This window comes from Carcharhinus amblyrhynchos, chromosome X (genome assembly GCF_965287045.1).
Source record: "Carcharhinus amblyrhynchos chromosome X, sCarAmb.v2.hapA, whole genome shotgun sequence".
Lineage (NCBI taxonomy): Eukaryota > Metazoa > Chordata > Chondrichthyes > Carcharhiniformes > Carcharhinidae > Carcharhinus > Carcharhinus amblyrhynchos.
The window spans coordinates 14231128-14303216 of NC_137359.1; the positions used below are offsets into that span (position 1 = coordinate 14231128).

Genomic DNA, 72089 nt, shown 5'->3' on the forward strand with positions numbered 1-72089 from the left:
TTCAGTAGTTAGTACTCTCGCTGCCTGTGAGTGTGAGCATATGACCCAAGGCTTTTTATAGACCTATAAAGAGCAAGACGGTAGCCAAGGAGAGGGTTGGCCTACTCAAGGACAAGGGAGGGAATCTATGTGTGGAGCCAGAGGAAATGAGCGAGAATTAAATGAGTACTTTCTGTCAGTATTCACAAAGAGAAGGACTTCGTGGATGATGAGTCTGGGAAAGGATGTGTAGATAGTTTGATTCATGTTGAGATCAAAAAGGAGGAAGTATTGGGGTTCTTGAGAAACATTAAGATAGACAAATCATCAGGGCCTGATGGGATATACCCAGAATACTGAGAGAGGCAAGAGGAAATTGCTGGGGCCTTGAGAGAAATCTTTGTATCCTCACTGCCTACAGGAGGGGTCCCAGAGGATTGGAGAATAGCCAATGTTGTTCCTTTGTTTAAGAAGGATAGAAAGAATAATCCAGGTAATTACAGGCCAGTGAGCCTTCCATCAATGATAGGGAAATTATTGGAGAGGATTCTTTGAGACAGGATTTATTCCCACTCAGAAATAAGTGGACGTATTAGTGAGAGGCAACATGGTTTTGTGAAGGGGAGGTTGTGTCTCACTAACTTGATCGAGTTTTTTGAGGAAGTGACAAAGATGATTGATGAGGGTAGGGCAGTGGATGTTGTCTATATGGATTTCAGTGAGGCCTTTGACAAGGTCCCTCATGACAGACTGGTACAGAAGGTGAAGTCGCATGGGATCAGAGGTGAGCTGGTAAGGTGGATACAAAACTGGCTCGGTCAAGGAAGACAGAGGGTAGCAGTAGAAGGGTGTGTTTCTGAATGGAGGGCTGTGATAAGTGGCGTTTCTCAGGAAAAGTGTTGGGATCTTTGCTGTTTGTAATATACATAAATGATTTGGAGGAAAATGTAACTGGATTGATGAGTAAGTTTGCGGATGACACAAAGGTTGGTGGATTTGCGGATAGCGATGAAGACCATCAGAGGATAGAGCAGAATATAGATCGGTTGGCGACTTGGGCGGAGGGATGGCAGATGGAGTTTAATCCGGACAAATGTGAGGTAATGCATTTTGGAAGGTCTAATACAGATAGGAAACATACAGTAAATGGCAGAACCCTTAAGTGTATTGATAGGCAGAGGGATCTGGGTGTACAAGTACACAGGTCACTGAAAGTGGCAACACAGGTGGAGAAGGTAGTCAAGAAGGCATACGGAATGCTTGTCTTCATCGGCTGGGGCACCGAATTTAAAAATTGGCAAGTCATGTTGCAGCTTTATAGAACCTTAGTGAGGCTGCACTTGGAATATAGTGTTCAATTCTGGTCGTCACACTGCCAGAAGGATGTGGAGGCTTTGGAGAGGGTACAGAAAAGATTTACCAGGATGTTGCCCGGTATGGAGGGCATTAGCTCTGAGGAGAGGTTGGAGAAACTTGGTTTGTTCTCACTGGAGCGACAAAGGTTGAGGGGCGACCTGATAGAAGTCTACAAGATTATGAGAGGCATGGACAGAGTGGATAGTCAGAAGCTTTTTCCCAGGGTGGAAGAGTCAATTACTAGGGGGCACAGGTTTAAGGTGCGAGGGGTAAGGTTTAAAGGAGATGTATGAGATAGATTTTTTACATAGAGGGTGGTGGGTGCCTGGAACTCACTGCCGGGGGAGGTAGTGGAAGCAGATACGGTAGTGAGTTTTAAGGGGTGTCTTGACAAATACATGAATAGGATGGGAATAGAGGGATATGGTCCCGGAAGGGTAGGGGGTTTTAGTTCAGTCGGGCATCAGGGTCGGTGCAGGCTTGGAGGGCCGAAGGGCCTGTTACCGTGCTGTAATTTTCTTTGTTCTTTGTTTAAGCACATTATCTAGGCTGATTGGCCATTGTCACATTTCTGTTTGTGGAACCTCGTGAGTAAATAGCCTCCAAACCTTCCTATGTAACAGGAGTAACTAACTTCAGTGGTTAGCACTAACTAACACAATGGTTAGCATTGCTGCCTCAGAGCGCCAGTGATCTGGGTTCAATTCTGGCTTCAGGTCACTGTGCAGAGTCTGCACGTTCTCCCTGTGTCTGCATGGGTTTCCTCCAGGTACTCCGGTTTCCTCCCACACTCCAAAGATGTGCGGGTTGTATGAGGAACAGTTGAGGACTCTGGGTCTGTACTCATTGGAGTTTAGAAGGATGAGGGGGGACCTTATTGAAACTTACAGGATACTGCGAGGCCTGGATAGAGTGGACGTGGAGAGGAGGTTTCCACTAGTAGGAAAAACTAGAACCAGAGGGCACAACGTCAGGCTGGAGGGACGCTCCTTTAAAACAGTAAGTAGTCTTACAGTACCAGGTTTAAAGTCCAACAGGTTTAATTGGTAACACGCGCTTTTGGAGTGCTACTCCTTCATTAGGTGAGTGCAGGATTTAGTTCACAAACAGGGCATATATAGACACAAACTCAGTTACAAGATAATGGTTGGAATGCGAGTCTTAACATGTAATTAAATCTTTATAGATGTAGACAATGTGAGTGGAGAGAGGGTTAAGCACAGGTTAAAGAGATGTGTGTTGTTTCCAGCCAGAGATGAGGAGGAATTTCTTCAGCCAGAGAATGGTGAACCTGTGGAACTCTTTGCCGCAGAAGGCTGTGGAGGCCAGGTCACTGAGTGTCTTTAAGACAGAGATAGATCGGTTCTTGATTAATAAGGGGATCGGGGTTACGGGGAAAAGGCAGGAGAATGGGGATGAGGAAAATATCAGCCATGATTGAATGGCGGAGCAGACTCGATGGGCCGAGTGGCCTCATTCTGCTCCTATGTCTTATGGTCTTATGGGTTGGGTGGATTGGCCGTGTTAAGTTGCCCCTTACTATCAGGGGATTAGCAGGATAAATATGTGGGGTTACAGCAATAGGGCTTGGGTGGGATTGCGGTCGGCACAAACTCGATGGACTGAATGGCCTCCTTCTGCACTGTTGGGATCATGTGAACTTCAAATATTAGCCTGAAGCCCTCTGAGGTGTCATGAGAGGTACGATAAAAATAGCAGTTTAAAAAACAATTAGATGCTTTTTTTCCCCTCAACTTGTCAGCAGTCTGATCCATTAACACGGATATGTGGGTGGGAACTAGTAAGGTGAATTAGCAGACAAAACTGAGAGGTTGATTGATTTGTTATCCAATCCCAAAGGCGAGACGGTTTTCCCTGTAATTAATCCTTCCGATCGATTCATTTATGTAATGTGCGGAACAGGATTTCTTCTTGAAACAATGAGAGGTTTAAGCCTGACCTCCAGCTGCTGTCTGAAGGAAATGATTGGACCTATCATGGTTATTCTGTGTGACACTGAAAGATGCGCGGTTCCTTTTTGTAACCTGGTTTCTGAGTTCATCAAGTTGAAACTTGAGGGACTGGAACATTTTTAATTTTAACTTTGATGAAGTCCATATTTAAATGCAACAAGACCTGGCTTGGGCTGACAGTGGCAAATAACATTCATGCCACACAAATGCCAGGCAATGACCATCACCAATAAGAGACACTCTAACCACCTCCCCTTAACATTCAATGGTGTAACCATCACTGAATCCCCCACTGTCAACATCCTTGGGGTTACCATTGATCAGAAACTCAACTGGACTCACCACATTAACACAGTGGCTACAAGAGTAAGTCAGAGGCTGGGAATCCTGCAGTGAGTAACTCACCTCCTGACTCCCCAAAGCCTGTCCACCATCTACAAGGCACAAGTCAGGAGTGTGATGGAATACTCCACACTTGCCTGGAATTCCCTCCCTAACAGCACTGTGGATCAACCCACAGAACATGGACTGCAGTGATTCAAGAAGGCAGCTCACCACCACCTTCTTAAGGGGCAACTAGGGGTGGGCAATAAATGCTGGCCAGCCAGCGACACCCATGTCCCATAATGAATAATAAAAAAAGAGGGCAGAAAAGATTTACTAGGATGCTATCGGGATTTGATGGATTGAGTTATAAGGAGAGGCTGGATAGACTGGGACTTTTTTCCCTGGAGTGTAGGAGGCTGAGAGGTGATCTTATAGAGGTCTATAAAATAATGAGGGGCATAGATCAGCGAGATAGTCAATATCTTTTCCCAAAGGTAGGGGAGTCTAAAACTAGAGGGCATAGGTTTAAGGTGAGAGGGGAGAGATACGAAAGTGTCCAGAGGGGTAATTTTTTCACACAGAGGGTGGTGAGTGTCTGGAACAAGCTGCCAGAGGAAGTAGTAGAGGTGGGCACAATTTTGTCTTTTAAAAAGCTTTAAAAAGGCAGCTACATGGGTATGATGGGTATAGAGGGATATGGGCCAAATGCAGGCAATTGGGATTAGCTTAGGGTTTAAAAAAAAGGTGGCATGGACAAGTTGGGTAGAAGGGCCTGTTTCCATGCTGACAATGACAGATTAAGAGAGTGGTTAATAAATGGAGGGGTGGGGGAGGGCATTAATTTAAATAGCTCTGATTCCTCCTCTCACCACCCATCTGTTAGCAGAAAGTGTTTTTGATTTCCCCCTTTATAAGGTGGGGGGGCTTATTTCCCCCCTGTTTTGCTGAGATTAAATTTCTATCATAACCCAACAGCATTAGTGAGAGAGGGTCTGCGTGGAGTTTGCACATTCTCCCCGTGTCTGCGTGGGTTTCCTCCGGGTTCCTCCCACACTCCAAAGATGTGCAGGTTCGGTTAATTGGCTATGCTAAATTGACACTAGTGTCAGGGGGATTAGCAAAATAAATGCACGGGGTTCAGGCCTGGATGGGATTGTGGTCAGTACAGACTCGATGGGCTGAAGAGCCTCCTTCTATACTGTAGGGATTCTATGATTCGATGAGGGTAAACACAGAAAGTTTGATTTGACCACCTTCGCGTAGGAGAGGGGGCTCACAACATAGCACCCTTGGCACTCATGGATAGAGAATGAAAGATTTGCAGGGCAGAGTGAAGAGTTATTGTTTCACTGTCCAGAATCCAGGATCAAAGTCTGCAAGCTAGTCCCATAATTGAACAGGCGCCAATTTCCCCCTTTTAAGAGATTGGATTTCCTGGGGCGGGCACATTAATCTCACGCAGTGTCAATCAGCTACACCGACCATACAGGACAAGAACAAGCCCACAACACGGCGGGCTGGAGAGCTGCTTCCGCATTGTGAGTGAACCGAGGTGTTTTGACACTGGCTGGACTTGCCTGGAGATGGGCATGGTTCTGGTGAAATGTGCTTTGCTCGACCTGACCGTTCAGTGGGTGCTCTGGGTCGCAGCAAGCATTCTGCAAACCGAGAAGTTTTATGACTTGGCGGGTTAGTGGAGGTTCTGAAACTTACAAATGGCAATAGCCGGAGGCGGGGGGTAAGGGGGGGAATGAGGATTGACTGAGAGTTCAGTTTCACGTTGTTTTGTTTTTGCCCAGTGCTTACAACATGTTCCTCCTGTCGTGTTTGGAAGGACGGCCGGGCCGTTTTAAACGTGGCTGTTACGAAACGTTGTGTAACACTTGTGCAGCAACCAAACACGAGTTATGTGTTAGATAATTCACCAACACAATGATTCTTTTCACAGTATTGGACTGATTTTGATTTATTGTTGTCACATGTATTGGGATACAGTGAAAAGTATTATTTCTTGTGCACTATGCAGACAAAGCATACCATTCATAGAGTACACAGGGCAGAAGGAAAGGAGAGGGAGCAGAATGTAGTGTTACAGTCATAGAGTGTAGAGAATGCTATAAAATGGGGAGGAAGTGAGATTTTATTTCAGGCAGGGAGTTGTGATCTGATGCTGTTGTTTGCGAGTGGGAGCAGTTTCAGTGGTACAGGGATAGCAGGATGAATAGCCTCATGATTCCACTCTCCTCCAGGAGGGTGTTGGTGATCACGGTTTTCTATTGGATTGGACCGTGGTTATGCTTGGCAAAGTACTGTAGTGGTTTGCCATTGCCTTCTGCAGTACTTTGCCAAGCATAACCACGGCCCTCAGGCAGGTTGGCAGGATTTGACAGGCTGATAATTGCTTTGTCCAGATTACAAATACACATTCTGTGGCTGTGCAGCTTTAAAGTGGGACTGCTCGTGGCCCAGACATTGCAGGTTCGTTACCTTCACACCACAAGATACTGCAATTTTATGTCGATTTTTGTTTTAATCAGTTCATCCGCCTTTTGACGTGGTGGTGGGTGAGCTGCCATCTTGAACTGCTGCAGTCCGTGTGGTGTAGGTACACCCACAGTGCTGTTAGGGAGGGAGTTCCAGGATTGTTATTGGACATCAGTCAGTCCATGTGGTGTAGGTACACCCACAGTGCTGTTAGGGAGGGAGTTCCAGGATTGTTATCGGACATCAGTCAGTCCATGTGGTGTAGGTACACCCACAGTGCTGTCAGGGAGGGAGTTCCAGGATTGTTATTGGACATCAGTCAGTCCATGTGGTGTAGGTACACCCACAGTGCTGTTAGGGAGGGAATTCCAGGATTTTGACCCAGCGACAGCGAAGGAACGGCCGATATATTTCCAAGTCAGGATGATGAGTGGCTTGGAGGGGAACTTGCAGGTGGTGGTGTCCCCAGGTAACTGCTGCCCTTGTCCTTCTAGATGGAAGTGGTGGTGGGTTTGGAAGGTGCTGTCTAAGGATCTTTGGTGAGTTGCTGCAGTGCATCTTGTAGATGGTACACACGGCTGCTACTGAGCGTCGGTGGTGGAGGGAGTGAATGTTTGTGGATGGGGGGCCAATCAAGCGGGGCTGCTTTGTCCTGGATGGTGTCGAGCTTCTTGAGTGTTGTTGGAGCTGCACCCATCTAGGCAAGTGGGGAGTATTCCATCACACTCCTGACTTGTACCTTGTAGATGGTGGACAGGCTTTGGGGAGTCAGGAGGTGAGTTACTCACCACAGTATTCCCAGCCTCTGACCTGCTCTTGTAGCCATGGTATTAATATAGAATCATAGAATCCCTACAGTGCTGAAGGAGGCCATTCAGCCCATCAACTCTGCATTGACCACAATCCCACCCAAGCCCTACCCCTGTAACATCACATATTTACCCTGCTAATTAATCCCCCTGAAACTTGGGTGGATTTAGCATGGCCAATCCACCTAACCTGCACATCTTTGGACTGTGGGAGAGCCCAGTTCAGTTTCTGGTCAGTGGTAACCCCCAGGATGATTTAGATAAGTGGTTGAAGGAAAAAGGAGAAAGGAATATGGGAAAAGAGCGGACACATGGGATTAGGATACTGCACTGAAACATGGCAGACTGGGTTGGGCTGTACACTCTGTTTTGCTGTTGCAATGTTGATGCAATAACGGACGGCATGCTGGCACAGCAGGGTTAGCACTGATGCCTCACAGCGCCAGGGGCCTGTCTGTGCGGAGTCTGCACGTTCTCCCTGTGTCTGTGTGGGTTTCCTCCAGGTGGCATGGACAGAGTGGATAGTCAGAAGCTTTTTCCCCAGGGTGGAAGAGTCAATTACTAGGGGGCACAGGTTTAAGGTGCAACGTGCAAGGTTTAAAGGAGATCATAGAAACCCTACAGTGCAGAAAGAGGCCATTCAGCCCATCGAGTCTGCACCAACCAGAATTCTACTCAGGCCCTATTCCCATAACCCTACATACTTTACCCACTAATCCCTCTAATCTACGCATCTCAGGACACTAAGGGGCAATTTTTTAAGCATGGCCAATCAACCTAACCTGCACATCTTTGGACTGTGGGAAGAAACCAGAGCATCCGGACGAAACCCACGCAGACACAGGGAGAATGTGCAAACTCCACATAGACAGTGACCTGAGCCGAGAATCGATCCCAGGTCCCTGGAGCTGTGAGTTTTTGTTTTACACAGAGGGTGGTGGGTGCCTGCAACTCGCTGCTGGGGCAGGTAGTGGAAGCAGACACGATAGTGAGTTTTAAGGGGGTCTGGACAAATACATGAATAGGATGGGAATAGAGGGATATGGTCCCGGGAAGGGTAGGGAGTTTTAGTTCAGTCGGGCAGTAGGGTCGGTGCAGGCTTGGAGGGTCGAAGGGCCTGTTCCTGTGCTGTAATTTTCTTTGTTCTATGCTCCAGTTTCCTACCACAGTCCAAAGATGTGCAGGTTAGGAGGATTGGCCATGCTAAATTGCCCCTTAGTGTCAGGGGCACCAATGAGGGTAAATGCATGGGGATAGGGTGGGATTGTGGTCAGTGCAGACGATGGGCTGAACGGCCTCCTTCTGCACTGTAGGATTCTATGATTCGAAGCACTGAAACAAATAAGGGAGCAAGTGTTACAGTGGGCATGTTGCTTGTCTTGCTTGAATCTCGAAGTATCTTTTGGCTTGTCTCTCATTTTTAAATATCTGTTTCACGTTCTGCAGGTCCATTCAGTAACATATTATTCATCTGTTTGCAGGCTCAGGGACCTTCATCATACTGACTTACCTGAGTTATAGATGGAATGGCACCAGTTACCGCAGGCAGAAAATACAGAGTGCCTTAGTAACTGTGTGGGGCCTGAGGTGAGAATTCAGCAGATGAGATTCCAGGCTGAATGCTGAGCCTGTGTCCTGTATGCTTTCTTTTGACCGGTGTTTTACCTTGGCGTAGACTTCTCTTTCCTAGACCTTTTCACACCTTCCTGTCTTCAAACTGGCACTGGCTAAGTTATGATGTGGGTATGCTGGCGTTGGACTGGCGTAAACACAGTAAAAAGTCTGACAACACCAGGTTTTAGTCCAACCGATTTATTTGATAATAGACTCACAAGCTTTCGGGGTTAGCCCCTTCGTCAGGTGAATGGAGAGCTCTGGCCAGAACTCTCCATTCACCTGACGAAGGGGCTAGCCCCGAAAGCTTGTGAGTTTACTATCAAATAAATCGGTTGGACTAAAACCTGGTGTTGTCAGACTTTTTACTGGCTAAGTTGGCAGAGGGGTGACTAGCTGCCACCTGCTGGGAGGTAAATTAGCGGCCTGCGGGCAGTGCCCAGCTTCCAACTTGATAGCCAGGTACTAGTAACTCAGCAAGTGTGGGATCAAGGGCACAAATCTGCATTTCTAACACTTCATGGTGTTGAGTATGTTTGTGCCTCATCGCCTGGGGCCTCCTGTGATTTTGTAAAAAATCTTTTAAATTGGCACGGTGGCGCAGTGGTTGGCAGTGCTGCCTTGCAGCACCAGGGACCCGGGTTCGATTCCCGGCTTGGGTCACTGTCTGTGTGGAGTTTGCACCTTCTCCCCGTGTCTGTGTGGGTTTCCTCCGGGTGCTCCGGTTTCCTCCCACAGTCCAAAGATGTGAGGGTTAGGTGCATTGGCCATGCTAAATTGACCCTAGTGTCAGGGGGATTAGCAGGGTAAATATGTGGGGTTACGGGAATAGGGCTTGAGTGGGATTGTGGTTGGTGCAGACTCGATGGGCCGAATGGCCTCCTTCTTTACTATTGATTCTATAAAATGCCATCAGAATCCCAATCAGGGATCCTGTACTTTGAGTAAGCCTTTGTTTGCCCTGAAGCGGCTCTTTCTCACAATATGGCACAGAATGAGGCCTTTTGCCCCATCTAGGCCATGCTAGCTCTTTTGCAGAGCAATCCAATTTATCCCACTCCCCTGTCCTTTCACCATATTCCTGCACTTTCTTCCCCACCCCTGTGACTATTCTTCTTCTGGGAGCTAAACGTAATGCTAAAGGGCAGTCAGCTATTCAGCCGTGGATAACATCACAATCAATCTCAATCCCTGCCCAAAAATATGCACTGTCTGCAAGGCACAAGAGCTACAAGCTTAACTGATCACCCATCTGTCTGTCTGCAGTCTGACACTTAGCTGTGTTGGCACTATTGCTGCCCTGGTTGACCAGCTCACTCAACAGAAACTGCAAGCCAAAGCTAGGGCTGCTGAATAGCTTCACCTTATCCATTTGCCAGCCAGAAACCACATTTACAAGTTAATTTGCATCAACTTATACTCCTGTAATCTTGCTGGAAGAAAAGAAGGAAGTTAAACGGAGCTGTTAAGAACATAAGAAATAGGAGCAGGAGTAGGCCATCTAGCCCTTCGAGCCTGCCCCGCCATTCAATAAGATCATGGCTGATCTGTCGTGGCTCAGTTCCACATTCCCGCCCTCTCCCCATAACCCTTAATCCCCTCTCTTATCAAAAACCCATCAAGCCGCGTCTTAAAAATATTTAGCGAGGTAGCCTCCACCACTTCAACGGGCAGAGAATTCCAGAGATTCACCACCCTTTGAGTGAAGAAGTTCCTCCTCAACTCCGTTCTAAACCGCCCCCCCTTTATCTTGAGGCTGTGCCCCCTAGTCCTACTATCCTTTCTGAGCGGGAAGAGCCTCTCCACCTCTATCCTATCCATCCCATTCATCATCTTATACGTCTCAATGAGATCTCCCCTCATTCTTCTAAACTCTAATGAGTACAAGCCTAATTTATTTAGCCTCTCCTCATAGCTCAACCCCCTCAACTCCGGTATCAGCCTAGTAAACCTCCTCTGCACTCCCTCCAAGGCCAAAATATCCTTGCGTAAGTACGGCGCCCAAAACTGCACACAGTACTCCAACTGCGGCCTCACCAATGCCCTATACAGCTGCAGCAAGACCTCCCTACTTTTATATTCAATCCCCCTCGCTATGAAGGCCAGCATCCCATTCGCCTTCCTGACCACCTGCTGCACCTGCAAGCTGGGTTTTTGCGACTCATGCACAAGGACCCCGAGGTCCCTCTGCACCGTCGCCTGCTGCAGTTTTTTGCCACGTAAGTAATAGTCCTTCCTACCATTCTTCCTACCAAAGTGGACCACCTCGCACTTGCCAACATTAAATTCCATTTGCCATTTCCTGGCCCATTCGCCCAGCCTATCTAGATCCTTCTGCAGACTCTCCACACCCTCCGCACAATTTGCCTTTCCACCAATCTTGGTGTCATCAGCAAATTTCGACACCCTACACTCGGTTCCCTCCTCCAGATCATCTATTGCTTGTGAACAGACCATCACCGAATCATAGAACCCCTACAGTGCAGAAGGAGGCCATTCAGCCCATTGAGTCAACACCAACCACAATCCCACCCTGGCCGTATTCCCATAACCCCACACGTTAACCCTGCTAATCCCCTGACACCAGGGTCAATTTAGCACGGCCCATCCATCTAACCTACACGTCTTTGGGTAGTGAGGGGCAATTTAACATGGCCAATCTACATATCGTTTGGACTGTGGGAGGAAACCGGAGCACCCGGAGGAAACCCACGCAGGAGAATGTGCAGACTCCGCACAGACAGTGACCCAAGCTGGGAATCGAACCCGGGTCCCTTGCTCTGTGAGGCAGCAGTGCTAACCTCACTGCCCCGCCCCAAATATTTCTCCTCTATGTTGCCTTTAACCAAATGCCATGAAATAGACCAGTCCTGATTTTAACTTTAAAGATGGTGGAGTGATAGAATAAATGATGACAATAAAGGGGATAAAACGTCCACTTTGAGACCAGCACCCCGTGTTTAACTGTGGCTCTCAGACGCTAAACTTCCTCCAACGGAGTCTTGCTGTGCTTCACTCTGGGCCTGGTTGGCCCTGGACTCCCTATTCAGATCATATTAGAGCTTCTGGCAAACAGTGTCGGTGCAAAACACCTCCCCCTCAGCACTCATGCTCGAGCTATAGTCAAGAGAACCGGAGACAATAGATATGGAGCACTGTGTACATCAAACAATTCTGTGACGGCTTAATAGAGAGGATTAAATGATAAAGGCAACCCAAGTGAAATGCCTAAGGCATAATTGAGTCTTTTGTTTTCAATTCCAGACTGGGTCTATTTCTGTTCTTCAGAGTGTTAAAGGAAGGCCATGATAGACGTTTCAATAGAGTTCGCACTAGCCCAAGACAATTCTTTATTTACTGGACGCTTCAAGGTCTGTGTTTTCTTTATTTAGAAAAAAAATAAATTCCTTGACAGTATATTTTTCCCCTTCATCTGTCTTGGAATCGCCTTCTCGTTCTAACGTGGCAGGCAGCACCAGGCCACCAAAGGGAACTATCTGAACCCCACAACCACCCCTGCCCAAGGTATTTTGGAAAGTGAAGGGTAGTGCAGAAACTGTAGACTCTACACACTGCGACCAATTCAGCAGAAACTTCTTATTTAAGAGCAGACTTTCTCCCCAGTAAAAAGGGAACCACACCAGGAGGAATGCGGAAGGCATGCTTTTTTACCTTCCTTACACTGGGGATGTACCATGCAGTTGGTGCTTGCAGAGCAGGGCAGCACAGTGGTTAGCACTGCTGCCTCTCAGCGCCAGGGACCTGGGTTCAATTCTGGCCGCGGGTGACTGTCTATGTGGAAACTGCACATTCTCCCTGTGTCTGCATGGGTTTCCTCCCACAGTCCAAAGATGTGCAGGTTAGGTGGATTGACCATGCTAAATTGCCCCTTAGTGTCCAAAGATGTGTAGGTTAGGTGGATTGGCCATGCTAAATTGTCCCTTAGTGTCCAAAGATGTGTAGGTTAGGTGGATTGGCCATGCTAAATTGCCCCTTAACGTCCAAAGATGTGCAGGTTAGATGGATTGGCCATGCTAAAAAGTCCCTAGTGTCAGGGACATTAGCTGGGAAAATATGTGGAGTTATGGGAATAGGGTATGGGTGGGATTGTTGTTGTTGCAGGCTCGATGGGCTGAATGGCCTCCTTCTGCACTGTAGGATTCTATGATTCTAACACCTCCAACTTGCATGCAGCTCACTTCCTTAATGTAGTGAAATGCTCCAAGGTGCCTCACTGGAACATTGTGGAACAGAATTTGTCACCAAGCTGCCTGAGGAGATATTAGAACAGGCAAGCAGAAGCTTGGTCTTTAGAGGTAGGTTTTAAGGAGCATCTTGAAGGAGGAGACTGAAGCGGAGAGGTATAGGGAAGGAATTCCAGAGCTTGGGATCTCCGTAGCTGAAGACAACATCCATCTGTGGTAGAGCGATTCAAATTGGGGATGCACAAGAGGACAGGATTGAATGAGTGCACAGACCTGAGAGCTGTGCTGGCTGCAGGAGTTTACTGAGATCGGAAGTGATAGGAAGGCCACGGAGAGATTTGAACACAAGGATAGGAATGTTAAAACTGAGGTGTTGCCAGTCTGGGAGCCGATGTGGATCACCGAGTTCAGGGGTGATAGATGAACGAGGCTTGATGTGCGTTAGGACGTGTAGAATCAGTACGGAAGGAGGCCATTTGGCCCATCGATTCTGCACCGACCACAATCCCACCCAGGCCCTATTCCTGTAACCCTACATATTTACCCTGCTAATCCCCTTGACACTAAGGGGCAATTTAGCATGGCCAATCCACCTAACCTGCACATCTTTGGAGTGTGGGAGGAAACCGGAGCACCTGGAGGAAACCCACGCCGATACGGGGAGAATGTGCAAACTATGTGGCTTGCATCCTTGGGCTAACTTAAGTCACAACAACATAGACCTTCCCTGGAGTCGATAATAAAACTGTATGAATTAATTATTTGAGGAAGAAAGTGAACAAGTACCCATAGGTTTTTCTCCCTCTCAGCACTAACAATTATTGATCCCTTGGCACTATTTCAGTGGGAGTAGGGACTTCTGATTTCTGAGCCTTTTGTCCTATAGCTAGGTGACAGAATCCCAGTTTATCACTTGATCTCACTGGTAATTTGCAGACCAGAAGTGTTGTTAAATCCAAAATGGGAGATTTAATATTGTTCCTCTCCAGAGAGGCACTATTTGTTGTTGTAGTATGCAAAAAGCATGAGTTAGTGTGCATAATACCTATGTACTACTGTGGCTGTGAACATATTGTTTACTGCTCTCCTGGGCACACTTTTGAACTTCCATAGGCAGATAAATTTATGCATGTTCCCTTCCCACAATGTCAGCATTTAAAAAAAGACTTGCAGTCTGGATCCCCATAACCATGCTAATCCCAATGATGTGGAGATGCCGGCATCAAAATCACAAAGGACTTGGGAGTCCTTGTTCAAGATTCTCTTAAGGTTAACGCGTAGGTTCAGTCGACAGTTAGGAAGGCAAATGCAATGTTAGCATTCATGTCGAGAGGGTTAGAATACAAGAGCAGGGATGTACTTCTGAGGCTGTATAAAGCTTTGGTCAGATCCCATTTGGAGTATTGTGAGCAGTCTTGGGTCCCATATCTAAGGAAGGATGTGCTGGCCTCGGAAAGGGTCCAGAGGAGGTTCACAAGAATGATCCCTGGAATGAAGAGCTTGTCGTATGAGGAATGGTTGAGGGCTCTGGGTTTGTACTTGTTGGAGTTTAGAAGGATGAAGGGGGATCTTATTGAAACTTACAGGATACTGCGAGGCCTGGATAGAGTGGACGTGGAGAGGATGTTTCCATTAGTAGGAAAAACTAGAACCAGAGGGCACAACCTCAGGCTAAAGGGACGATCCTGTAAAACAGAGATGAGGAGGAATTTCTTCAGCCAGAGAGTGGGGAATCTGTGGAACTCTTTGCTGCAGAGGAGGCCGGGTCATTGAGTGTCTTTAAGACAGAGATAGATAGGTTCTTGATTAATAAGGGGATCAGGGGTTATGGGGAAAAGGCAGGAGAATGGGGATGAGAATCATATCAGCCATGATTGAATGGCGGAGCAGACTTGATGGGCCGAGTGGCCTAATTCTGCTCCTATGTGTTTATGGTTGGACTGGGTGGACACCATAAGGAGTCTCTCATTTCATTGAAGGAGCAGTGCTCCGAAGGCTCACGATTCCAAAATAAACCTGTTGGGCTTTAACCTGGTGTTGTAAGACTTCTTGTCGTGCTAATCTCACAAGCGATGCAGTACACTGGAACAGCATTAGATGGCGCTAAAACACTACAGCTGAGTATCTGTTGACTGATAACTTGCGCCACCTTAACATGATAGTCAAGCTTTGTTCCTGCTTTCTAGCTGTTTGGATCTTCATCACACTTCTTCCAACACTAATTCTAAACACTAAGGGAAAGGACAGGCCTCTGTGTGTTCGAGACTACACTGGATGGACAATCTGGACTTTGGGATTTGCTACAGAAGCCATTGCTGACCAACAGAAATGGAATTTTAAAAGTAATCCTGATAATGTTGTAAGTGAATTTTGCTGTACTTTTTAACAATAGCATAAAATTACAGAGGGATACTGGCAGACGAAGCGAATGGCGTAACCGTGAGAGATGGATTTCAATCAAGTGTGAGGCTATTCATGTTGGACCAAAAATGGTTAGATCCGAGTACTTTCGAGATGGTATTAAAGTTTAAAGTTTATTTATTAGTGTCACAAGTAGGCTTATATTAACGCTGCAATGAAGTTACTGTGAAAATCCCCTAGTCACCACACTCCTGTTCAGGTACACTGAGGGAGAATTTAGCACCTAACCAGCACGTCTTTCTGACTGTGGGAGGAAACTGGAGCACCCGGAGAAAACCCACGCAGACACAGGGAGAACATGCAAGCTCCACATATACTGGCTGGAGATAAATGTTGCAATTCTTCCCTTTTGTTTTAGAACTTTATTTATTCATGGGACATGGGTGTTGCTGGCTGGGCCAGCATTTGAGAAGGTGATGATGAGCTGCTTTCTTGAATCACTGCAGTCCATGTGGTGTAGGTACACCCACAGTGCTGTTAGGGAGGGAGTTCCAGGATTGTTATTGGACATCAGTCAGTCCATGTGGTGTAGGTACACCCACAGTGCTGTTAGGGAGGGAGTTCCAGGATTGTTATTGGACATCAGTCAGTCCATGTGGTGTAGGTACACCCACAGTGCTGTTAGGGAGGGAGTTCCAGGATTGTTATTGGACATCAGTCAGTCCATGTGGTGTAGGTACACCCACAGTGCTGTTAGGGAGGGAGTTCCAGGATTGTTATTGGACATCAGTCAGTCCATGTGGTGTAGGTACACCCACAGTGCTGTTAGGGAGGGAGTTCCAGGATTGTTATTGGACATCAGTCAGTCTATGTGGTGTAGGTACACCCACAGTGCTGTTAAGGAGGGAATTCCAAAATTTTGTGAAGGAATGGCGATATATTTTCAGGTCAGGATGGTGAGTGAGTTGGAGGGGAACTTGCAGGTGGTGGTGTTCCCAGGTATCTGCTGCCTTTGTCCTTTAGATGGAAGTGGGCCTGGGTTTGGAAGGTGCTGTCTAAGGACCCTTGGTAAGTTGCTGCAGTAGATGGTCGCATTATTACCAGTGTGCGTCAGTGATGGTGGGATTGAAGGTTTGTGGATGGGGTGCCTATCAAGCGAGCTGCTTTGACCTGGATGGTGTCAAGCCTGAGTATTGAGTGACTCACCTGATGAAGGGGCAGCGCTATGAGAGCTTATGCTATCAAATAAACCTGTTAGAACATAGAACAGTACAGGCCCTTCGGCCCTCGATGTTGTGCCAAGCTATGTCCAAACCCAAGATCAAGCTATCCCACTCCCTATCATTCTGGTGTGCTCCATGTGCCTATCCAATAACCGCTTGAAAGTTCCTAAAGTGTCCGACTCCACTATCACAGCAGGCAGTGCATTCCACACCCCAACCACTCTCTAAGAACCTACCTCGGACATCTCTCCTATATCTCCCACCATGAACCTTATAGTTATGCCCCCTAGTAACAGCTACATCCACCCGAGGAAATAATCTCTACACGTCCACTCTATCAATCCCCCTCATCATCTTATAAACCTCTATTAAGTCGCCTCTCATCCTCCTCCGCTCCAAAGAGAAAAGCCCCAGCTCCCTCAACCTTTCCTCATAAGACCTACCCTCCAAACCAGGCAGCATCCTGGGAAATCTCCTCTGCACTCTCTCCAATGCTTCCACATCCTTCTTATAGTGAGGTGACCAGAACTGAACACAATATTCCAAATGTGGTCTCACCAAGGTCCTGTATAGTTGCAGCATAACCCCACAACCCTTAAACTCAAACCCCCTGTTAATAAACACTAACACACTATAAATCTTCTTCATGGCTCTATCCACTTGAGTGGCAACCTTCAGAGATCTGTGGATATGAACCCCAAGATCTCTCTGTTCCTCCACATTCCTTAGAACCCTGCCGTTGACCCTGTAATCCGCATTCAAGTTTGTTCTACCAAAATGAATCACCTTGCACTTATCAGGGTTAAACTCCATCTGCCACTTTTCGGCCCAGCTCTGCATCCTATCAATGTCTCTTTGCAGCCTACAAGAGCCCTCCACCTCATCCACTACGCCACCAATCTTGGTGTCATCAGCAAATTTACTGACCCCTCTTCCAAGTCATTGATAAAAATCACAAATAGCAGAGGACCCAGCACTGATCCCTGTGGTACACAGCTGGTAACACAGCTGGCCTCCAGTCTGAAAATTTTCCATCCACCACCACCCTCTGTCTTCTGTGAGATACAGTAAGAAGTCTCACAAGATCAGGTTAAAGTCCAACAGGTTTATTTGGTAACTAATGCCACTAGCTTTTGGAGCGCTGCTCCTTCGTCAGGTGAGTGGGGAGTTCTGATCACAAATTGGGCATATAAAGACACAAACTCAATTTACAGAATACTGATTAGAATGCGAGTTTTTACAGCTAATCAAGTCTTAAAGGTACAGACAATGTGAGTGGAGAGAGGGTTAAGCACAGGTTAGAGATGTGTATTGTCTCCAGATAGATAGTAAGTCAGATGTTGTAAGCTCAGGCAAGTCATGGGGGTTACAGATAGTGTGACATGAACCCAAGATCCCGGTTGAGGCCGTCCTCGTGTGTGTGGAACTTGGCTATCGGTCTCTGCTCAGTCCCTGAAGGTCCGGATCAAAGGTCTTCATCAGAGTGTTGAGTTGACGGGTGTATTCTTTGGTTGGATCTGCGGATAACTGCCAGTTACTTATCCAATTGGCCAAATTTCCCTCTGTCCCACACCTCCTTACTTTCTTCATGAGCCAACCATGGGGAACCTTATCAAACACCTTACTAAAACCCATATTTATGACATCAACTACTCTACCTTCATCCACACACTTAGTTACCTTCACAAAGAATTCAATCAGATTTGTGAGGCAAGACTTACCCTTCACGAATCCGTGTTGACTATCCCAGATTAAGCTGCATCTTCCCAAATGGTCATAAATCCTATCCCTTTTCCATTGGACTTTAACCTGGTGTTGTGATATTTTAGTATTAAACTTCGGTTTCTGGAGTGTGGCGACTAGGGGAATTTCACAGTAACTTTATTGCAGTGTTATGTGATCCTTACTTGTGACACTAATAAATAAGCTTTAAGGAACAGTAGGAGTTAACTTATCTTATCCAATGTGAAACACTAATAGAGATTCAGGCAATTTATTAATTGTGCATGCAAAGTTCCAAACCTGCATGTTTTCTCATCCACTTTTTGAAATCTCTCTCATCATAAATGGTAGAGATTGAAGCAGAGATTCCTCATTTCATTAGCCTGGGATTGGCGTTGTATTCATTAGCTGCCTTACAGGACACAGTAGCTTTAAGGTCTTTGCACATAAAAATAGTCATCCCCAACTTGTGTTCTGGTTCAGCGTGGCGGGGGTTAATGGAGAAGACAGACAAGTGGACACGCTCTTGTGGGATTTCACAATGTTGCCATTTTGTATTTCAAACAGGGCAAATTCATTCAAACTGGACTCTGGGCTTACAGTCGCCACCCAAACTATCTGGGAGAAATACTGCAGTGGACTGGGCTGTTCATCTCTGCTTCTTCTGTAATGGAGGGGCTGGATTACGTTAGTGTGCTCTCGCCAGTGTTTGTGTGGTATTTGCTTACCCGTGTCAGTGGAATCCCGATACTAGAAAAGCAAGCAATGTCAAGGTGGGGACATGATCCCGCTTACCTTAAATACATCAAAAACACTCCAGCTCTATGGCCATTTAAATTTTAATACAATTTTCCCTCCCTCCTCCATGTTCCACACTGAATAAGAAAGCTGCAGGTAGAACTGGAGGAGTGATCTTTCACAAGCTTCAGGCTGTCATTTCACAGTAAACAGATATTCCACTCGTTTAGCTGGTGTTTCTTTGATTAGATTTATTATTGTCACATGTATTGGGGATACAGTAAAAAGTATTGTTTCTTGCACGCTATACAGACAAAGCATACTGTTCATAAAGAAGGAAAGGAGAGGGTGCAGAATATAATGTTAGTCATAGCTAGGGGGTAGAGAAAGGCCAACTTAATATTTGATTTATTGTCGTATGTATTACTATACAGTAAAATTTATTGTTTCTTACGCATTATATAAAGCATACCGTTCATAGCAAAGGAAAGGAGAGGGTGCAGAATGTAGTGTTACAGTCATAGCTAGGGTGTAGAGAAAGATCGACTTAATGTGAGGTAGGTCCATTCAAAAGTCTGACCGCAGCAGGGAAGAAGCTGTTCTTGAGTCAGTCGGTACGTGACCTCAGACTTTTGTGTCTTTTTCCCGACGGAAGAAGGTGGAAGAGAGAACGTTCGGGGTGTGTGGGGTCCTAGGTTATGCTGGCTGCCTTGCCGAGGCAGTGGGAAATATGGATGGGAGGCTGGTATTATCAGGTAAGATATTTGGATTTTGTATCATGGTTACATTTCATTTTGTAACCTTGGTGGGAGGAGCATTACAATGATGACTGTAATCATGGGAGGTGAGCAGTTTAGGACAGAACCTTGTGATAGCATCCATGCTTCAAGTACCAGGATGGCAGAGGGCCCAGAACTAGCTCTCAAATCTGAAGCAAAAGGTAATGTGCACCAGTCTTATAATGAGAAAAAGGCATTTAATTCTTGCATTAGAGTAGGTTCTGTTAAAGGCCAGGGGATGTTGTTGATCTTTAAATTCAATTCAGCCAAGATTATGTTCTCTGACACAGTGTAAACCCTACACTTATCGACTGCATTGCTGAAAGAAATCAGCATTTAATTGGAAACGCCACTGTGACAAATATTCATTCCATTTGAAACTCATGTTTTGAAAATGGTATATGTAAGTTAAAAGGCTCACTTAAAATTTAGGAGCTGTTCAACATAGGTCTGAACATAAACCCCATTGTGGTGTTATTCTATGGCTGGCTATGTATTAAGTCTGACAACACCAGGTTTTAGTCCAACCGATTTATTTGATAATAGACTCACAAGCTTTCGAGGTTAGTCCCTTCGCCAGGTGAATTCACCTGACGAAGGGACTAACCCCAAAAGCTTGTGAGTATATTATCAAATAAATCGGTTGGACTAAAACCTGGTGTTGTCAGACTTTTTACTGTGTTTACGCCAGTCCAATGCTGGCATACCCACATCACGGCTACGTATTGGGCAGAGATTACTTACATGGCATGTAGGAGAGCTCCACCATACTCCATGTAAATCTTTAAATGCAGCTTATGCATCTCAGGGTAACCATGTCTATAATGTTGCTCATCTACGCCTCCACTTGCGTGGGAGAATCACTTCGTGCTGAGATATAGTTCCACACTCGGTACGTACACTGTCATATGGGTGGCACAGTGGTTAGCACTGCTGCGTCATGGTGCCAGGGACCTGGGTTCAGTTCCCAGCTTGGGTCACTTTCTGTGTGAAGTCTGCACATTCTCCCCATGTCTGTGGGTTTCCTCCAGGTGCTCTGGTTTCCTCCCACACTCCAAAAATGTGCGGGTTAGGTTGATTGGCCTTACAAAATTGACCCTAGTGTCAGGGGATTAACAGGGAAATATGTGGGGTTAGGGGAATGGGGCCTGGTGGGATTGTGGTCAGTGCAGACACGATAGGCCGAATGGCCTCATTCTGCGCTGTAAGGATTCTCATGTTTCTACCTCAACACCATGCCAGTTTTCCACAGTAGACTCAACGCAAGTGATGACAGGATAATTGATCTGGCCTGCAAGAAGCTGCAATACAGCTGTACCTCACTTTAATTTCTCAGCAGTAAAGCAGCCTAATTTTCTCTCTGTAACGAAGGGACCCTGTTATCAACAGTAGCGCTGGCTAGCTGAGCAGAGATGATCGATCCAACCCATAACCTTCCTCATTTCTGTGGTTCAGGACTGCATAGTGAATGATGCATTTACTCATTGAGTCATCATAACAGGCCCTTCGGCCCAACTTGTCTATGCTGCCCATTAAAACCCCAAAGCTAGTCCCAGTTGCTCACATTTGGGTAATATCCCTCTATACCGAACTAACTGTCTAAATGCTTTTTGAAAGACAAAACTGTACCCGTCTCTACTACTGCCTCTGGCATCTCATTCCAGATACTCACCACCCTCTTAAAAAAAAGTTGCCCTTCTGGACCCTTTTGTATCTCTCCCCTCTCACCTTAAACCTATGTCCTCTAGTTTTAGACTCCCCAACCTTTGGGAAAAGATATTGACTGTCTAACTGATCTGCGCCCCTCATTATTTTATCAACCTCTATAAGATCACCCCCATCAGCCTCCTATGCTCCAGGGGGAAAAAAAAAAATCCTAGTCTATCCAGCGTCTCCTTATAACTCAATCCATCAGGTCCTGGTAGCATCCTAGTAAATTGTTTGTAATCTTTTTAGTTTGATATCCTTTTGCCAATAGGGTGATCAGAACTGTACACAGTATTCCAAGTGTGTATGTATCAATGTCTTGTACAACTTTAACAAGACATCCTAACTCCTGTATTCAACGTTCTGACCAATAAAACCAAGCATGCCAAATGCTGCTTTCACCACTCTGTCCACCTGTGACTCCACTTTCGAGGAGCTGTGAACACATACCTTATGTTAATAGCTCAGTGCCGCTCAGATATTTAGGCCACTTCTTAAACATCAAGTGATTTGCAGTGGTGATTTTCTATACGCTCTGCTGCAAAAGTTCTGTGAAACGTGAGTGCACACTATCCAATTATTATATTTGCTTTGCACATTTACTAACTTTGATCTCCCTCTTTTAAGCATGGTAAGATTGTAACTGAATCTATGCAATGTGCTTGGGGTTAGGAGCAGGTAGGCATGTCATTTTTTGTAATTTAGCAGTTTAAGGGGAATAAGCAGACCAAAGTCTAGTTCACTACAGCCCTCCCACTTTTAGAAAATGAGAAAAGATCAATAATTATCCCTATTGTAAGAGATTACACTCAAATGCTGCCATTATCTGCATTCACACGTAAACCACAAGCTGCTTATACTGCAATCCTATATATTTAGCTTTTCCTACTGCTTTTGTTCTTTGAGTTTATCAACAAAGCTTGTGACAACCATTGTTCAAGAGGTCTTATGTTTTAAAGCAGTTAAACTTCATTTGTGGTAAGTGGGGTGGTTCATTTATAATGGATTAGTAAGACAACTTAACTCCTTGGGAACTAAGAATCCAAATTGGTTGGGGGAGCACAGGAATTGAGGTACAGATTTACAAATCACTAAATGATTTTATTAATAATCATGCAAGTAAACAAAAAAATGCAAACAAAGCCCCACGAGTACATTTCTGGTTTCAATATTGAAAAAGGATGAGGCACTGGAGAAGGTGCAAAGATTTACAAGGATATGAGATCTGCAATGCTATGGCTGATCCTAATGGAAGGGGTTGGGTCCCTATAAGCATGAAAATATCAAAACATTTTTTAAAAAAATGGTGAAACAAAAAACCTTTCTTGAAACAAAGAAGGTGGCTGCAATTAACCATTAAATTTGTCATGTTACTAGCTCAAGCCTCTGGTCTTTGGACAATTTTAACATTGGATCTTGAGCCCACACTGTCTGTGTCCCCATCTACAATTCTGTGCACAAAGTGTGGCCAAAAACAGGAAGTTGCTAATTTCCCTCAAGTGTAGTGAGCTGCTTTCTCGAATTGCTGCAGTGTGTGGCGTAGGTACACCCCACAGTGCTCTTAGGAAAGGAGTTCCAAGTCAGGATGGAGAGAGAGAGTGTCAGCAAGAAGACAAGTGTTTAAAAAAAAACCACAAAACTAGAAAAATTGATCACTGCACTCATTTATCTGAAACTGTTGATACATCAGATCATGCACTTACACAAGTACAGTGAAAACTACAGAAAACATTGCTATTTATGATGGTATTCAATTTTAAGTATCAATAAAGTTTCAGCAATCCCTCAATTTGATACTTGAGATGTATCCTTCAAATGGTTGCAAGTACTTTAGAGACTACGATTCTAACACAACTTGTACAGTATCCTGGGGGTTTCAGTTTTGAGAAGCATGAAAACAAGGCTGCATTATTGACCATTTGCAGTTTTCACTTGGATTTAACTTTTCAGATCTGCGAAGTACTGAAGAAAGTAGGTTTTACTGCAGCTCTGCAACAGATTGTTGATGAAGCAAGGATTTTACAGCTAAAAGCAAATCTTTGGTACAGGCCTTTTATAATGGGTACCCCTCAAATGACTAAAATGAATATTTTAAAAAAATGTCTAAAAGCTACATTTAGATTACATAATCCATAGTTAGAATCTAGTCTGCATTACATACAATATACATGCTTCTATTTTTGGTAGCAATTTTCTATTTGGGATATCTGTATTGAATAAATTCAACAACTGCAGAATTATATTAATGCATATTGCAAGTCAGAACCGAGGCAACCACTTGGCATCCATCTATGCCAATCTAATTTTACACTCCCAAAAAAAAAAATCAAGTTACAACATACACACATGCCAGATTAAACATTATTAAAATGAAAACATTTCAATTTTTTTTAAGAAATAGAAGTTTCTAGTTAGCAATGGGTTCGAAAGCAAATATCAATTCAGTTTGTTCAAATGCCTACGTTCCAACAAAAATCAAGTAGTATATAAATTATAATTGTATGGATTTTGCAATGAAACTTACTGAAAGGGCCACAGTAATCCCAAATTTGAAGAGTTCATGCCCTCTCCTTTGCCATGACAAAATAGTTAAACTCTTCAGTACTGTAAAACCAGATTCTCTTTCATAATTGTTGTATCCAGGTAGCATACACCTTGTACCAAAAAATGCTACTGGCGATTCGAATGATTGGACAGCTACTGGTGTCAAAAGCTGCGGCTTTGTAGCAATGACAAATAGGTTTAACACAAGATAAAAAACTGCCAGTTGGGTTAAAAGCTGGCAGAAGTCAGGCTGTGCCTATAATGAATAGAAACTATGTGGGCAAAAAACTCATTCCATGGCATTTTCGCTTTGTGGTAGACTCCCAATAAAGCATGGAGGGAAGCAAGAGAATTAACATACAAGTCACTAGAGGGGAACTGCTAACAGTACAAAATTGCCACATACAGGGTATTCCTTGTAACCTCCAAAAGTGGCAAGAAATTTAAGCAAAACAAAACGCTTAGATCTTTGATACAAGTTCACAAAAGGCAGAGAATTATGAAAATCAAAACGCCAATTAACACTAGGATAGAAATTGGTCAGCAGGATGGATCAGATAATTGTTGGATTATAGCAGTTTTCCTGAATATATTTCCCATTCTGTCGTAACAGATCTCACAACCTGAGACATTGTAAAACAATCTTTTACTTTTGGGCTTCTTAGTGTTTTCCGAGGCGGGCATCAATGGCTTTCTAAACCATTTGCTAGTCCAAAGGTTACAAAATTCAATACAGCCTCCCCATCATAATGGTAAGCCATGGTATTACAAACTGGAATATAGAAGTTACTCACTTAAAAACAGGCTCACATTTAAAAAACGTACCATCACTAATAAACAGACATCCACTACATTATATTCAAAGATTAGACTAGTGATTATACATTAATGTCTAATGTAGGTACAAAAACTGCTGTATTAGGATTGCTGTATTATGCAGAGGATAATACTAAGAAAACTGCTGTTCACACAAGTAGTTGGTTCAATGTGAAGTTCCAAGGAATTGGACTTTGATTTTTGGTTAATTTGTGATCACTTCAGTAATGGGGAGGCAAAGAAGTTTCCAGTTCGATTGAAATTCATTGACTGCTTGCCCTTGCTTCCAAACCTGCAAAATATTCGGAGTATTAAAATCAAGGAAAGGGATTTTGTGCAATTGTTTACTGTTCTCTGCATCAGATTTCAAGGTTATAGATTTGTATCACAGTGGAATCCCACCCTAAAGGCAAAGGCACCAAGCAAGTTATGGAACTGAACAAACAACAATGTCACTTCAACCTAATCAAGCAATTTAGGTACATGCAGAACTTCCAATGTCACGCACACTGATTTGGAACACAGTTTGAAAATAGTTTAGTTACAAAATATTACCCAAGAAATCAGAGATCCTCAGGAGAGAAAACATTTCCAAGTCCTTGGCTTTGGATGACTTATACTAAGGCAGTGCTCAAACTTGTTACAGTGAAGGGACAGTGGCTCACATGTGGCGTTTATCAGGTGCAAGGTGGGGGTGACAAACAAGAAATCACGGAGTGGGTGGGGGCTGATCATGCAGCAGCCAATGAATTGGACAACAGGTTACCCACGCATCTATCTTTTCAGAGTAGATGGGGGTGGTGAAAGGAGGAAAGACAGGCTGTTAACAGGTAAAATTGCTAAAACCACCTCTCACCATTATTCTAGATACCAGAGCCTGGATGTTATGCTTTGTTAGCTTGTGTGCAACTGTTGAGCAGGTTCTCTCCACCAGATCATTCAAAAAGACCACACATTTCACCACAGGAAATGGAACTGCACAGGACATTATTCAACACATTGTGTACAAGAGTGGGACAAAACAAGTTTATTCACAAAATAAAGCAGCGCTGTTTACAGGAAGACAGAGGTCAGAATTGCCAGACTGTGGAACGCTGAGTGAAGAAGGGAGAGAGACAGAGCGCGCATAAGTCAACCTCAACTACTTTGAAGCAGCAATATCAGAGATGGAGAAACAAGTCAATCCCAAGAGATCCAGTAGGGAAGGAATAAATGGGAAAAAACCAAAATACAAAACTGGCACATGTAACATGGCCATTAAACAGTATCTTCCAACTAGCATTCCTCACACCTGATTTGAGACTGCAGGAGCAGAGAGATACTTACTTGGGAGTGGTCTTGGTCAGACTGGATTTGACTCGTGCTGATAAGGAGCTAGATGAGGGGGTCTTACCAATTATTTGATGTTCCGGTGTGGTAAGTGGCCCAAGCATGCTCACTAGGGGAAAGAATTAGGAATTAGATAAAAACTGAAATCCACAATGTAATTTACAGCCAGACATTTATGGAGTTCATGTTTATTTTTTTCCACAGATCAGTTTTTTCAGGTTTGCACTAACATGGAGGTGCTCTGTGTGTCCTGGAGCAGCTCCGTTTGAAGGTAGATCTGTACTTTGTACCAGGTTTGACCCAGGAGATCTGCAGTGCCTGCACACAGAACAGCACCCAGACTAACCAACCCTTGCCCTAATCCAGACAAAGGACAACCTGTATTCAGAGTAATAGCTTCAAGATAAGTGGTCCCTGCTATCACGCACATCATTTTGTATTAATTTCAGATGGTTAGTGAAAACCTAGAAACTTGAGTTTTTAAAAAAATGAAATAAAATCTGGAACTACTGCACTGTACCAATTTGGCAACATCAAAATATGGATGAATATTTTCTCCACAAAATATTCCTTCTCTAGCAATGAAAGGTGATAGGTGTAACTGGTTACTTTGAAGAGACACTACATTGAATGTGAAGTGCCATTTTCCATTTATTTTCCTACCTTTGGACACATTTTGCAATAGGACATCAAATTGCTTGCCAACTTATGTGAACGCATGCATTTAACAATTCTACTAATTCACTTAGTAGGTGAGCTGTTGATTTTGGAATTACCGTGATGAAACAGGACAGAATATTTAAACAGCAGTTCACACAGAGCAAAAAAATTCAAGATTCAAAACCAAGACTTATTCTTGGTGAGTGAGTGCATCTGTTACTTAGAGTATTAGTGTGGCACAGATGTTCAATAATCAAACCTATGCACTTCAAATCACAGTAATCGGACATGGCTCACTGAAAGTAGTACGTTAAAAAAAAAAACTGACACTTAGTCAGAGGCTGTGATTTAAATTAACAGATCAGTCTACCACTGATCAACCTCAAAGCTTTCTCATTGCTTGGATACCATCAGAACTGCTGTTGATCTATGGTTATATGACAAAGGACCGTTAAAAGTTAAAATGGATAATGACATACGAGGAAGCAAGATACATGCCCTTTTGCATTTATAATGTGGGGTATCTCGTCTCAAATTTTTAGTAAGGAAGCAATGCTTCGATCTTCCTTCCTAGAGGAATCGGATTCACCACTGGTTCTTCAATTGGTTGAAAGTGGTAAAAGAATGGTAACTCACTGTTGAAAAATACTGGCATTAATAGAGTAGCTTGTCACATTTCAAAACCATCCTGAAGTACTTTATAGTAATTACGTTGACATGCAGTCACAGAAGTTGGCAAACAGAGCATCCATTTTGTACTCAGCAAGATCGCACAATAATAGTGAGGTGAATAGTGACGTTGGTTGAGGAAGGAATGTTGGCCAGGAGAACCAACTCAGCAGAGCATTGTGAGGGCTCAGTTTAATGTCTCAATTGAAATATTGGTACAATACTGTAATGTCAAAGATGTGCTCAAGTCACGCAGTGAGTCTTCACCTTGACCCCCTGATAAAGAACGTCTTTCTAGCTAGGCTGAATTAAGTGGTCTAAGGCTTTTGTTTGCTCATGAAAAGGTCCATACCATGAATGATTTTGAACCATCACAAAGTATACTCAAAATGTATAGCTTCAAACAAGTCAATGTCATTTTATCCATTTTGATAACCACAAGGTGTTACCTTTCACTTCAGGAGTGCTGTAGGCATTAGAATTTTCAATGATATGATTAGGGTGGACATTTTCCTGCTCCACCATTGTAAACTGGCTCCAGTATTCCACTGGCAAAGACAGTAAACGTTCAACAACCTACCAGAAAAAGAGAAGCTTTTAGATAAGTTTAATTCTAAAACAAAATGCACAAAGACTGCTTTGCTTACTAAATGATGTGAGAACTCTCCATTCACCTGATGAAGAGGGAAACCTTGAAAGCTTGTGAGTATTATCAAATAAATCGGTTGGACTAAAACCTGGTGTTGTCAGACTTTTTACGTTGCTTACTAAACACAGAATGGGTGACCATTTTGTGGAACATCTTCACTCAGCCTACAAACATACAATCAACCTTCCTGTTGCTTGCCATTTCAACTCAGCACCCTGCTCTCATACCCACATGTCCGTCCTTGGCCTGCTGCAACGCTCCAGTGAAACCCAACACAAACCGGAGGAGCAGAATCTCATCTTCCGATTAAACGTATTATAGCCCTCGGGATTCAACAACGTGATTTTTCTTCTCCATTTTAGATTCCTTTTCTAAAAAAGATACATCCCAAACATTTTTTGTCCCAATGCAAACCCCCACACCCCTGGCCATCTGCCACTCGTTTTTAAGTTTTGCCCTTTTTTGTTACAATCTCTCCTAGTAACTGCTTCTTATGGCACGAAGCACATAATGCCAATATCAGGTCAGATGGAATTCTGAAGGGAGCACCAGAAATCCTCTTAGTCTTGTGCTTTCTGGGAGAACTACCAAACTTCATCCTAATGCATACTGCATCAGTGAGTGCATATTTATAGTGCACACTTAAAGCTTTAACTAAGAGTGGCACAGTGGCTAGCACTGTTGCCTCACAGCACCAGGGATCCGGATTCGATTCCCAGTTTGGGACACTGTCTGTTCTCCTTGCGACTGCGTGGGTTTCCCACGGGTACTCTGGTTTCCTCCCACGTAGAATATAACAGTGCAGTACAGGGCCTTCGGCCCTCTATGGTTTCACAGGTTGGTGCAACAATCTAATCTAAAGCCCATCTAACCTACACTATTCCAAAATCATCCAATTAAGGGTCAAAACTCACCTCCTCTTACACAAATAAGCAGATATGTACCCTCTACCTGAGAGGACAGATAGAGTGTCAGCTTAACAAGTTATCACAGTCCAAAGATGTACAGGTTAGGTGGATTGGCCATGCTAAATTGCCCCTTAGTGTTAGGGAGACTAGCTAGGATAAACGTGTGGGGTTAGGGTCTGGGTGGGATCGTGGTCAGTGCATACTCAATGGGCTGAATGGCCTCCTTCTGCACTGTAGAATTCCAAGATTCGAGAAACTTTGCTCATCACATGGGAGCACAAACCAAAATAAAAAGTTAACGTTAAAATGGCCAATTTGATATTTCTCGCCTTCCTCCGTTGTGGAAAGACAAGGCACATGAAACAGCTCAGTTACATACCTTTGGTTGCAGCTTGGTTTCCTGCAGCATTAACATGGGGGCTGGATCAGGCGTGGAGTAACCCACAATTGTAGGGCCAAAGACCTTGCTAAGGTTATTTATGTCCATCTTGCAGTTTGGGCTATTAGCCACTCTAAGAGAGTGAGGAATAACATTAGCTCAGAACTTTATCAAATGTAGCCAACTTTTGGTTCACTTGAACAATACAATAAAACACATATAATGTCAAATCATAATTTTAATGAATCATATAGGCAGCTAAATGATGCACTGGCCACATTAAACACTGATGAAGCAATAAAATTCAACCAAAAAGTCTTTAAAATGTTTGCAGTTAAAAATTAGGAGAACATATTGTTTGAATATTTAGGTGAAATGAAGCACTTCCGAAACAAGAAAAAATGAATTGAAACTTAAAGATTTAATTCCACATTATAAAACTTGAAACTGTCCAATTAATCCTCTACAGGGAAAGGTTGTAAACAGAGCTTAGCCAGCCCTCCTTGAAATCCAAAAAGCAACCCTTAAAATAGCCAAGGGACTCCAGAGCCTGGAGATGCCACTACCCCAACCCCAAGTTCATGAAAGGAAGAAAGCACAAGCCCATGAGACTACACTCCCAAGCAGAGGGCACCATGTTTGCACAACCAATGCAGTAGCCACTGACGCTACTCCCTCTAATGTAGAGAAGTTTCAATGCTGCATCCATTCCAGCCCATGGCTACAGAGAGAAGTTTAAAAAAGGAAAAAAAAATAGGCAGGGCAAGAGAGGAGGAAAACTAAAAGGCAAAAATGAGTATGGGCCACTTTTAAATAACAGTTCAAAACCTTGATCATATGCAATCCACTCACTGTAGCATTTGTCACAGGCAAACAGATGGGCCCTATGATGCAAATCAGGATCTGAATTGCAAAAGATCTTAAATTCAAATATACCTTTGCAGGTGATTCATCAGAAATGCCAAAGTATCTCTGTTGGGCTGTGGCAGTTCACCGATAGCCTGGTACATTGCTGCAATACTGTTATCATCATCAGGGATTTCTATAGAATGAAATACAATATTGATAAAAACAAGCAATGCCTTTGGGTAAAGATCAGGTAGGAACACTGAACTCTGCTGAACAAATGAAATGAATTCAATTTACATTTCCCCACAAGAAAACAAATCCAATTCCAATAAATATTGTAAAATCTCATTCTCCCTCACCTTCAATAGACTGAAACGCCATAACAGCACAATACCATTACCCTTTAGGTTAAAGCCATTAAGTTTTACACAGGTTCAATAACCTACACTTGACTCACGCACGACCTTACCAGAAAAGGTGTCAGAAAAGATGATTTTACATTTTTAAAAACATATACAGGGGAAAGCAAACAGTTCCAGGACAGAGTGAAAAGCAACCATTTGCTCTTGCTTTCAATTTCGCACTCCTAAGTGGATTTATTGCTTTGCAATGTGTTTGCATAACTAATGTTAAATTAGGAAGGTGTTAAAATTGCACTAATTAAACAAATTACATCACTACCCAATTTGCTTCTTTCCCTGGAACCATATTAATTTTAATCAGATTTTCCTCCTCTGCACTGGGATGTGATTACACAGGTGAGCGCTGGCCACTGAAAATCCAAAAGGATTCTCGTTGTGCGTACCCCTTTTACAGCAAGTCTCAGTAGGTTATCAGATCACAGAAAGCACCACAGATAATCTGAACTATAATACGGATTTCATTCGTATGTGCCTGTGTAGATGTTGACAAGGGGTGACAGGACAAGTGATCAGAAGTAGGAACCTGCACAATTATTTCCTCACTAATCTAGAAGATGGGAGCCTAATTTGTGATTTTAATCATTCTGGGCAAAATGAAGCAATACCAAATGGGCTTCAAAGCTGGGACCTTCCTAGCAATAGAAATTTAATTTCTTTTAATTTATATAGATTAGTTTACTTCAAAAAGAGTTTAAAAAAAATTAAAGAATTAATAGTGTTTTAAACCTCAAGCTTTGAGATCCCAAAAACAGGAATGACCAGGTCACAAAAGGCAGCACTGACTGGAATCCTATACATCCTCAAAACACACAGATTGCAGTTGGATTGTCCGTACTGAGATTTAGCTGCACAGTTCTTCTTCTCTCAACATTCGTCATTGGACTACAAACCTGCTGCGTTTACAAATGCTGAATACAGTTTGAAAGTCACAAGTGGCTCCTTCAAGTTCCTCAGAAAGTCCTTCAGAAGCCCACAGATTGCATGAATGTCATCCACTTTGCTGAGCAATGGCATGTTCTTCCCTTTCAGGAACTTCTCCTTCAGCTCTTTCACGGTACGGTCACAGCCCGAGATACGGTATAAACCAGTCTAAAGGAAACATCAGTTACTTGTGCTGTAGAAATTAAGCCTAGCACACAATTTATAAATCCAAATTAAAAAGATTTGTCAATCTTTAATACATTTTCCAGCTATATTTCTGACGAATGGTCTACTTAACAGCATTAAAACTTGATTCACATGGCATTAAAACAGGGAGGCAATGTTTTGAAAGGGGCCCACCAGTGTGCACCCAACATGCCTGCTCACTTTAATATACACATTGAGGTTCTATGACCTGGACTGCCATTTCAGGTTGGAACGTTGCAAGTGCATGCTCCAATTATTGTTGGCAGTAAAGGGGTGAGATTATTTCTGTTGGGTACAGAACGGTCTTCCAGGCTCCATAAAAATAATTGTTGCTGAACTATCTGAAATCAATTAATTACTAAGTGTTTCGCCTACACAAATCTTGAATTTGACAATCTTGGACTCCAGGATTGTGTGTGAAGAAATAAAGTTTATTTATTAGTTACAAGTAAGGCTTACATTAACACTACAACGAAGTTATCATGAAATTCTCCTAGTTGCCATAGTCGGGTCAAGTACCTAACCAGCACGTCTTTGGACTGTGGGAGGAAACCCACGTAGACACAGGGAGAACCTGCAAACTCCACAAAGACAGTGACCCAAGGCAGGAATCGAACCTAGATCCCTGGCACTGTGAGGCAGCAATGCTAACCACTGTGTTACCATAGTTTAAAGATTTAACACCTCTATACAGAAAATGTTTCAGATACTCCTATTTTGTAGTCTTGATTCAAAATTACAAGTTGGAAAATTACTCATGAAAGGATTCAGTCCTACCTCAGATAAGCCTCTTTGCTCAATCTCATTGATGCAATGTACGACAATGGATGGAATCATGGGTGACTTATGAGATGTGAAGTCTGCCAACACTCCCTGGAAGCAACACAAATAAAGTAAACAATATTTCAAAGAGAACTACTACAGATATTCACAACTAAAGGATAAACATACTTACTTGCACATTTCATTCAAGAATGAACTTGATAATTTGGTAAATTATGAAAACAATTTATCACAAGGGCGCGAGGAGAACTTGCATAAGAATTTACATAAGGCAAAGAGAGAGGTGGTTTGAAGTTGGCTATTGTATTTCAAAAGGGAATATATATGATTGTAAATAAATGAGGAAAGATAGGGCAAGTATACCTTTAAAATAATAGTAGCCATAAAAGTAAAATGGAGGAGATTACTCAATTCTGGTAAAGTGAACCTTCACGGGATGGTGGGAAACACAGCGCAAGATCAAAGGAGAAAAAAAAACCAAAACAGATTTCAGAAAACACTGAATACAGGGAGTGGGGTGCTAGGAAGATCTCAAGGAGAAAACGTGAACAAGGCCAGACCTGAAGAGCAAGTTTGCTGTACGCTATGAGCTGCAGGGCCTTGTGTGGTAGAGCTATTGGAATTTTATAGATTAGAAAATTAATAAGGACTGTTGGCTTAAATCATTCGAAAATGACAAGATATCTGTTTGGAAAGATTTAAAAGGTATTGATAACCGTCAAGGTGTTCTTGTATTTGTGTAAAATTTTAATAAATGTTTCACTTTAATATAAGAATCACCAGTTCATCTAAATTATTTCAAAATTAGTCCAAAGATGTGTGGGTTAGGTTGATTGGCCATGCTAAAATTGTCCCCTAGTGTCCTGAGATGCATAGAGGGGTGGGTGTCTGGGGATATGGGGGTAGGGCCTGGGTGGGATTGTGGTCGGTGTAGACTCGATGGGCCATATGGTCTCTTTCTGCACTGTAGGGTTTCTAATGATTTCATAAAACCTCATTATACACAAATTGCAAAACTGTTCTGGCAGCTGCTTCAAATTTCCCCAGTGATTTGGGTAGCTTAGCACTTACCGCCTGCCGTGTCATAAGATAATACAATATGGAACAAATTGTGTATCTCTACCCTGCAAGTAATTGCGTTTGAGAATAGATTGGTTGACATTAAGCTGGGCTAAACTTTCAGAGAACTTCCCTTCAACTTTAGCTCCTATTTCGCCTTCTTGTTTCAAAAATGTTTCATTAACTGTTTTTGTTGCCAAAATCTTGCTGCTGTTTACATCAGCAGGTTCATGACTCCGGTGACATACTCCACCACGTGTTTCCTGGCAGCAAGGGATGCGTTCAGCAGGAAACCTTGTTGACAACAGTGGGACCATAAAATCCCACCACCAGCAACTGGTGCATCATGGCCTACTGCCACGGAGGGGGAGGAAAATCCTGCCCTGCATCACAGATTTCCAGACTGTCAGCATGAAGCTTACCTCACCAATTCTTACAGGTGTTCCTGCCAAAGTTGGAACACAGGGAAGTGCACAGCGATCTCGGCATTCAGGATGAGCCACAACTCTGCAGTCTCGGCACTTCAAAGCCAACTTCCCAAATTTGATCCTCTTGCCACAAGGGATGCATGACTCTGGTTTTATAACCTACAAATTAAAAAAAAAACCACAAACAAATTAACATTTGGAACATTTTAATACTATTCTAGGGCAGCCGGAGCCAGATTGAAAGTCACAGTACCACATACACGCGTACCCAATCTAATCTAATAGATCTTGAAGCTGTTTCTTTAGAGAATCAAAGGGAGAGTGCTAGGATGACAAGCCACTTTACATTGGGCTCCAGAGCTTTGGGCCACCCTCAGTTTGTGTTGGAGGCCCAGGAAATATGAATAGAAACCCATTCCTTAGCTAAAAAGTTATGAAACAGCTTCCAAGATATCATGTACTCCAGAAATATCCCAGGAACATCTGGGACAAATAAATATTGCAGTCAAAATTCTGTACAGGGAAGTGAAACACAACCAAAGATTGTAAGAAAATAATTCAAGAAAGCACAAAAAAAAAATCAGAAATACCGTTTTAGAGACAAACTCGTGAGTCCTCATCCCGCCATTACTCTGAGGCGTACTACAATTATCAGATCTACTGGCTACTGATGGTGTGCTTGAGGGAGTTTCCGAGATGGTATCAAGATCTTGTCCTTTCAGATTTGCTTAAAAAAGAGAAATTGGAAATGGTATAAAGTCCTGGACAATTAAGCTGAACTGTTCAAATGGACAAAAATAGTCATTGACTTGGTCAAGATACAAACATACTGGTGCTCAAATGGGCCACCTCTTTCAGCCATCATTACACTCAACATCTTAAAAAGCACAAGACATTTGATAAGTAAACTGTGTCAAATACACACCAACAATTTTGCCTCTATTAATTGACCCAGGTTAATCAGCCCACAAGTTCACAATGTGAGTAAGCAAGAACAAATTCAAATCAGAGTTATTGTACAGCTCCTGTTATAATATAATAGGAAGTGGTTGCACAGCAGGATTATCAGCAGCCTGGCAAGTCTCCAGCCCTTCCTCTCTGCAGGGTGCATGGCAAGAGGAGATAAACAGGACGAGCAAGAAAGAAAGGTACAATTACCTAATTTATGTACAAATCTATACTGATACACAGCAGAGCAACCAAAAGAAATATTGGCCTCTGTTCAAGCAAAGTATTCTGTATTTCCATGACAACAATCCCCAAAATTATTCTACACTCTGTTGCATAAGTGGGGGACACACCTATTATTTTTGGCATAATGGATGCTACAAATCCAACAATGGAAAGGAAATGTGTCTGGTTCTTCTAATCGGCTCCCCAGAAATTAAGCAGAAAGCAGCATTTATGATTAGGATCAACTGTATGAATTTGAGCTGTAATCTTTCCATTTATTTTTCTGACTAGATTTGCAGTTTGAGATGGGCAATGAATGCTAGCCAGAATTCCCAATGCATACAATGAGATTTCAATTAAATCAGTATTATAAAAGTATAAATTTTGGGGGTGGCACAGTAGTTAGCACTGCTGCTTCACAGCGCCAGGGACCTGGGTTCAATTCCTGGCTTGGGTCACCACATGTAGAGTTTGCACATTCTCCTCGTGACTGCGTGGGTTTCCTCTGGGTGCTCCAGTTTCCTCCCACAGTCCAAAGATGTGCGAGTCAGGTTGATTGGCCATGCTAAAAATTAGCCTTAGTGTCCTGAGATGCGTAGGTTAGAGGGATTAGCGGGTAAATATGTAGGGATATGGGGGTAGGGACTGGGTGGGATTGTGGTTGGTGCAGACTCGACAGGCCAAATGGCCTCTTTGCGCTGTAGGGTTTCTATGATTTTTATGAAACCCAGCTTACCACCAGCAGTAACACCCAATTCTGAACACCCTGCAACAAATAATTTAAGAAGCCAAACTCCTCAGTTCATACATGAATTTTCCAACAAATTCCATTGCTGCCAGTTTCCACCTTGTTCACAAAATGTCCAGCGCAGACCACAGAAGGCAGGACCCTCAGCATTTTGTCAACGAAGCTCACCTGTTCGCCTCCTGCTTCTTGTCCAGTACGGCACCGTCTCAATTGTAGAAACTGCCTCGATTGGCCCGCCATTATTTGGCAAGGTTAGAGTAGTTTTAGCCACAATGGAATCATTTGCCTGAAAAAGTAACCAAAACAGTCAGCAACGTGCCAACAGCATTCTTGTGTGTACAGATCGTTGTCTTCCTTCTTTCCTGTCCTTAGCTCCAACCCCACTATATTAGGGAAATGCAACACAATGCACATATTTCTTCTGTATACATGGAGGACCACAACATTCATCATAAAAAAACTTTAACATGATTCCTTGTTATAATTTCTTAACGCCATTAAAATTGATAAAGAACCAAAAAAAATAATAGCCTGCCTGCGAAGTCAACAGCTCCCACTCCAGCTACATAAACGTTTCACTAATGCCGGATCATTTAAGGTAGCAAAACAGTTAATAAAGCACATACTATTCTGGGCTTTATTAGTAAGGATATAGAGTGCATGAACAAAGATGGTGCTGAACTTATAGAAGACACTAATTAGACCTCAGCTGAAACAGTGTGTACAGTACCACACTATAGGCAGGATGTTAACATATTGGAGAGTGCAGAAGACTACAAGAATGGTTCCAGGAGAAACTTCACTTTATGAGGACAGATTGGAGAGGGTGGAACTGTTCTCCCTGGAGAGAAGATGGCAAAAGAGGAGATGTGATAGAGATGTTCAAAATCATGAAGGGTCTGGACAGTAGATAGAGAGAAACTGTTCCAGTTTGTAAAAAGGACCACAGACGAGAGAGTACAAGTCACTTGCCAACGTGATATGAGAAAAACATCTTTTCACACAAGAAGCAGTTTGGGTTTGAAAGTGTGGTGGAGGCAGGTTCAATCAAGGCTTCAAGAGGGTATTAGATGACTATTTAAATGGAAGCATGATTCAAGGGTATGGAGAATGGCACCAAGTCATAATGCTCATTTGGAGAGCCAGTGCAGACATGATAGGCTGATTGAATTGTTAAGGTGCAGAAAGAGGCTAGAGATTTTGTGACATGGAACCTGGGCTTTTCAAAAAGTAGTTCAATTAGTTAAAACATTGGCTTAACATATTAAAAGCAATTGCATTACAGATCCAACAGGGACATCTTGACCCAGTGAATACTGGAAGACTGCTAACGGTGAGCATACTGGTTTGTAGTCTACAGAGCAATAGGCAATGCCCAGACAAGTAAACTCTTTGGAATACAAACTGGCCTCCCATTTGCTGGCAGCAGAGTTAGAACACTAAAGCAGGAGATCTCAATGGCCAGCTGAAACCTTTTGAATGGTAACACAGGATTCTATGGTGGGGTGTCCATTAACTCTTATCCTGCCCAAGGACCTTGGTTTTTCCTGATGGTTAATCAAGTGAATGAAATAAGTAATCACTGACTAGTCAGAAACAAAAACAAAACCCCTCCTGCTGCAGGGGAAGAGATCAAAAACCCGATTTACTGACAGCAAGTAAAATCTTGCTGATGTAATCCTTTGGAGTTAGTTACAGTAACATCTAAATTGGTGCAGTATTGCTTTTCTCCATGAAATTCAATTGTTTTTGTTAGAAAACAATTTCCATCTAAAACAAACACAGCAGTTGAAATAGCAATACCCATCACCACAGTTGGCCTGGCAAATATTTAGAGTAGATCGCACGTTTGAAGGAATCGGACTTTGGCTGAACATAATTGCAAACTCCTAGACTAGAAAGCAAGACTTTATACCTGAGACAATGAACAATTCATTATTTAAAACATGCACATCTAGGGGGAAAGTGTTACACGGCAGCAAAACAATTCAGTTTAGCTATTCCGGAATAAATCTTCAATCAGAATAATTCCTAAATTGTAAACTTTCCCTTCTCAACCTTTGACAGGTGATTACACCATCCTCACACCTTCCCACCATCATCCAGCAGGGCAGGACCCAATTTCATTCTTATTTAATCATGGCCAAAAGAAAAAAAAAATCAAATCACTGCTCCTGTACTGTTACCTCTGGTGTCCAAGGATCGATCTTTGGTCCCCTCCTATTTCTCATCTACACGTTGACCTTTTTGGCAGCATCACATACCAGTTGATGACACCCAGCACCTCTCGCGACTCCTCCACTGTTGCTAAATTATCAGACTGCTTATCCAACAGATGAGTATTAAATATTGGGAAGACTGAGGCCATCCTCTTCGGTTCCCATTCCAAGCTCTATTCCCTTAACTATTCAACTCCATCCCACCTCACTGGCAAAGTCTGAGATTAAGCCCGTCTGTTCAGTCTTGGGTGCCACATTTTACCCCAAGGTGAACTTCTGACTTCAGATTTATGCCAGCACCAAACAGCCTTTTTTTTTATTGCCCATACCTCGTTGCCCTTGGAGGGCATTTAAGAGCCAACCACATTGCTTGGCTCTGGAATCATATGTAGGCTAGACTGGGTAAGTACAGCAGATTTCCTTCCCTAAAGGACATTAGTGAACCAGATGGGTTTTTTCTGACAATGGTTTCATGGTCATCAGCAGATTCTTAAATCCTAGATTTTTTTTATCGAATTCAAATTCCACCATCTAGCAAGGCAGGATTTGGACTCAAGTCCCAGAACATTAGCTGAATTTCTGGATTAATAGTCTAATGACAATACCACTAGGCTATCACCTTTTCCATTTCTAAAACGTTGCTGTCTTCGTCCCTGTCTCTATTCATCTATTACGGAAACCCTCATCTATGCCTTTTCTACCTCTAGACTCGATGTTTCCAGTGTATTCCTGGCGTGTGTCCCACATATTTGTCAGTAATGCTCACCTTTTCCATTGATCGTGACCGTTTCGCTGGGCCTGGCTGAATATCAACCAGAACTCTTGAAGAACGCTGGAAAGAAACAGGTACAAAAAAAAAACTTTATAAACACACCTGGACACAACTGATTGCATGACCATTATTAATCAGGAAGGAATCTGGTGCACGAATACTATTTTCCTATCAGTATTAGAAAGTAAAGTGAGTTCAGGTTAGATACAATGTTCTACAGCCAAGATGAATTTGCAATTACAGGAAAGGTAGGTTACCATAACCTTTAATCCCAGTATAAATAGCCTCCATTTACACAGTTGCACCAGAGAATTCTAGTTTCACCTTCAACAAGTCAGTAAAAGCAGGTGTAACAATGGATGTGCAATCAGGAAGGAATCTGGTACTCTAATTTACAATACTAATAGGAAAAATGTGTTAAAGTGCTTCCAGCTAAGGTATAATGGCGCAATGCTCTACAGTGAGAAAGTTTGTAAATTATAGAAATGGCACATCAAAAAAAAACTGATTTATTTAGCAAGACTAGTGACAGTACAACCTTAAATTCAGGTACAAATATCTTCCATTTAGACAGGTGTACTAGAAACTCCATGCTGAAGATAAAACTCTGCTTTTGTAGACCAGTTTCACACCAAGATGATCAGAAAAAAAACTTATTTGAAAAGAAAAGAACCATTCCTTAAATTCATCACTATGACACACTGAGGGGGAGAAACCTGGATCTGAAGTTAGTGCCTTAAACTTAAATGAAAGCATTCACAAAAGCTACAAAGATAAAGTTGGCTAAAAATGGAGAGGGAAAATAAACTAAAAGTTGAGTAGCAAACACTTAGATATTTTTATACTTCAAATATATTCCACTGAGAAAGACGCTCCATCTGTGGTAAACTAAGATAAGGATGGTATAAAATTGAAAGAAAAGGCCTCAAATGTCGCAAAGATTAATGGTAGGCCAAAAGATTGGGAACTTTTCAGAAGCAGAAAAGAAATGAGGAAGAAAATATAAAAAGCAAACTAGCAAAAAAAACTTCTGTAACAAATAAAAAAGGAAAGAAAAAAAGAGTAGTTAAAGCAGGCGCTGGTCTTTTAGAGGATGAGATCAAGGAATAATGGAAAACAAGGAAATGGCAGAGAACTTGAACAAGTATTTTGTATCGGTCTTTATAGTAGGTGACACCGAAAGCACCCAAAAAAAAAGTAGAAAGTTAAGGGGGAAAAGGGAGGGAAGAACTTCAAACAAACACTAGAGAAGTACTGGGAGAATTTGTGCAATAGAAGGTTGGACCTGATAGTTTGCATCCCAAAGTTTTAGGAGTTGCTTGCAGAGATAGTGGATACATTGGTTGTAACCTTCCAAAATTCCTTAGATTCTGGAAAGGACCCAGCAAGTTGGAAAATCTCAAATCAAACACCCCCATTTCAGAAAGGAGAGACAGAAAGCAGGAAACTGTAGGCCATTTAGCTTAATATCCGTCATTGGAAAAATGCTGGAATTCATTATTAAGGGAAGTAGCAGAGTCATAAATTGTATTTCTAAAAGGAATGTCTTATTTGACAAATTAGAGCACTTTTGAGGCTGTAACAAGCAGGGTATATAAAGGGGAAAAAAAAAAAATCAACAGATGTAATACATTTGGATTTTCAAAAGGCATTCGATAAGGTGCTACATAAAAAGGTCATATTAGCTGGATAGAGGTTTGGCCACAGGAAAACACAAAAGTTGGGAAAAATGGATCATTTTCAAGTTGGTAAACTGTAATGTCATGGGGTTCAGTGCTGGGGCCTCAACTATTTATGATCTACATTAATGATACAGACAAAGCATATTGTAATCAAATGTGCTGACAATACAAGGATAAGTGGAAAGTGACTGGTAAGGAGGACACAGTCTACAAAGGGCTATTGATAGGTTAAGTGATTGTGCAAAACAAATTGGCAGATGAGGTTTCCACTTTGGGGAGAAAGAGCAGATTTAAATAGAGAAACCACAGCACAGCATAGATGGGATCCGAGTGTCCTTGTACAAGAGATTTCTAACTGGCGTAGTTAGAATACTAAATGCCTTGAAACCGCCACGCAATTGAAGACTTACAAAAATTGCAGGGGGGGGGGGGGGGAAGAGATATTGTTTACTTTGGTTATCATTCTTTGATTAAGTACCATGAAATATGTACTCCGCAAGCCAAATTACATCAGCTTCGTACTTTGTGGTCGCAACCATTGTTTGATGGACTTTGAGCCATCCTTACTGTTGTATCAATATGCTCAGAATGAAGCCATACTTAAACTTAAGTTTGAAACCTACCCGCTTTTCTCTTTTCTTTAACTTGACAGTCCTCACAATGGAGGAATCCCAGTCCTGCATTAAAAAAAAAACAGTTTAATCTCTTCACAATAAGGGAAACCATTCAATCTTAAATTGGGAAAGACTTTTTTTAAGACGCAAACATCAAGTTTCTACATTAGACAAACTGCAGATGGATGAGCCAGCAGATAATGCCAAGTTGGAAGTGTTCACACAATGCTAAGTGTAATGTCCCCTGAGTTCAAAGGGCATCTGGACACACCATTTTTCCTCTTCTTTGTAGTCTCCTCATGCTACTACATACCTTACTCGAATACCATATAAAGCAAAATTCATAAGTTTAATGTATATTTAGTGCACAGATAAGAGTATTATGCCCCAGAGAGAGCTTAGAATTTATACAGCCAAATGCTCTGGAGAAACAGGTTTCAACAACATACACTAAAGGTTGCCACACAGAAATTGCAGCTGCCAAACATTTTGAATGGACTGGTCACCAAAATTCTGAACACCTACCCTTCATGGGCCAGTGCAGTGTCAGGTTGCCTTACCTTTCCCCTAGAACAATTTTAACATCCATAGTAATGCAGTCTGCACAGGAGCTTATATTCTGCTCCTCCTCAGCATGGCTAATTCATCGAACCTACATGGGGAGAATGTCTACGTGGAATTTACACAGTCACCCAAGGCTAGAATTGAACTAAGTCCCTGGGGCTGAGGCAGCAGTGCTAACCACTGAGCCCCCTTAATTCAAAGTTGGCTAAATTCAAGTTACTGGACAATTCATACAAACACCTGAATTAGGATGCGCAGGCCATTCAGCCCCTTGAGCCTGCTCCAGTACTTGATAAAATCATGGCTGCTCCGACGTGGTCTTTACTTTCCTGTCTACCCCCTATATCCTTTCACTTATCAGTCAAGAATCTAGCGAACTTGTCTTGAATGTTTTGAAGGCCGTTTTTAGAAGAGAATTCCACAGGCCAATGACCCGAGGAAAAGAATTCTCCCCATTTCAGTCTCAAATGTGACTCGTGTCACCTAGTTCATGTCTTGCCAATTAGGGGAAACATCCTGTCAAGGCCCCCTCAGGGTCTTAACTTTTAAATCACCTCTCATTATTCTAAACTCCAATGGACACAGATTTAACCTTTCCTCACAAAAACAATCCCTTCATCCACAGAATCAGTTGAGTGAACCTTCTCTGTACTACGAACACATTTATATTCTTAAATAAAACCAAAACTGTACACAATATTCCAGATGTGGTCTCATCAACACCCTGTACAGCTGTAGGAAAACATTTACCACTTATATTCCATTTCCCTTGCAATAGACAGCATTGTCTTCCTAATAACTTGCTGTACCTGTGAACTAATGTTTTGTGCAGAATTCTGCAGTCCCTATTTAAATAACAGATTTATTACTCGTTCTGCCAAGTTTTTGCCCACTTAACCTATCTGTAACCCATTACAGATTCCTTTTGTCCTCACAATTTACTTTCTTACTTATCATTTAATTTAGAACCATACCGTTCCCTCCAAGTTACCGATATAGCAGAAGGTCTTAGCACTGTGGTGTAGCACTTGTTACTTTGAGCCAATCTGAAAATGGCCCATTTATCCCTACTCTCTGCATTCTGTTGAGTAATCTTCTGTGCGCATATGGTACCCCTACACTACAAGTTATTCCGTGTACAACCTTATCAAATGCCTTCTGGAAACCTAAATACAACATTAACAAGCTCCCCCTTATCCATGTCGCTTGTTACTTCCTCAAAAGAGTGCCAATAAATTAAACATGGTTTTCCCCTCTCAAATCTGACATGGTTTTCTAAGTATCCTGATATAGCTTCCTTAATTATCGATTCTAGTGTTTTCCTCATGATAGATTTTAGTTTCCTGCTTTCGATCTCTTCCCTTCTTGGGGATAGGAGTAGCATTTGTTATTTTCCACATCTGATGGCAAATCCATATTTTTAAAGCATATTTTGTTCAAACACCATTCGAATTATTCAATACAGCAAATAAACTAATTGTGAACAAGAGAGACTATGCCACTTCAAATTCAACGGGTGTTTCCAATACCCTTCAACCAAATCCAATCTACGGGATTTTCAGAGCAACTTCATTGCAGTGTTCATGTAAGCCTACTTGTGACACTAATGAATAAACTTTTAAACTTCAACTTAAGTTGGGGCCAGGTTAAACAGGTCAAGATAAAAAGAATTACCAATGAGTCATCGGTCTTGTCATAGCTGATGTCAGAATGAGAGATAAACGATCCGGACTCATCTATTGTTGATAATCTAAAAAAAAAGTGAAAAATATTTTAGGAACATCAATTTAAGTACTTTCCTCCTTTACCCTAACCTAATTCTCTACAACTGGGAATAATGAACTATTACATGCCCCAACCCGCCCTCCAGTCATAACAATATGAACGGTGCACATTTCTTCCTAAATAACATTTTAAAAAGGCAGCAACAACATTGTAATTATTTGGACACACTTAAGACTGAAAATTTGCGCTTTCAGGCAGAGCAAAGAATCTTTAGATAAAAAACGATTGCGAGGGGGCATGGCACCTGACAGCCAGGCCAAGATAATGCCACATAACAGGAGAACATAGGCAGTCACCTTTCAGATCCGCAGGATGTTTCAAAGCTCACTTTTGAAATGCAGCCACTGTTTTGCAGGTTAATGCAGCAGCCAGTTTGCGCACAGCAAAGTCCCACAAACTAGAGGAGTTAGCACTTAATCAATTTCAGAGATGATTGAGGGAATACCATTTCGGGAAGTCTGAACAGTGGGATCTTTAACATCCACCTCAATAAGCATGGGGGCCTTGGTTTTACTGACGGCATCCCAGACAACAGAGCATTTCCTCAGCACTATGTGAAACTGTCAGCTTATATACTTGAGCTCTGGCATTGGACTCATACCCACATATTTACTCAAAAGGAGAAGACAGTCAATAAACCAAGCTCAATTGTCTGCAGCACTGATTTTCTTAATTTACTGATCCAAATTTTAAAATTCTGGATTGGAAATTTACCTAGAATGGTAATTTTCTTTATTCAAAAGTAGTAAGTGCTCTAATGGCAGAATGCAGTGTGTATGTCTGCACTGTATGGGTATTATATGAACGTAGGTGTTCATGAACTATTCACTGTTTTTAATCTAATTACTATGCGATTGGCTTCACCTCCAGTATAGCACAAAGACAAAATTTTCACTTGAGTGGGCAATAAAGTTCTATTCTAAATTACACATAAACAAGAAACATGGCTTCAACAAATATTTAATTTTACACTAATGATTTTGATCAAGTGTTTTTAAGTACTATACCAAAGAAACCCATTAAAAAAGGTATGTTGTGGCAGCTAATCTGATTAAAAAAAGAGAATTTTGATAAAAACACTTCATATAACATCTGAGAGGGAGGATTGCAGAATATCCTGGAATGGTTCGATCATAAAACAGTGGAAAGAGGCAAAGTCTCAAACTGGCCAGAACATTGCTCTAGACACTAGCAAACTTGTAGTGAGGTTGAGGTTATGTCCTCTCAGCCCACCCTGTGGATTTACAGGGATGGGCAGCATCAAAAGCAGTTTCTGGGTTGGTTTGATGTCCAGCTTCTAGCCGGTAGTGCTGGGGCACACGGGGAAAACACAGCTAATGGAGCACCCTGGCAAAGAGGGAGTGCTAACTGGAGGATTGCCAATGCTGCAGAAAAATCAGTGCTTTGGTTTTCCAGAAACTTCAAGTCTAATTGAGAAAAAGTTCTTTGCGTAAAAGTACTACCCTTTATGCAACTTCCTCTTAAATTTTGAATGAAATTTAAACTGTAACCTTTTTAGATTTAACAGGATGCAAAAGCCACGCTTGACTTTTCCCACAACTCCCCCATCCCCAATTATGAAGCTTTACCCTAAAACCAACAACACAAACAATTGTTGGTGACTGAAAAGTACTACCGTTTGTTGGATGCATATCCATTAGAATTTGAGCATTTGGGGTTGAGGAAAGCAAGAGCAGACTTCTGTTCTTCATTTAATTGAATGCTGGTTGAGCCTTCTGTTATGAGGAGCTCTCGGATAAGCTGAATCTGACGTTCCTTGAATGAAAGAAAGTAATTACTACAATGGAAGAGTACCGCTGGCTCAAGTTAAATCAAATCTTAATGTGGTCACAGCTGCTCGCTTCTGATCATTCTCTAGAGATCCTTATGCATACAGATAGGGGAGGATAGCATTTGGGTTTGGCTGCGATAGTCAAACTGCCTCACAATGCTCACTGTCTTAAGCTTGTGCATGAAGAATGAAAACAGGGATAAGTTACTACTTTTCTCCTGCAGCTGTGCTCCAAGTGCTAGTCCCTGCCAGAAAAAAGGGGGAAAATGGGACTACATTGCAGAAGAAGCTCCACTACAAGGCAGCCATTAGGCCTTGTGTAACATTTGCATACATTATACTGGCAAATAAATATTCAACACCATCTTGGCAATGGAGTGGTGGGACTGTTGAAGACTGAATGGAAATCAAGGTGTGCAAGTGGCTACAAAAGGTTCCAGGATTTCAGAAGTTACTTGTTAAACCGGTACGCGAACCCCAATAAAAATTGAGTTATGAAGATGTAACCCCAATTTTTCACAGCTGTGTTGAAAACTAGGTACTGCAGGCAACACATTAGAAAACTTACCTAATCTGCCTCCAACTAATTTTATAGTTAGTAATAAAGCGAGCCAAGTTAATCATATACAAAGCTTTCAAGTCCTAAATTTTACACTCCACAAGTGAAAAAAAATTGAGAGCTCTCCTGTTCGAGAACTCCAAGGCAAGTTTTAATGGGGACGTTTGTGCTTTAGTGTTCCCTCTGCTGCATGGCATGCCATACATTACTTAGTCTCACCTAGTAATTTTCTAGGTATTTATCCCCAAGCATTTCTTTACAATATTTAGTTACTGTGGGCTATGACATTGCATCAAAAAGAAAGACTTTGAGGATTTGCTTCAAATACTTGCTCCAGACAGTTTTCCATATACTTGAGCACAAGTGACGAGTGCTGTTCCTGCAAGGGGCAGCATTTTTATTATGGTGTCTGTGAATGAGATGTAATTTTCATGAGGTGAGTGTTCTCAAGTGCATGTAGGCAGGGTTCTTCATATTAGTCCCATTTATGAGAAAAGGTTCGCTCTTGCTGTCCAGGTGGCACAAATATGAATAGTGACCAGTATTCACAAAGCAATCATAATGCTGTCACTGTGCAGCATCCAACAGCACCAGCTTCATCTGAAGCAGCACTGGATGATGGGCTGATTTGTGACAAGTTCACTGTCTACAACCATGGTTGTGGAGCTCATAAAGAAAGCACCTCATCCAGGGCACCTGTTACCGTTTTCTGTCCCCTGCATCCTCAAGAAAATAAGTGCACACTGAGGCACTTCAGTATGATTTTTGAACAGTTGCCAACGTGCAATAGTGCAGCTTAGTACTTTGATTGGTAGCTCTCAAAAAAGGTACAGAAGTCCAACTTCGGGTTGTCTCATTTTCAAAATGTAGAGCAAATTAACCAAATTCAAGTGCCAAATATCTCTGCCTCGTTTGCAGCCAGTTAAGAAGTGAGTTCCCTCAATGGAGTTGTGACCTCTTAACCTTTAGTGGAAGATGGCACTTTGGCGCACCTGCTCCAGCGCAATTTACCGCTTAAGCAAAAATAGCAGCACAGATCTCCCCATCCCACATAAAAAGTAATCCTTTGAAGCCTCATTGGTTTACAGGTAGTACAATCTAAAGGTACAGATCAATCTCTCTAAACAAACTTTTCTTTTGGTTGTTATCAATTGGGGAAAGGGAAGGCAACCTTGTCTTGCAATATTGGTCCTGGATTCTTTAAACAAGGAACGAAGTGGTGCATATATAAATGCAATACTTTCTAAAGGACTTAGATTGTGCACTGGTACAAAGTTGGGAGGAAACATCTTAGTCTGATGAATCTGTAATCGGTTCTACTTTCATGTTGCCCAGCCACTGTAAAATTGTATAAACTGGGGTTAAGCATATATGGGAGAGCTTTGATTGAAACTTAAGCGCATATAGAGACACTTAATGGCACCGTTGCAAGTTATGTTCGCTCTGAATAAATATGAAACAAAAGATTGGCTTCTGGTCTCCTATTCACCAACTCAGGACTATAACCCAGTTAAAATAAACTTTGTAACAATGCAGCATGCTGCTTGTTAGATAATTCAGTGTCACAAGAAGCATGTTTTTAAATTTGAGCTTCAATAGCACTTTAATTCTTTCCCCCCATTTCACAAAGTTACATAGAATTTACAGCACAGTAATGGGGCATTCATCCCACATAGTCTATGTCAGCATTTATCCTCCATTCACCCTTCTTTATCTATCTTTATCACCATACCCATGCATTCCTTTCTTCCCATGTGAATCCATTATGTGTGAATCCAGCTTTCCTTTAAGTGCATATACACAGTTCACCTCATCTACTTCAGTGTTCCCCTCCTCAACATTCCCTTGCTTTTAAGAAAGGTTCTGCCAAAATTCACTATTGAATTCATTAGTGACTACCTTGTGTGGTCACTTGTTCTGCTGTCCATTATAAATGGAAACATCCAGTCGTTCCCAACACTCAATTTTAAAGGCCCTAATACATCACCCATCAATCGTCTTGAGAGAACAGGGCCGCAGCCCGTTCACTTAGTCCATCAATTATAGTACCACCATTTTCATAAAATGGAGACTTGTACTTTGTCTGCCACTTTCATACTTTGTTAACCTGCATTGTTACATTCAGTGATATTATATGTACTTCCAAATCCCTCTGCTTTACTACCTCATTTAGACACTTTTCCAAGGAGCATAACCTCCTTGCTGTTAGTACCAAAAAAAAGGAATATTAAAGGGAATAGCTGCTTCTAAGTATACTATTTCTTCAAGTGCATCCAAATTGAGGTTAGACATAGTGATTAGGCTTTGATTATTTTAATGTTGCAGTTATAGAAAAACATTGGAAATACTTAGCAGGAAGCATTTGTAGAGAGAAAGTACTGTTAACTCTTCAGGTTAATGACCTTCTGTGAACAGCTAGCCTTCCATATTCTATCCTCTGTAAAGCCGCTGTCATCCAAAACTCACGCTGCTCACATCTGTACTCGTGCCAAGTCATGTTGTCACATTAACCTCTTTTGGCTCCCAGTTAAGCAGCAGCTCAATTGTTAAAATTCCCATCCTGGTTTTCAAATCCATTCGCACATGAAACAGTGTAGAACTGAAATGTCATTTCTGACAGCTGTGTATAAATGCTGCCTGACGCGTTTCCATTTCCAGAACTTTTCCTTTTGTTTCATACTTTCTGGAGGATTGTGTAATGAAGTTTATCATACACCACTACCAGACACATGATATAATTGAACCTCAGATTGACTGCGTTCTTGTGATTTTATTTGTAACACAGAGCAGGAGACAAGTTGAGCCAATGCTGTGTACAGCCCTTTGCTCTCCTATGCTAAATCATTAGGAAAGTTAGCAAGATGCAACTTGCAATTATTCAAGTACCTCACCACATCTTCAGGGTATCTCAAAATGGATTACATCCAACACGTTCTTTTTGAAGTACAAAAATTTGTTACTTGGGTAAACACAGCAGCCACTTTGCGCCTGGTAAATGCGATCAATGATCTATTAATCAGCCTTTTTCAGTAAAATGTTGAGTGAAGGTAGAATGGAGCGTGAACACCAGAAAATAAACAGGCAGATGAATCTCAATATTTCACCTTATATCTGACAAAATGGCACTTAGGACTGGACCATAGTTTTACAGTGAGACTTCAAACCACAATCACGAGTACTACCAAGAGGGAAAAAACTGCAAGGGAGAATATGCAAAGAAAACAACGAATTCCAGTGATTAACAGCTCACTCAGCTTGGTACACACATTTAAGATCTCCATTTGATATTTACTTCAAAAGAAATAGCTTTAATATGAAGTATAAAGCCCACAGCCTGTCGGTGAGTTGGAATTTGCATGATCCATGTACAATGATTTGCACATGGCATTTATAAAAGGTTTACAAAGAGAAGACTCAACTGTGCACCCAAAGATCCCGCAACAGGTTGTTAAATGCAGTTTACTATTAAAGGATACATTACCCACTTGTGGATTAATTCTAGTTCTATTGTTCTCTCACATTGTGCTCGCAGTTTTAGTACATAATTGAGTTTGAGTCTGTGTAACACGTCACCTGTAAATAAATCTGAATTAAATAGTTTTAGCCCGCACATATCGATCTGGCAATCAGCAAGAGTTGATGGGAGAACGTAGTGAAGAGTATTACCCCACCAGTGGTTCAATCAAAATTGGGCCTTAAACGTTTAAACTGGGCAGGCTCACCCTCATCCAGTGAATAAAAAAAAAAGGATAAATTTGCTTTTGAAAAATTGCCACACCACAACAAGAGGGAGAGGGCTGAAGGAGAAACGTTTCAAAACAAATATTGCAGTTGGTAAAGTGCACCACGTTCCTTCAATACTATAAGGTGGTTACTTCATCTGATCGTCAGCCCTGCTTACAGAAAAGAAGAAACCAGTTTGTTTTTAGCGCTGGTGGTTTAGAATGCAATTTAAAAAAACCAAGCCAGACATACCAGTCTTTCGCACTCCGTTTCTGCCTTCTGCCGACGTTTCATTTCTACATCAACTTGGTTACGAGCGTGCTTCAATTTAACATCAAGTGCACTCCGTTCTGTCTCAGCTTTTGTTAGGCACTCTGTGGCACGGGATAGTTCCAGCTCAGTCTTTTGCCATTTTCTTCTGCACTCTTCGAAGTTTTTGGCTAACTGAATAAACTCTGTTAGAAAAAAGGCATGGATATAATGAAGTGCTAAATGAATATAACATCTTATTCTGTCTCCATATTATTAATAGCCTTGCTTAGGTGAACTGGTGATGCAATGAAACATTTGAAAGAAATTTGGCGACAGTTTGGTTCTCAAATTAATTTGCCATTTTCTCCCCAAAAAGGCAGTAATTGAATTAAAAATTATACTGGACTGAAGGTCTTCTAAATCTGGAGCTTCCAAAGCATTGTCCTGGCCATTTAGCCTGTGTGATATCCACAGTGACTCATTTTCATTGGGTTTACACTGCAAATTTTGTTGCTCTCTCTTCAGATTTCCCAGGCCTTGAAAAGGGATTCATTGGTATCAATCCCTAATCCCACCAAAGGGACACCTGGGGTGGGGGGGAAATTCCAAATCCCTCTTGCCAAGAGCAGATCCATTCAAACAATGGGCCAAAGAAATTTGAGCAGAAAGATATACAAGAAACTGACACCAGGGAAAGCATAGCGGGAGTTAGAACTGAGGAACCAGCACACGGAGCAGATCACCTAGGGGCAGACTGTACAGGCATCGAGGGTGGAGAAATGTTCAGTTTCAATAAAAGATATTAAGTAACTTGTGAAAATTGCATTATATTAACTACAGAATCATTAGGCAAAATAAAGTGGAACTGTACAGAAAAATGATTGGTAGTAAATATATAATTTAATGCAAGTCATTGTCAAGTGAATTCACAAATTGGCTCCTGGTTAAAAAAACTAAGCAGTTGAAACCTTTGTTCGAGAAACAAAGTGCTTTCAGCAAACCAAATTTGAACCCGTCCTGTTGGCTTGATACCATATACCCATTAAAATGCTAAGCATCTCAAAGCAAACCAGACGCATAATCTCACTGATCGCGACCAATATTGACAAAATTGTACATGCTTACGTGGTTCAATGCCTTCATTCAGCACTTCCATCTGTCTGAGCAACTGCTCAAACATGTTCCGTAGAGTGACCATAGCAGATTCCATTTCCCTAATATAAAAAAAGGTTGGAATATTATATAGAAATGGAACTTGAACAGTGATGCAGCTTCCTCACATCCCTTAGCATTAAAATGAAATACTCTCTTGTACACGCTGAATTTGCAAGGGGACAAAAACCAAGACAAGAATCAAATTCCTTCAGAATACAATCGTCTCCATCCAACTGAATTTTAGCCCGACAGGTGAAGGTCAACCCTCTACCCACAGCTCCATCGTCAGGGAACCAACAGTTTGACTGGAAGTCACAAGACATGCCACCCCAGTGGCACAGCAGCTAGTGCTGCTGCCTCAGGCCAGGGACCTGATTCCCAGCTTGGGCATCTGTGTGGAGCTTGCATGTTCTTCTTGTGTCTGCGTGGGATTCCTTCCTTCGGTGCACTAGTTTCCTCCCACAGTCCAAAGATGTGTTGGTTAGAGTGCATTGGGTCATGCTAAATTCTCCCTCAGGTGTACCCGAACAGGCGCCAGAGTGTGGCAACTAGGGGATTTTCACAGCAACTTCATTGCAGTGCTAATGTAAGCCTACTTGTGACTAATAAAATAGAACATGTACAGTTGCAGACAAATGTTCCCTCAAAAATCATAAAATAGCTGTCAGCTCAAATGCAGTGACCTCAGTTACAGAAATCACAGTTCAGTCTTATTATAATAATTCATAAAAGGATAGGACCTGGAGTAACAGCTTTTCAAAATCTGGCAGAGTAAACACTGCCAATCAACACTAGACATTTATTTACTCATTGGAAATTTTCATTATATCATGATTTCAGTCAGAATGAAAGACTGAGTTTGACGTGGTGAGGACAAAATAATACTTCATCAAACTGAGCATGTCCAATCACAAATAACAGTTTGAGGAATAATTTCCACAGAATTTAATTGAACCAAAACAGAAAAAAAAACTGAAGAATCCCAGGCGACAGGCTTCAGCCAAGATGCCTCCAGCAACAAAGGCAACACTCACAGTAGTTTCTTAATTTCTGGACGTCATCCCTCAAGAGATCTTTAACAACAATATTTCTTCCAAAGGAAACTTCATTTGCAAAGAACTGCTTAATCATCCCTCACAAGTTAGATGAAGCAGCCCTGTTAAGTGTTTAAAACCCAAGTGCTAACAGCACTGACTGGGCTGTGCTCCAAGCTGTATTGTTAACAGACAGGGAAAACTGTTCAATTCAAAAAAAGTGCAAAAACATGGGACCTGGTGCCACTCACATTCAAAAACAAAAAAGGTTTTGAAAATATTGCTTAAGTATGCAATAAGCATTAATGTGCTTTGCACAGTAAAAGAACAAAAACATTAAATGCTGATATCAAACCACAACCCACTCATACCCATAAGTACACAATACATCCATTACAAGACAAAAATGTACTGCATTATGGACTGGAATTACTTAACTGAAACTACGTAAGTGCAAATCGCACCATTAAAGTTAGCTCGTAATCCTTTTGGAGGGAATGAAAGTCCATTTCCTATTTCACCCTGTGCTCTGTGAGCTGAACACACACGGTTGGCAGCTATATTACTGTAATGCATAAAACAGTCCACAGCTTATGGGTTCACCTCCCACTCCAAAGAATTAAGCATGGGCTAGGAAGTGGAGTGATGCTCCCAGTACAGTACTGGGGGACTGCTGCACTATCAGGAACCAAAACAGAAAACCTTAGCAGGTCTGGCAGCATCTGTAAGGAGAGAAAACTGCACTGTCAGAGTTGACAACTTCTGTTTGAGGGGTCAAACTGACCCCCCCCTGCTCCCTAAAGGGATATTGGAGGGGGGGGGGGGCACAGGGAGGAGAATAGACTTATTTTAGTGTACCAACCAAATAAATAAAATCAAAATTAACTTAGGAGATCAGGATACTGAACATGATCAGCTACAATCAAAATTAATAGTGAAGCAGGCTCGAAGGGCCAAATGGCCTTACCCCCCTTCCATTCTCTCAAGTTTATTTGAAATCACAAGTTTTTGGAGTGCTGCTCCTTCATCAGGTTGCGTCTTCCCCTGACAAAAGGAGCAGTGCTCCAAAACCTTGCGATTTCAAATAAGCATGTCGGACTATAACCTGGGTATGGTGTGACCTCATCAAGTCCACCCTAGTCCAACACCAACATCTCCACATCTATTTTCAATGTTAATTGTGGCACATATAAAGATAGTAAGAAGTCTCACAACACTTGGTCAAAGTCCAACAGGTTTATTCGGCAGCACAAGCTTTCAGAGTGTCACTCCTTCTTCAAGTGAGTCTCACCTGAAGGAGTGACACTCTGAAAGCTTGTGCTACCAAATAAACTTGTTGGATTTTAACATGATGCGAGACTTCTTACTGTGCTTACCCCAGTCCAACGCCAGCATCTCCAATCACAAAGATCCTATAGCAATATTTTGAATAGTAAGAAGTCTCACAACACCAGGTTAAAGAACAACAGGTTTATTTGGAATCACAAGCTTATGGAGTACTGCTCCTTCACCAGGTGAGCGGAGACCCCATTCTGAACCTTCCACACACCTGACAAAGGAACAGTGTTTCTGAAAGCTTGTGGGTTTACTATCAAATAAACCAGTTGGATTTTAACCTGGTGTTGTGAGACTTTTTAACCCTGGCCAAAATTCATCCCTCAATTAACAGGTCACGCTTAAATTGGTGTTTGTGGGATCTTGATTTGCACCAACTGACCACCACGTTTGCTGCATTACAACAGGCGAGTGCATTTCAAAGAGAGCACTATGGATGTAATGGGGCGGGGAGGGGGTAGTGAGGATGGGCGCCATAGAAATACAAATCTGACTTTACTAACTGCCCAGTGAGTTAGTCCTTCCCGGACTCTGTTGATACATTATAGTTATACGAGAAAGAGAGAGAGATTAGCTCATATCTTCACTGGGCACTAATGCCGTTGGCGCCTACCCTTCCACTAACCAGGAGAGAGGGTGAGGGAAAGAGGAAGGCAAACGGCTCTTCCCGCTCTCCCTGTGGGTCCAGGAGGCCAGCTCGCATCGCGCCAGTCGGCAGCCCCTGCTTCAGGGAGGGAGGGGAGAGAAAGAAGTAGTTACGGCTCGCAGGCCGTTGCTGCCGAGATTCCTCACCGCTCAGTGCCACCACCGCTCGCGCTCCCTCTCTCACGCCCTGCGCTTGCTCCCTCGATGCCGGGACTCCTCACCGTTCAGTCCGCTAGCGTCTACTCCGTTACTCCAGTCGCGCGGCCTGATTTCAAATTCCCCCCAATGGCCAATCAGGGCCCGATCTTCCCTTGGTCGTGTGACGCCATCGCGCCTTAAAGAGAAGAAAAGGCGGCCGCTTCATTTGGCCGACTGCAAATCTTCCCGTCAGCAAACCTTCTCTCTCCTTCTACCCCTCCCATCAGCAACTGAGCGACGAGGGCGCAAGTAATTCAGTATGTAACCATTACAACAAAAGGTTAGAAATCGTGAATAATAGTCTTGTTACTGTTCTATCCACTATATTTCATTACATAACTTACATCTGGTTCAACAAGCCATTTATTTTCTTCACGGATAATGTGGGAAAATGACCATCAGTACAAATTGGGGCCATTAGGTATAACTCTGTAATATCATCTGACTTCGCCCCTACCTCAGCTCATCTGCTGCTGAAATCCTCATCCGTGTCTTCATTACCTTTAAACTCCACTATGCCAACACATTGAGGCAGCATGGTGGTACAGTGGTTGGCACGGCTGCCTCACAGCGCCAGAGACCTGGGTTCAATTCCCGGTTTGGGTCACTGTCTGTGCGGAGTCTGCACATTCTCCCCGTGTCTGCGTGGGTTTGCTCCGATTTCCTCCCACAGTCCAAAGATGTGCTAGTTAGGTGCACCGGCCGTGCTAAATTCTTTCTCAGCGTACCTGAACAGGAGTGTGGTGACTGGAGGATTTTCACAGTAACTTCATAGCAGTGTGAATGTAAGCCTACTTGTGACACCAATAAATACACTTTAGTATAGAATCCTATAGTGCAGAAGGAAGCCATTTAACCTATCAAGCCTGCATCAGCCACAATCCCAGCCAGGCCCTATCCCCATAACCCCTTGCATTTACCCTAGCTAGTCCCCCTGTCACTAAGGGTCAATTTAGCATAGCCAATCAGGGTCCTGGATTCGATTCCCGGCTCGGGTCACTGTCTGTGTGGAGTTTGCACATTCTCCTCGTGTCTGCGTGGGTTTCCTCCGGGTGCTCCGGTTTCCTCCCACAGTCCAGAGATGTGTGGGTTAGGTTGATTGGCCATGCTAAGAAATTGCCCCTTAGTGTCCAGGGATGCATAGATTAGAGGGATTAGTGGGTATAATATGTAGGGGTATGGGGGTAGGGCCTGGGTGGGATTGTATTTGGTGCAGACTCGATGGGCCGAAGGGCTTCTTTCTGTACTGTAGGGTTCTATGATTCTATGATCTGACTTCACCCCTACCTCAGCTGATTTGCTGCTGAAACCCTCATCTGTGTCTTCGTTATCTTTAGACTCCACTATTCCAACTCATTCCTGGCAGCTCCTCCAGGATCTAATTCTGGCCTTTTGACCATTCCCAATTTTAATTTTCCACTGTTGGCAGTCATACCTTCAGCTGCCTGGGCCCCAAGCTCTGGAATTCTCTCCCTAAGCCTCTCCACCTCACTTTCCACCTTTAAGATGCTTCATAAAACTGACCTCTTTGACCAAGCTTTTGGCCATCTGGTCTAACATCCCCTTACATGGCTCAGTGTCATATTTTGTTTGATAATATCATAGAATCCCTACAGTACAGAAGGAGGCCATTCGGCCCATTGAGTCTGTACCGACCACAATCCCACTCAGGCCCTACTCCTGCAACCCTCATTTACCCTGCTAATTCCCCTGACATTAGGGTCAATTTAGCATGGCCAATCAACCCAACCCGCATGTCTTTAGAGTGTGGAAGGAAACTGGAGCACCCAGAGGAAGCTCACGCAGACACAGGGAGAACGTGCAAACTCTGCATGGACAGTGACCCAAGCCGGAAATCAAATTTGGGTCCCTGGCGCAATGAGGCAGCAGTGCTAACCAATGTGCCGCCTAATGCTACTGTGAAACACTTTGGGGCACATTGTTACTTTAAAGGTGCAATATAACGTATGTTGTTGGAAACAATGATAAAGCCACATTCAGTGTAGTGACATGTCACCGGCATATATTCGGGACTTACCCTGTCATCAACTTTTCTGATGTTGATGGGCATTTGTAGATTTGTATGTGAGGCCATTATACCAAATGAAGGCTGGCTAACTCTCTCACCTGTACCCTTCTGAACTATGCTGCTGTTTCTCAGGCTTTGCTAATGCTCTTGGTAATAACTGCATTGCTCTATCTCCTGTAACCTGGGGAACTCGCTCACTTTTTAAGAGAAGCTGTCCTCTCGAGCTGGTTTGCTTCTGCTCTGGGCAGCTCCAAATGGATGGCTGACAGCCAGCTGCAGTTGGTGGCTGCCAGCCAGTGGAACATGATCTTCCTATGCCTTGGAGGTACCTGGCTTCTGGTGCCTAGTGGACACTGGCCTGTAAATGGTGAAAGGGTATAGTTGATGATTAGCTGTAGATGAAGACTCCTTTGATTTACCCAAAGCTAAAATCCAATGAGCAGCAAAGGACTGGAAGGAATTTTCTTCTCAACTCATTTTGTCCTTGGTAGACACAATTCTGATGTTTAGTCTTGTCTAAAGCATTAACATCAGTCACTAATTGCTTGCTTCTTCATAATGACATCTCGTACTCCCAAGCAAAATGACTGGAGATGCTGAAAAGAGCAATGTATTCACATTAACAAAGTACAGCATGCCTCCTGCAATATCTCTGGTAGCCAGTAGGTGGTAGGTATGTCACAGTGAATTGAGACAAGCTGACATAATTCTGTGTAAGTTTAAGTTTAGTTTATTTATTATTGTCACAAGTCTGCCTACATTAACACTGCAACAAAGTTACTGTGAAAATCCCCTAGTTGCTACCTCATGTTCGGGTACACTGAGGGAGAATTTAGCCTGGCCAATCCACCTAACCAGCACATCTTTCGGAATGTGAGAGGAAACCGGAGCACACAGAAGAAACCCATGCAGACACGGGGAGAACGTGCAAACTCCACACAGACAGTGACCCATGCTGGGTATCGAAACCGGGTCCCTGGCACTGTGAGGCAGCAGTGCTAACTACCGTGCCACCGTATAGTTTTTGTAGTTTCTCTGCAACTAACCAAATCTATATGTTCAACATTTCACTGTCAGCAATTGGCAACACAAAAGTTTTAAAATTGACATGATTTTTATTGCCTGTCAAGTGCTTTGGGATGTCTTGAGGTTGTAGGCAATATAGAAATGCAAATTTTTATTTTCATCCATCATAATAAAAAACTGAAGGTGGCGTAGAACATAAGAACATAAGAAATAGGAGCAGGAGTAGGCCATCTGGCCCTTCGAGCCTGCCCCGCCATTCAGTAAGATCATGGCTGATCTGTCGTGGCTCAGTTCCACTTTCCGGCCCTCTCCCCATAACCCTTAATCTCCTCTCTTATCAAAAACCCATCAACCCGCTTCTTGAAAATATTTAGCGAGGCAGCCTCCACCACTTCAACGGGTAGAGAATTCCAGAGATTCACCACCCTTTGAGTGAAGAAGTTCCTCCTCAACTCTGTTCTAAAACGCCCCCCCCCTTTATCTTGAGGCTGTGCCCCCTAGTCCTACTGTCTTTTTTGAGCGGGAAGAGTCTCTCCACCTCTATCCTATCCATCCCATTCATCATCTTATACGTCTCAATGAGATCTCCCCTCATTCTTCTAAACTCCAACGAGTACAAGCCTAGTTTATTCAGCCTCTCCTCATAGCTCAACTCCCTCAACTCCGGTATCAGCTAGTAAACCTCCTCTGCACTCCCTCCAAGGCCAAAATATCTTTGCGCAGGTAGCTTTGCAGGAGATTGGTATTTAACCCCAGCAACTCTGGGTTAGAGAGAAGTGGGTGGGGGGCGGTGTCGAAATCAGTCAGGACCTTTGCTGTTGATGTACCTGGGTGTACCTACACCACATGGACTGACTGATGTCCAATAACAATCCTGGAGCTCCCTCCCTAACAGCACTGTGGGTGTACCTGCACCACATGGACTGACTGATGTCCAATAACAATCCTGGAACTCCCTCCCTAACAGCACCGTGGGTGTACCTACATCATATGGACTGACTGATGTCCAATAACAATCCTGGAACTCCCTCCCTAACAGCACTGTGGGTGTACCTACACCACATGGACTGACTGATGTCCAATAACAATCCTGGAACTCCCTCCCTAACAGCATTTATAAGGAACAAGTCAGGAGTGTGATGGAATGCTCCTCACTTGCTTGGATGGGAGCAGCTCCAACAACACTCAAGAAGCTCAACACCATCCAGGACAAAGCAGCCCCGCTTGTTCAACACCCCATCCACCACCTTCAACATTAAATCCCTCCACCACCACATGGACTGACTGATGTCCAATAACAATCCTGGAACTCCCTCCCTAACAGCACTGTGGGTGTACCTACACCACATGGACTGACCGATGTCCAATAACAATCCTGGAACTCCCTCCCTAACAGCACTGTGGGTGTACCTACACCACATGGACTGACTGATGTCCAATAACAATCCTGGAACTCACTCCCTAACAGCACTGTGGGTGTACCTACACCACATGGACTGACTGATGTCCAATAACAATCCTGGAACTCCCTCCCTAACAGCACTGTGGGTGTACCTACACCACATGGACTGCAGTGGTTTAAGAAGGCAGCAGCTCACCAGCACCATCTCAATTAGGGATGGGCAATAGATGCTGGCTTAGTCCCACTGTGACACCCATAATTTAGTAATAAATTAGAAAAAAAGCCCTGGGAATTTTGGCACTTCCTGTGATTTACCACCAGAGTACCACCGTTTTGCATGAACTGTAGTGCAAAACTCATCATTTGCACAAATGAGTGTGAATGGCAGTGACGCTTGGCCTGATTTTAAGTTGACACGTTGCATCAGCTTTTCCTGTAATACCAAAAACCATTATGTGATGTCAAAGTTGTTGTCCAAGCCTGGTTTGAGGCCACAACTAGAAATCATTTAGACTTCGCCCCGTAACATAGACCTGTCACCTTCTGTCAGAATGAAAACATGAGGCAAATGGGAATTAGGATATAGCTTGAGTTCTGATGTTGACTTTATGGCAGCTGTGAATGAATAAAGAAAAGTCAATCTTTGGTTTGTTAAAAATCTTACATCTGCTTGCACTTCCTATCTGTAAGAAGCCTAACTTCTGTTGCCGCTTCTGTCCTCATCACTTTTTTTGTAATATTACTATTCAAACTATCATGTAATGTGATAACCTGGCCATGCACCCCCACCCCCTCCGCCACTCTCCAACAAGTCCCTCAATATGTTTTCTGCAATTTTTGTAGAGGTAATTTTGTTTAAATTAAAAATGTTCTATTTCTGGGTGTCTGTGAGGTTGAGACCCTTATTGTTAACACGTGTAAGGGTGGGATGTTAGGCAGCAGTGACAGAAAGAGAAAGTGAGATTGAGAGGCAAATAGATAGAGAGAGAGAAAGCGAGATGGACAGAGTGTCTTATTATAATTTAGTTTTTAAAAAAGTTAAAATTTGAAAGCAAACAAAGGGTGGCACAGTGGTTAGCACTGCTACCTCACAGCGCCAGGGGCCTGGGCTCAATTCTGGGTCACTGTCTGTGTGGAATATGCACTTTGTCCCCATGTCTGCATGGGTTTCCTCCCACAGTCCAAAGATGTGTGGGTTAGGTTTAATTGACCATGCTAAGTTGTCCGTTAGTGTCCAGAGATGTATAGGTTAGGGGAATTAGCCATGGTAAATACATGGGGTTACAATAATAGGACCTGGGTAAGATTCTTTTGTCAGAGAGTCGGTGCAGGCTCAATGGGCCAAATGGCCTCCTTCTGCACTGTAGGGATTCTGTGATTCTATGAAAGCCTCTGAGAGAAAAAAAGGAGGGGGGGGGATTGGAAGGAATAGGTTTAAAATGAGGAAGAAACTGATTCCCCCACCTCTCTCCCCTTGGGAAAGTGAGTGGGAATGGCTGGAAGGTGAGGGACAGCTGAGAGAGGGGCGAGGGAGATACAAGAATGAGTGAGTAGTTCAAAAAGGAAAAGAGGAGAGCATTGATTGGAGTGAAGGGATGATAGGAAGTGGAGAGAGTTGTGGGAACGCAAAGAGGTAAGGGGTGTGATGAGAATGATACAGTGAGGGATAGTATGAATGATTTTGGGAGGGGCAGGGAAGGAAACACCTAGGGACCCTCACCAAAATACAGTTGGCAGCCCTGTGACTTGTGAGGTGACGTTTTCACTTAGAAACTTCTAAGAACCCCACTCAAAATGTGGAGGAGAGAAAAATTCTTGTCATAATCATCATAAGCCAATACATAACCTTATGGCGAAGTTGCTAGTTTGTAAACGCTCCCAGGGAAGTGGGCGGCATGGTGGCACAGTGGTCAGCACTGCTGCCTCACAGCGCCAGGGACCCACGTTCAATTCCTGGCTTGGGTCACTGTGGAGTTTGCACATGCTCCTTGTGTCTGCATGGGTTTCCTCTGGATGTTCCAGTTTTCTCCCACAGTCTGAAAGACGTGCTGACCCAAACAGGCGCCGGAGTGTGGTGGCTAGGGGAACTTCACAGTAACATCATTGCAGTGTTAATGTAAGCCTTACTTGTGACTAATAAATAAACTTTATTATTGTCAATGTAAACCACCTGAACTGCTTACTGGAATTACTGTTCTTAAGTTTCTCCACAATTAACTAAATCACAGGACAGCTAGGAGTGAAACCCATTATTAATGAGAGTATGACTGACCACAAACCCATTTAAATGCCAGAAGCACAACTTATTAAATTTAAAACGAGTCACATTTCATCTGATCAAGACTTGGCAGACATCTCTCTTGCACATTTTCTTTTATTCTTCCATGAGATGTGTGCTTCACTGGCTAGGCACAGCATTTATTGCCCATCTCTAATTGCCCGCTAGGATGGCACAGTGGTTAACACTGCTGCCTCACAGTGCCAGGGACCCGGGTTCAATTCCAGCCTCGGGTAACTGTGTAGAGTTTGCACATTCTCCCTGTGTCTGTGTGGGTTTCCTCCCACACTCCAAAGATGTGCGGGTTAGGTTGATTGGCCATGCTAAATTGACCCTTAGGGTAGCTAGGAGGGTAAATATGTGAGGTTACGGAAATAGGGCCTGGGTGGGATTGTGGTCGGTGCAGATTCGATAGGTCGAATGACCTCTTTCTGCACTGTAGATTCTATAAGAAGGTGGTGGGTGAGCTGCCTTCAGGAACCACTGCAGTCTGAGGTGTATATACACCCACAGTGCTGTTAGGGAGGGAGTTCCAGGATTGTTATTGGACATCAGTCAGTCCATGTGGTGTAGGTACACCCACAGTGCTGTTAGGGAGGGAGTTCCAGGATTGTTATTGGACATCAGTCAGTCCATGTGGTGTAGGTACACCCACAGTGCTATTAGGGAGGGAGTTCCAGGATTGTTATTGGACATCAGTCAGTCCATGTGGTGTAGGTACACCCACAGTGCTGTTAGGGAGTTTCAGGAACTTCCACCAACAGTGAAGATTCCAAAGCCAAGGTTGATGTCAGGTCATCCGCCCGATTTGATTCCTTTTTTGGCTTTGTAGCATTTTGATACAACCGAGTGGCTTGTTAGGCCATTTAAAAATCAACCACGTTGCTGTGGGTCTGGAGTTACATATTGGTCAGACTGGGAAGGATGGCAGATTTCCTTCACTAATTTGCAGTCACCATTACTGAGACTAGCTTTTCAATTCCAGATTTATTAATTAAATTTAAGATCTACCAACTGCTGTGGTGGGATTTGAACCCGTGGCCCCAAAGTATAGCCTGGATATCTGTCTTGCTAGTCCACTGACAATATTACTACACCACTGTCTTCCCAATGCACTTATGCAGCAGAAGAAAATGTCCAAATCCCACTATGAATATAAAACAGGAGCTTGTATTTCTAGTTGACACCACAATCATAATATAGCAAACATATTAACAGTGTTCTGTACAGCAGGCACTACTTACAAGCGTAATACTCGCTCCCCTGTCACACTTGAGTTGTCACACTAATGTAACTGATCTCCCTTACAGTGAGAGAATACCTAAGGCTGTATTAGCTTTGATCGTTACCACTGATTACAATCCAACAAAGTCTGTGGAACATGAGTGCTGTTTGTACCGAGATATCAGCTGTGGCTCGGTTGGAAGCACTTCCACCTCTCCAATAGAAGATTGTGGGTTCAAGTGCTGCTCCAGAGACAACAGCAGGACAATCTAGCCTGTTGAAGGATGTGCTGCACTGTCAGTCTTCCAGGTGAGACTTTCAACAGAGGTTGTGTCTGCCCTCAAATTAAATGCCCCCATAGCACCATGTAGAAGAAGAGCAGGGGAATTCCCTCTGGTGCCCCAATCAACATCACAAAGGTAGATAAATCTGGCCATTATCACATTGTTGTTTGTTGGAGCTTGCTGTGATTTTTGATTTGATTTATTATTGTCACATGTATTGGGATACAGTGAAAAGTATTGTTTCTTGCGCGCTATGCGGACAAAGCTGACCATTCATAGAGAAGGAAAGGAGAGGGTGCAGAATGTAGTGTTACAGTCATAGCTAGGGTGTAGAGAAAGATCAACTTAATATTTGATTTGATTTATTATTGTCACATGTATCGGGATACAGTGAAAAATATTGTTTCTTGCACACTATACAGACAAAACATACTGTTCATAGAGAACACGGGAGAAGGAAAGGAGAGAGTGCAGAATGTGTTACAGTCATAGCTAAGGTGTAGAGAAAGATCAACTTAATGTGAGGTAGGTCCATTCAAGAGCCTGACAACAGCAGGGAAGAAGTTGTTCTTGAGTCGGTTGGTACATGACCTCAGACTTTTGTACTTTTTTCATGAAGGAAGAAGGTGGAAGAGAGAATGTCCGGGGTCCATGGGGTCCTTAATTACGCTGGCTGCTTTGCGGGGCAGCAGGAAGTGTAGACAGAGTCAATGGATGGGAGGCTGGTTTGCGTGTTGGATTGGGCTACGTTCATGACCTTTTGTAGCTTCTTGGGGTCTTGGGCAGAGCAGGAGCCCATACCGAGCTGTGATACAACCAAAAAGAATGCTTTCTATGGTGTATTTGTAAAGGTTGGTGAGAGTTGTAGTGGACATGCCAAATTTCCTTAGTTTTCTGAGAAAGTAGAGGCATTGATGGGCTTTCTTAACTATAGTGTCAGCATGTTGGGGGGGTGGTACCAGGACAGGTTGTTAATGATCTGGACACCAAAAAAACTTGAAACTCTCGACCCTTTCAACTTCACCCCCGTTGATTTAAATAGGGGCAGGTTCTTCACTATGCTTCCTGAAGTTGATGACAATCTCCTTCATTGACATTGAGGGAGAGATTATTGTTGCCACAGCAGTTTGCCAGATTCTTTGTCTCATTCATGCACATTCCTGTGCACATTGGCTGCTGTGTTTCCTCTGTTACTACAGTGACTACACTTCAAAAAAAGTATTTGTGTAAAGTGCTTTGAGATATCATGAGGTTGTGACAGGTGCAAGAAAAATACAAGGCCCTTCAAAAGGTTTGTTAGTATTAGTTTGTGACAATGGAGTGAAGTATTGTGTTTCTCTGTGTACTGGCCCCTTAGGATCTCAGGAGTTTAATTAAAAGTGAGTTAGCATCACAAATTATCCTGATTAAGTATAACTTAAAACATGACAGTCCATTTATAGTAGTGTCGTGTGGCGTGTATTTCCATGAGGTGCTTCTTTGTCCTTGTCCTGTCTGTACTGGGGAATGTCCTAGTTTTGATAAAAATGGATTCAAATTTTGGACTAACTACAATTTGTTTCTGATTAAAAACTGCTGCTCCAGAAGGATAATATGGTCCTTTTTAAAGTCCTTTCTCTCTCATTGTGTGATGTTTTTCCTTGGTCACAGTTCCATGGGCAGAGTTCATATGGAAATTTAGACAATAAGTACTAGCAGTCCATTCATTCCTGAGGGTTACTACACCCAGCTCAATTCAGCCTTCACCCAGTGCCACACAGGCACACTTTCTAGCAGGGGTTACGGAGGGAGCCTGTGACTCCATTCCACAGCAAGGTGTGTCCATTGAGCTCTATGGTAATTTTTTTAAACATATGCTTTCAAATCTGTGGCCTCACCTGTCCCTATCTCTGTAATCTTGTTCAGCTAGACGAGATCTCTGCAATTCTCTAATTCTTGCCCATCCACAATTTTAATTGCTCCACCACTGGAAGCCATTTTATTACATTAACAGCACCTTATAATTAAGCTGTTGTGGTTAACCACTCCCTCCCCCTCACTCTGAACTCTTGGGAGTAAATCGTTGTCCAATTCTGTCCCTGCCATCATTAACTAAATGGCATCCTAAAGTCCCTTCTGTTGGAAGGCACTGGGTTGATGTTCAACAGCTCCAACTTGTGACATAGATCAGGAACATCAAGGGAAGCTTATGGTCCCAACTCTTTTGAGTTTAATTACTTTACCTAAATCAAATAAATTGAGGGACAAAGTAAAAGGGACAGCCCCTTAAAGGGGAACTGCCTGAAACAAAAACAAGACACAAATGAAACTTAAAACATTAAACCAAAACGTGGTTAAAGGGGTCGATAAGATACCCCAGTCCTTGCGGTACCCAATGGGCATGGAAGTCTCCGTGGTGCCCTCAGACACAGCACACTCCCTCTCCAGAGACACCTGGCCGTGAACGTAGCCACAGATAACCCTCTCGGTCGCCCGCTGCCTGGACCTGTTGATGGCGAGATTGGCCAGGTCCAGGAGCAGGTTTACAAGGAGGTCCTCCTCCTTGCCCATCCCTCTCTGTACCGGGTGTCCGTAGATCAGGAGCATGGGACTGAAGTGCAAACAAAACTGTAACAAAAGGATTTTTTAAATAACTAAAGAGGAAGTGCAGTCTAAAGCATATGGTCCCATCCGTTGACTTTGTCCACATTTCCCGCTGATTCAGAAAAGCAGCCAGCATAATTAAGGCCCCCACGCACTCAGGACATTCTCTGTTCCATCTTCTTCTGTCAGGAAAAAGATATAAAAGTCTGAGGTCACATTCCAAACTGACTCGAGAACAGTTTCTTCCCTGCCGCTGTCGAATTTTGAATGGACCTACCTTGCATTAAGTTGATCTTTCTCTACACCTTAGCTATGACTGCAACACATTCTGCACTCTCTCCTTTCCTTCTCTATGAACGATATGCTTTGTCTGTATAGTGCACAAGAAATAATAGTTTTCACTGTATTCCAATACGTGACAATAATAAATCAAATCAAAATCAAATCAAGGATGTTGCATCGTGGTGGAAAGATATCGCCCTGCTCAACACTGGTACAACAGGAATGACAAAACATCCTACTAGTACTTTTCATCCTCACTGCCATATATAACTTTCAATTAAAAGGCTTCCTTGGAACATTGTCCTTTATTAAAAATATCTGCATATTTGCAGATGAAACATTCTCAGGCCAACCCAGTAATGTGTTGCAGCTGCCGTGCGCCTGGAAGACAATTGCTACTGCAGCAGTGTTATTTTTCTCTCTTTCGCCACTGTGGGGAGTGTGCTCCGATGAGGTGAAATGGAGCCAATGCAACCCAGAAGGTCACAGGCCTGATATTGGATGCAGGCGCCTGATCTGGCAACGCTAACTCCGCTCAGCTATTGGCTGCTTCAGGTAACACAAAGAAAGGTGGTGGCGGTGGGGGGGGACAGGGGAGGATGCGACTCAGAAAGGTCAGGTTTTCCTAACATACAACGGTATTCTAGTGATGTGCAGCATTTTTAATGTGTAAATGGGCCAGTTATAATTCACGGGGCGAAGAAAAGCTGCCCCGTGAATTATAGATTGCCAAGTTGTGCCAAGTTTGCATTGTTTTGCCATTTGTTGCACAATAACAATCTCCAAGTGAGTTCAATGAAGTTGCTAGATTTGTACCTTAATTAAACTCACTGTAGATAATTAGGTCAAGTAATTATCATTGTAAATTGCTCTTTCAGTGCAGCATTCACAACAAGATAGTTGAACTGATGGCACAAATAGAAGTAAACAGATATGATCTAACTGCCATTACAGAGACATGGCTGCAGGGTGACCAAGGCTGGGACCAAGATTGAAAGTTCAAGGGTATTCGGCATTTTGGAAAGACAGGCAAAGAGGAAAAGAAAGTGGGGTAGCATTGTTAATAAAGGATAGGAGCAGTGAGACAGGATCTTTGATCAGAAGATCAAGATGAAGTATCAGTTTGGATGGAGTTAAGAAGCAGCAAGGGGTAGAGAACTTTGGCAGGAGTTGTTTATAGGCCACCAGATCGTAGTGGTAAAGTAGGACACAATATAAATCAAGGAGTGCATGTAACAAGAATAACAGAGTAATCATGGGTGACTTCAATCTATGTATAGGCTGGATAAACTTAATTAGCTCTAGTACTGAGGTGGATGAATTGCTGGAATGTATACGCAATGGTTTTCTAGAACAGTATGTTGAGGTACCAACTAGAGAATGGGCTATTTTAAATCCAGTGTTGTGCAATGAGAAAGGGCTAATTAATAATCTTGCTGTAAAGGAGCCTTTAGGGAAGAGTGATCTAAATATGGTGGAAGTTAACAAGAAGTTTGAAAGTGCTGTAGTTCAATTCAAAACTAGGGTCTTTAATTTAAACAAAGGAAACTATGCATATATGAGGGACAAGCTTGCTGAGGTAGATTTGGGAAGTATGATCTGGTTAAATGGCAGAGCAGGCTCAAAGGGCCAAATGGCCTATGTCTGCTCCTGTGTTCCTATGCTCCTTTGTAACAATGTGATAAATGTACGAATGAGCACCAAGCCACTTCTGCCCAAAAAGTAACCAATTTTCAACGTGGAATCGCAGTCTACCAGATTGCAAATTGTTTTTGGAGATTTTAAAATAGTCAGATTTTAGGTTTTTACATATTTTTATTTTTCTTTCTCTGTCTCTATCTCATTTGATCCAATCTTTCTTTTCCCCCCTTTTTATTTCTCTTTCGGTACCTGATCTGACATTGAACTTGCCTACCCTAATTCTCCCTCCTTCTTACTTCTTCCTCTGGAGTGTCTCAATCACAAAATCATTATGATTATGGAGATATATTGGCCTGTCGTTTGCTGTCCTATTACGCTCACAGTGCCAGTATCAGTAGGCAATGAGGTTCCTCACTCCAGTCAAATTTGTCCCAGCCTGTGAGAGCACAGTGCCATACTATAGTCACACAGCACAGAAGGAGGCCACTCAGCCTATCATGCCTTTGTTGGTTCTGTCCAATTCGTGCCATCCCTGCTCTTTGCCCATAACCCTGCACGTTTTCCTGGACAACATACTGCAACTTCAGCTGACACTGCCACCCTGTGGTGACACTCAGCTTTGCTCAACTTCTCCACCTATGGACAGCTGCAGCAGAGCAGTTGCCCTCTGTACTGCAGTCAAGCTAGGGTCCCAAAGAAGCTGGGAACAAAATCGAGACAGTTGGCACAAAATATTACGATCAAAAAATTCCCTTTCAACAAGAGAAGGTTGAGAGGAAATTTGGGAGATGTGTTCAAAATCACGAGGGGGTCTGGACAGAGTGGACAGGGAGAAACTCTTCCCACTTGCGGAAGGATTGAGAACGAGAGGGCACAGATTTTAAAGTGATTGACAAAAGAATCAGAGGTGACATGAGGAAAGACTTTTACACACAGCAAGTGTTTTGAATCTGGAATGTGCTGCCTGAGCGTGTAGTGGAAGCAGAGTCAATCGAGGCTTTCAAAAGGGAATTGCATCATTACCTGAAGGGAAAAAGATTTGCAGGGCAGCATGGTGGCACAGTTGTTAGCACTGCTGCCTCACAGTTCCAGGGACCTGGGTTCACTTCCTGGCTTAGGTCACTCTCTGTGTGGAGTTTGCACATTCTCCTTGTGTCTGCTTGGGTTTCCTCCCACAGTCTGAAAGATGTGCTGGTTAGGGTGCATTGACCTGAACAAGTTCCGGAGTGTGACAATTAGGGGAATTTCACAGTAACTTCATTTCAATGTTAATGTAAGCCTTACTTGTGACTCATAAATATACTTTAAAAAATTTTTACTTAGGTCTATAAGGATAAAGGCAGGAGATTGGGATAGGCAAGTAGCTCTTGCAGAGAGCCAGTACAAAAATGAGAGGCTGAATGGCCTGCTTCTGTGCTGTAACCATTCTATGATCCTGTAAGATGGCAGTTAATAATTCCTTAGCACTGGGAATGCATTCCTACCACAATCATCTACCTAGCCACTAATATAGGTCATGAAAAACTTTAAATCAGGAAAAGTTTAAGTCAGAGTGAGAAAAAAAATCCCTTTTTAAATCCAGGGTGATGCTTAAATCTTAATAAAGAAATGTAATTACATTTTCATTTTATGGCAAGGATTTATGAATTTTTAAATAGAGCTGCTAATACTTCATTTATTATAATGGATTTCTCTTTCATTATTGGAGTGTGAGCCACATTAGAAATTAATAAGGTGCTGCTCTGAGATTTCCTCAGTTCTTACCTGTAGGTTTCCCTCAGACTCCGTGGAATTAGCTTTCTGCTGTCCCCTGAGTACAGTATATGTAGGGAGAGGAGAGGCAAGAGGTGACAGCATTCTCGACGTGCGCGACTTAACCTGACTTCGAGAGGTGTTTGTCAGGATTGAGACTGACGTTGAAAGACTTGAGGTCATCCAAAAATCCGCTGCCTATGCCTCAACTTGCAGCAAGTCCCGTCTCCCATATTCAAGAGGCGGCTGGATATAGCACTTGGGGCGAATGGGATTATAGGTTATGGGGAGAAAGCAGGATTAGGCTACTGAGTTGGATGATCAGCTATGATTGTAGTGAATGGTGGAGCAGGCTTGAAGGGCCGAACAGCCCCCTCCTGCTCCTGTCTTCTATGTTTCTATGTTCCCTTATCATCCCTTGTGCTAAGGAACTCTGTGCTTCTCTAATTCTGTTCTCTTGTGCATCTCTGATTTCAATCACTCTGCCATTGGTGGCTGGGCCTTCAGTTGTCTGGGTTCCAAGCTCTGGCAATCTCTCCCTAAATCTCTCTGCCCTTCTCGACCTCACTCTCTCTCTTTAAGACGCTCCTTAAAACCAATCTCTTTGACCAAATTTTTGTCCCCTGACCTACTATCCTTACGTGGCCCAGTGTCAAGTTGCTTTTTGAAGCAGAAATAATAGTGCTTTCACAAATCTCGCCCTTAATAATGTGCAACTTGGTTAGCAAATTCAGGGCTTTGAAAGATATGCAGTGTCCAGCACATTTACACATTAATTGTCCATTTAACTCGCCAAATAAAGTTAAGTCTGGCAATTTTTAAGTCGGGCACAGTGGTTAGCACTGTTGCCTCACGGCGCCAGGGACCCGAGTGCAATTCCGGCCTTGGATCACTGCCACTGTGGAGTTTGCATGTTCTCCCTACGTCTGCGTGGGTTTCCTCTGGGTGCTCTGGTTTCCTCCCACAGTCCAAAGATGTGCAGGTTAGGTGGATTAGCTATGGCAAAATATGTGGGGTTACAGAGATAGAGCAAGGGAGAAGGCCTGAGTAAGATCCTCTGTCAGAAAGCCAGTGCAGATTCACTGGGCCAAATGGCCTCCTTCTGCACTGTATAGATTCTATAATTCTATCATTAGAAATGCAAGGAACAAGGTGGTAAAAGTCTGACTACCAGTTGGCCTGTGGCACCAAATATTAACTATTATATGTTCCATTTTCAAGTTTCCACCTGTCATATCTGTGCCAGCTCTCTGCAAGAGCAACTCAAAGAGTCCCATTCCTTTGCCTTTTCTCCATTGTTGTATTTTCTTCCTGCAGCTAGCGGTTGACCTAAGGCAGACTTTTGTCTGTTTCCATGGCTAGTAATTCCCAGAACAGGTCGCTAGTCTGTCCTTAGGTGCTTAAATCTTGAGGGGCGCCCCTCCACATCAAGTGTGGCTGACCAGGAGTCTCTCCCACTCTTACTGCCAGCCATTGGCATGTTTGGAAGGATTTACAGGTTGATATCCAACCTGTTTGCCCAGGTTATGTATGCACCTTCCTTGGCCATCAAGACCTGGGATTGGCTCAGAGGCAGGGATGCTACCCACTGCGCCACAGGATCTCCATAGCCCCGCAAATCTTTTTTCCTTCAGGTACAAAGAAAAGGAAAAGTTGCATTTACATAGCACTTATCACAACCACCTGACCACCGAGAGTGGAGGCTTCTGAAGGAAATCTGCCATCCTTACCCGGTCTGACCTACATGTGATTCCAGACCCACAGCAATGTGGTTACCTCTGACATGGCTGAGCAAGTCACTTGGTTCAACGACAATTAGGGATGGGCAACAAATGTCCATGACTCCCATATCCTGTGAACAAACAAGGAAAAATGTATCATAGAATCCCTACAGTGCAGGAGGCCATTCAGCCCATCGAGTCTGCACCGTCAACTATCTCAGCCCATCCCCATAACCCCAAGTATTTACCCTGCTAATCCCCCTGACACTAAGGGGCAATTTAGCATGGCCAATCCACCTAACCTAAACATCTTTCAGACTGTGGGAGGAAACTGGAGCACCCGGAGGAAACCCATGCAGACACAGGGAGAACATGCAAACTCCAGACAGACAGTGACCCAAACTGGGAATCAAATCCAGGTCTCTGGCACTGTGAGGCAGCAGTGCTAACCACTGTGTCACTAATAATGATTATGACACTACTATTGCAACATAACTGGCTCAGTGGGTGAATGCATCTCCCAGTAAGGCACTGAGCCTTACAGACAAGGGAAAAGGTTGCAGGGCAGAATCCCTCCTCACCACCCCCACCCCCCCCCGCCGCTTCTTGCCTGCCAGTGCTGAGTTATCTGGGACAGTGCTTGGGCTAATGGCAACTGGCCTTGGCACCCTCTGCAACAGGGAAGGGGGAAGAAAACCAGCCAGAGTGCCACCTTCCTGATCTCTGGTGACCTTCACTGGAAAGAAGCTCAAACAGACATCAGGTGAAGACCGGCTGTGATGCCACCTGTGGTTGAATAGCTTACAGTCCTGGCTCACAAGGGAAGAATCAGCACATGGGGAGAGGATGCAGCAAAACTGCTGACCAACCTTGGAAGTGTACCCCATTACAAGACAAAGGAGAAAATGAGGCTTGGAGAGGGGCAAGATTAAACAAATGAGGGGCTTGAAATTGAGATGAAAGGGTGAGTTAATCGATCTGGACATTACAGGTAACAGAAAGGGTAGATGGAGAGGAATTAATTCCACTGTTGAAGAGAAATTTACAGCAGAGTTGAGGAGAAACTACTTCTCCCAAAGGACAGTAAATCTGTGGAATTTGCTACCCCAAAGTATGGTGGACGCTGGGACAGTGAGTACATTTAAGGAGGAGTTAGACATTCTTAGTTGGGAATGGGTTGAAGAGGGAAGGCAGGAAAATGGGGATGAGGAGCATATGAGTCATAATCGAATGGCAGAGTGAACTCTATGGGCCAAATGGCCTAATTCTGCTCCTATATCCGATGAACTATAACTTCGGAATCAACCTTTTTTAAGGTCAAACCAAATAGACAAACTCAAATTAAATTAGGACAAAGTAAAAGGGGCAGCGCCCGAACAAAAACAAAAATACAAAAAGAAACTTAATACACATCAAATCAAAATGTGATTGTCGGGGTCTATGACGCACCTCAGCCCCTGCGGTGCCCAACTGGCGCGAAAGCCGATAACTTAGGAATCAAAGGACAAGAAAGAATCTCTTCTGCAAATGACAGTTGATGCTAGTTCAATCATAAATCAGAGATTTTTATCATCCAAAGATGTAAAGAGAGCGAGGGCAGAAAACCTACACTGAGGAGCTGCAAAAGCCGTAGCTGAATTTGTGAAGTTTAAGTAAAATGTATGGGGTGGGGGGGGGGGGGAAAGAGGGGGACACCATTTCACTGCTTGTAGACCTA

The 72089-nt window shown here is 43.0% G+C and overlaps 2 protein-coding genes across 4 annotated transcripts; one reads left to right on the forward strand and one right to left on the reverse strand.

Annotated features, from left to right (window-relative positions):
- The first annotated feature begins 5179 nt into the window (after nucleotides 1-5179).
- LOC145361938 (uncharacterized) lies at nucleotides 5180-20031 on the forward strand. Its single transcript, XM_080217925.1, has 5 exons — nucleotides 5180-5324; nucleotides 8410-8515; nucleotides 11807-11913; nucleotides 14934-15106; nucleotides 18621-20031. Exons 1-5 carry the CDS (start codon nucleotides 5219-5221, stop codon nucleotides 18894-18896), a joined length of 768 nt encoding a protein of 255 aa, XP_080074051.1. The 5' UTR covers nucleotides 5180-5218; the 3' UTR covers nucleotides 18897-20031.
- Nucleotides 20032-22925: 2894 nt separating this feature from the next.
- Nucleotides 22926-54692, reverse strand: racgap1 (Rac GTPase activating protein 1). 3 transcript variants are annotated; one of them, XM_080217845.1, is made up of 17 exons: nucleotides 54608-54692; nucleotides 50909-50997; nucleotides 49784-49986; nucleotides 45094-45233; nucleotides 43347-43422; nucleotides 41118-41171; nucleotides 38807-38872; nucleotides 35990-36107; nucleotides 34491-34627; nucleotides 33895-34059; nucleotides 32408-32503; nucleotides 31393-31591; nucleotides 30168-30273; nucleotides 29232-29364; nucleotides 27745-27871; nucleotides 25964-26075; nucleotides 22926-24929 (listed from the first exon to the last, which is right to left on the reverse strand). In XM_080217845.1, the coding sequence occupies exons 1-17, from the start codon at nucleotides 54646-54648 to the stop codon at nucleotides 24854-24856; spliced, it is 1938 nt and encodes a 645-aa protein (XP_080073971.1). In that variant the 5' UTR covers nucleotides 54649-54692; the 3' UTR covers nucleotides 22926-24853. The 3 variants fall into 3 exon arrangements, with proteins under 3 accessions (XP_080073971.1, XP_080073972.1, XP_080073973.1); XM_080217846.1 differs by lacking the exon at nucleotides 54608-54692 and adding an exon at nucleotides 54116-54183; XM_080217847.1 differs by lacking the exon at nucleotides 54608-54692 and adding an exon at nucleotides 54100-54169.
- Between the last annotated feature and the right edge of the window lie 17397 nt (nucleotides 54693-72089).

Bases quoted from the DNA above. Each gene is read 5' to 3' on its own strand.
- racgap1 (XM_080217845.1), bottom strand. From the start codon at position 54,648: ATGAAGACACGGATGAGGATTTCAGCAGCAGATGAGCTGAG. The intron at 50,998-54,607 runs GTAGGGGCGAAG...TTTTTATATTAG, and splicing joins TCAGCAGCAGATGAGCTGAG to GGAAATGGAATCTGCTATGG. The intron at 31,592-32,407 runs GTAGGACTGAAT...TGTTTCCTTTAG, and splicing joins AGCAAAGAGGCTTATCTGAG to ACTGGTTTATACCGTATCTC.
- LOC145361938 (XM_080217925.1), top strand. From the start codon at position 5,219: ATGGGCATGGTTCTGGTGAAATGTGCTTTGCTCGACCTGACCGTTCAG. The intron at 5,325-8,409 runs GTTAGTGGAGGT...ATCTGTTTGCAG, and splicing joins GAAGTTTTATGACTTGGCGG to GCTCAGGGACCTTCATCATA. The intron at 11,914-14,933 runs GTCTGTGTTTTC...CCTGCTTTCTAG, and splicing joins TATTTACTGGACGCTTCAAG to CTGTTTGGATCTTCATCACA.